Raw genomic sequence first — 72,089 nt, 5'->3', positions numbered from 1 at the left:
CCATTCTTGGACACACATTTCTTTGTTCTAAGTCTCAGCATTAAAAGCAAGATTGTGCCTGGCCTTACATGGATACCCTCTGTGCCCTCGTGGGACAGACCTACAGAACCTCTTTCCCTTGCATCCCCACATTTCTACATCCTGGCTCACATAAGGACCACTCTAGAGCGTGTGGGGCTGCTCCATCTCTGTTTTCCTCAGAACACAGAATACCCCAAGGGGGAGGCAGGGCCACGGCCCCACTCTGTCTCTGTGGGGAAATAAGCCACACTCTACAGACAGGTGTGAAAGTGGTGGGCAGCTGCTACGTGCCTGGGAGCTACAAACAGCCCCACACCAAAGAAGGGCCATGCTTAAATGGGACAAATTGTGCCCTGAATGACTTTTAATTTTGCTACCACATGGACACAAGCATTTTCAAACTTAAATGCCTAAAGTTAGGCACCTGAACAAAGGGACTGTTTTTCAGAGCAGTGAGACTTGAGCTTCTATTGAATATTTCTGGCCACACACGTAGCCGGCTAAATATGGGTAGGGGGCTTTAGGCACCTACATTTGACAAGTTTGGCCATAGTAATTTGCTAATTCTGCATTTAGGTGAACACACACACAGACAACGAGTGTGGTGCTCTGGCCTTGAGTCATCTGAGAGCTGTAATGTGTGTGAGCCAGCCTGCAGCATTTTGTATTGAGGGCCACCATGCTGAGGATGCAGAAAGCAGCTGCAAGGTTGGTATAACAGCTGTTGACTGATTACACAGAACTGGTGTGCTGCCATCCAGGGCCTTGCCAACTCAGCCACTCAGCGCTGCAGAAACAGTGGGCAAACATTTCCCATGTACATAAAATACACCACATGAATCACATGCACTGAGGGGCTGATTACAATAAAGATAAGGTCATGTTTGGATTTAACAGCTTTCTTTGCGTTTGCCATACCCAGGCTGGTTTGCTATAGAGGTTTCCCAGACACCGTTTTTGATGGAGACAGTTGTTACTAAAGTGTGTGTCTCATTAGCAGCTAGAAATAGCATCATGATTTTTAGTTGTTGTTTTTTTCTTTTTCTTTTGGAAACGTGAACGATGCAGCTAACAGAAGCTGCACAAGTTATTTGCACTTACCCCGGATCACAGGCACAATGGCATTTGTGAATACTACACATTTTCTTCCAAGTGCCTCAGGCACTTGGTACACTTAGCTTTTGGTCAGCTGAATAGATCATCTGAATGGCGGGTTTCTTTGTTTGAGCAGAAATGTCTAAAAATGGGATCTATCTTTCTATTTGTATTGACTCTCATGAAGGAAAATCTCTTGCTCACCAAGAGGAGAATTAATACTTTAGATTCTGTCTGCCAGTCCATCCAGATTTTTATACTGTGTCCTTCACTGTGGTATCTGAACACTTAGAAGAACAAACCAAGTCAATAGCTACAGTATGAATGTGCTTTTCAATGAGGCCACCCATCCAAACTTCTGCTCTTCAAATTTAAGATTTGAAATCAGATTCTTTGGATGTCCAGCCACCACTCTTTACACCACTCCTGTTGCATAAAATGGCTGCAAATGGTCAGGAGAATTCTTGCTAAGGAAACTGCTTAATTCACAGCTGCCTCAATTGCATTGGGACCAGCCTACTCCTCAGAATCAGCAAGCCATAGTCATCCTCCTGCTGTTCACATACCCTCTTCTGCATCAGGTAGGGATCTGATGTAAGAGAGAATCTACTCCTCAATTTCCATTTTTAGCCCTAGAGCTTCATTGACTCAGCACAGATCATTCTTGATGCTCATTTAGCATTCTTAAGGCACTTGGATTCCGCACCTATAAACCCCATTGTCCTCAGCATTGTACAAACACGTGGGAAGAGGCAGTCCCTGCCCTGCAGAGCATAGAATCTAAATAGACAAGCAGACAAAGGATGGGAAACAGGAAGCATTAATGTCCCCATTTTTACAGGGGAGTCATAGAAAGACTAAGGACAAGATTCCATAACAGGATTTAGGTGCCTAACTGCCACTTTAAGTGCCTGAATCCCAGAATCAGGCACCGCTAGGATTCCCAAAACCCTCACTCAGTTGCTGCTGAATGCTGTAGGCACCTAAACCTGCTCAGCGTCTATGTTTTGCCTCTGAGCATGTGCAGTGCAGCCCCATGCCAGGCGTCCAGATACCTAAAGCCCAGTGAAATTCACAAACCAAGGGAAGATAGGAGTTCCTCTGCCAAACTCACCTGCAGGGCCCATCTGGTAGGCATGCTCAGACCTTGCTATCAGATTATGCCCTATAAGCAAGCTGACACAAAACAGCTGGGGAAGAAGACATCCCTTATAACCTTAGAGCAGTGGTTAGAGTGCTTACGTGGGAGACCCCCAGCTCAAATCCACACTCTGCACGAGCAGGGATTTGCCCCCTTCCAGCTGCATGCCCTAACCACCGGACGAGGGGATATCCTGATACAGGTATCTCTCCTGTTGTAGCTGTCTCTCCCCACAGTGTGGATGGGGATCATTAGAGACCAGCTAAACCACTAGGGCAAGGTGAACTTGTTTGAAAGAGCCTGACAATTTGCTCTCGTCCTATGTAGCACATTACACGAACTCTGTGTGGGAAAGCTTGCACCTCACTTACCTCTTTTAAGATGCTTCTTGTTTACTGACATGTGCTGTAATATGTTGTAACCAAAAGCATTCTCCTGTGGCTTTTCCTGATGGAACGCGAAATGTGGCTATGGCCATGTGTATATCTGCAATATGCACACTATAATGTGTGTGCTTAGGTACAGAATGTTTGGAGAAAAAGGGTAGTTTGTATTCATTTCTGTAGCTAGGGTTAAGGCCACATCTCTTAATCTTGTCTATACATCCACAGTGGATACATACTGCAATAGCATTCAAGAGGCTTTGGAATTTGCCTCTGTATTAGCAGGAATGGAAGTCACCTAAGACACGTTTCTGAAGCATTTTTCCTTCAACAAATATGTTCTTGTGGGGGGAAAGTCCACTAGGGACTGAGTGGCTATGTCTTGTCAGAACCAGATTTTAATGGCTGTTTGAATTTTAACTATTGGTTGCTAGCTTTTCCTGTTCCAGCCGACACAGACTGTCATAAAGATCCATTAAGGAGCAAGTAACTGGCTCAACATGTAGCTTTAGGGTATAACCTTGAGTCTGATCTTAATTTATATGCTACAAGGCAGTAAAACAATGTTACCAGCAAAGGCTACTGTGTCCCTTGTAGACCTTTCAAGATGAAAGCAAATGTTGTTCACAGAGGGCTGCCTAGAACAAGGGACAATCATATAATTACACTTCAGCCCCTTTGGAAAAGACCAAGGGCAACTTGAAAGTAATTTAACGAATGGTAACCCTCTCTCTGCTTTTTTACACGTTGAATGAAGAGGCCATAAAGTATGGCCCTATCTTTCTACAGAATATTGGACACAATGTAATACAGTTGTTCAAATCAGTGGGGAAGTGTGCTGTGTAGAAGGGCACTATTTAGGAACATTGAAAATGGAAAAGAAAAGGAGTACTTGTGGCACCTTAGAGACGAACAAATTTATTTGAGCATAAGCTTTCGTGAGCTACAGCTCACTTCATCGGATGCATTCATCGGATGCATTTTTTTCCCCACTGAATGCATCCAATGAAGTGAGCTGTAGCTCACGAAAGCTTATGCTCAAATAAATTTGTTCGTCTCTAAGGTGCCACAAGTACTCCTTTTTTTTTTTGCGAATACAAACTAACACGGCTGCTACTCTGAAACCTGTCATTATTGAAAATGGAACACATCCTACCGAATAACAATGATGCCCTTGCCAGATGTAATGCACGAACAGGGTAGATGAGTTAGAACTGAACACTGAATTCTTCTGTCCTCTCAAGATTCCTATTATTATTCCTATTTTTATTATGATTTATAACTTGTCATTGAGATCAGGGCCCCATTTGGGTAGGCACCATATAAACGTATTGTAAACAACAATCCCTGCCTCAGTTAGTTTGCAATCTAAATAGACAAGATAGATCAATGTCAGGAGAAAGAAAATATTACCCCAATTTTACAGATGGGGAACTGAGGCAGAGAGAAATTAAATGACTTGTCCAAAGCTTCACAGGGATCAAGCTGGTAGCTGACCCCAGCTCTCATGAGTCACAGTCCAATGCTTTAACCAAAGGCCATCTTTCTGCCTTCCCCCAGGCATTCAACTGTTGTTTCCTGATCAGCATTTATCATGGCAATAGATGAGCCCATAGGCCAAACGTACATGTATAACTGTGTAATAGCTCAGTATTCAAAGACTCATGCCATAGGCTGATTAATTCAGTAGATAAAATATTGCTCAGATATCATCTGTGAGTGTCTGTGCTGGAAGGCAAGCAGTTGTGCACAAAAAGTGTGCAGTCAGGCAGTTGTATGAATACAAAGTTGTTTGCATGTAAGTAGAAGCCAGAGAGTAGTGAATTCCCTTTGAAATTCAAGCTTATGAACTCCCATATTGTTAATAGATTTTCTACAAAGGTCTGGGCTCCTACATGACCAGTTGCAGTATTTATACTTATGGAAGAGATGAGAATTATAAGAATTTGGTCATATTATTAATTGTTATTTTTGAGCACCCAAAATATGGTAGGAACTACACAGATACAAGTAGATGCATTGTCTTGAGCCCAAAGAGCTTAGAATCTAAAGTCAGATGTGCTGTTAACAGGTGAGGATAATAAATAAATGCAGGGAAGGAAAGAGTTAGGACAAAGGTTATGATAATAAAATGACTTGGTTACTCACTTACAACCTGATCTAAAGCCCGTTGAAGAAAATGAAATTCGGTAGGTTTTGGATCATGCTGTTAAGGCAGTTGCACATCTCAATGATTGTTAGATGTGCCTAGTTTAGCACACAGAGTAAAAACCTTAACTCAAATTGACCACAATAGAGAGCTCCAAAAATAATTAATTCCATACAAAGTCTTCAATACACACAAACAAACTTAAAAAAAAAAAATCTTGGCTAGAAAGATAAACTTTGCACTGTGTTCTAAATGGTAGCAAAGCCAGGAGAAGTTCCACCGCTGGGGACTGTAGGGGATCAAGGATTTTCAGGAAAATCATGCTGTATAGATGAGCAGCGTTTCCTTTTTACAGAACATAGAGAATGGAACATCTTATCCCACAAAACAGCAATTAAGCTACACCAGTTTGAACCAGCACAGGAGCTAATCAATATTATTTAGCTCAAAATCATATAGAAGCCAATATACAGTGGCTTTAGGTATTTTTGGAGAAAGATATCACCAAGACCGGAAGCAAGCTTTTTTTTGCTTTTACATATATTAGTTATCCTATTCCCCAAACACCCTAATGTTACGTCATTACATACAACTAAAAACCTAACAATAACCTGGGAAAGTCTTAACAGGCTCACAAAACACTCGCTTTGTGTCTGTGATCGAGTAAAGTGAGCTAGTTCTCACTGATTACAGCGAAAGCATTGGGAGGTAGCTAATCACAGCGACACAGCAGCAGGTTTCACAGAATTGTATTAAAATGTCTGAGCTACTAGACTAAATTGCTTCTAACTGTGTTTATTTTTATTCGACTCAGCACAAAAGCGTGTATGATTTCAGTGATCTTTAATGGGGATTAGTCTAAACTGAAAATATGTTTTCGATTTAAGCAAATAAGACAACAGGGACTACAGTGTGGGGGATTACTGAAAGCCTGGGGTGGTGCTCTGAGGCCACAGCCCGAGTGACTTCAGCATGCAGTGAAGTGCAGTAATCCCTGAGAAATGCAAGGCCCGGTGTGTCTTATTGCAATTATGGAATGGAAATTGTAATGCAATTCTGACCTGTATATTATTTACTGTGTATTATTAACAAGAGTATGACACGATTGGCAGGCAAACAGCTCCAGCTGAGTCTGGGATTAATTAAAAATAATCTGCACTGTTATTTACTCTCATTTTTCCTATACCCTTACGGTGGGCTGCCTCTGATTGAGCTCAATAGCAGCTTAACCAAAGGAAGGGCATGGGAAAAGCAATTGTCAAGCTTCGTTGGCGACTTTACTTATTTTTTCCCCCACCATAGGATATTTACACTGTTAATTATTATAACAAAGGGCTGCTATTTGGAGGATTAGAGAGGCTAAACTGTTAATAGTTTGTCTATTCTTTGGTAATTGTGGTGTAGGTGGGATATGCTGAATTTTGATGGATCTATTAAAGAGCTTATCAGCAAGAGAGTGTGCAGGTCTTCTTTTGTATTCTTTTCATTGGCTGCTAAAGCTAAGTATTGTTTCACTTGCTACCAAAGATTTTGTTCTTGCTGCATTGTTTGCCTTGCTTGGTGTGTCAGCAGGTAGATGGATGGACACCTAGCGAGCCAATGCTTGTCCACATGCCCATCTTGATCTGCACATCCCAACATGTCTCCTGAATGACATCAAAGCCCTGTCATCTGGTGTCTCCAGTATCATAATGGCATTTTTGGATGGACAGGTATGAATCTTTCTGAGCCACCTTTACAGCATTACCTGTGTACATTTGACACTCTTGAGACAAAGCATTTTCATGCCATTCATGAAAGGACTCATCATTCGCCCTGCCCCAACCATGCTTTACATTTTTGCATCTGGACAGCCATGGGTCCCAGGACTACCCCCTGTATCAATGATAAAATATCCATGTTCACACAGACACTTACATCATTTCAGACTCTTTTCTAGTTGTGGTGGATGTGAAGGTCAAAGTGACCTTTCAAAAACTTTATCTTCCTTATTAAACAGCTCTGGAAACAATAACAGGCTTCACCTGCAATTTTTGAAATATTTTCCACTGGTATTAATTCTTGTGTGGGCATAAGATCTCTCTCTCTCTCTCTCTCATTTATATACTGAATAAATATCATAGGGACACACATTTAAGTGAAATATTTTGGTACCAAATAACCTGTGTATAAAACACATACAACTAATTGTCGAACAATCAGTGCAGCATATACCCGTGATGTGTTCATCTCAAGCCAGCTGGATTACTCCGTCAGAATTAGAGAGTTCAGATTCAGACAGGTTCTTGTTGCACAGACTTTAGTTCAGCTTGTTATGGTGATGGAGACAGATGTTAAGTTCCGAACTAGGAGTTAACTGGATCCAAAAACCCCTTCAATTTTTGGAATGTTTATGACTCGCCCTTTCTGTAATCAAAATCAACATCCCTAAGTGACAGAGCCTTCAATTGTTTTACATGGCTAGGTTGTGAAATATATATATTTAAAAATCCTTTTCAGTCTTTATGCCTCAACCTGTGGTTATTTCCATGCATAGTCAAACCATCCATTCCAGTTCATGCATCCACTCCCTTCCCACCCAGCATTGTTTTGCTTGCTGTCTCCGGTACTGACTCCTAGGACCTTATGTGTGTGTGTGTGTGTTTGCATATGTGAATATGACAGTCTGCAATAAAATGACTATAAAACCAATGCTGATTGTCATGCTGTGTCAACTCTGTGACACTTCTGCAGGTGGCAATCTCTGCAAGTTTGTCAGGGATCAATTTACTCATAAAACATTATGGTTACTAGAGGTTATTTTATATGTGGATGTTTTCAGACATACTGCCTGTTGTCACCATTGACAACATAAGGTTAAAGCAAAGTACAGTCTGGAAAGCAGTACAGTCTGGAAAACAGGGATTGTTTGTGTCTACATGAAATTCTTGTAAACATGCACAGTAATGTGGAGTTACATTGCCATAAAATAACGTCTCTGGTGTTCTTCAGAGCTTTACTTGAGACTTCCAGACACAGGGCATATCTTCAGTGCAAAAAAGGTGTGTTTTAACTGGAGTTAAAATAGCAGTGAAGACGTGGCAACCTGGCATTTAACTGGTTAGCAGCTTGAGTTAAACCCTATAAGGAATCTTGGGATTGAATTTGAGCTGATAACCCCAGTGAAAAGCATGTTTTATTTGTGCTGAAAGTAAAATCAATAGTCATGACAATCCATAAAAATGATACACAAATATCCACTGCTTTGAGAATATAGGAGTAACACTGGACTACAAATTAGATATGAGTTTGCAGCGCAGTATGGAGACTAAAAGACTACTGCAATTTTTAAATGCCTATGCAGGGGTATATCTTCCTGGCACATGGACTATGTCGTTTTTCTGTATGTGACACTGCTCAGACCACACCTGAAATATTGCATTTAGTTCTTTGCAATATCGTGCCGGAAAGACACTGACGAATTGGAAAGCATTCAGGGATGATCAACATAAGTGATCAGCAGCTGCAGGGACTGATTTATAAGGAAAGATTAAGAGTTTAGTTTAACTGACACTAGTTTGGCTAAGTGATGACTAAAGGGGGAATGTGATAACTGACTTCAATGATAGAAAGTGAGTATTTAGTGTGGCACATGGAGGAATAACTACAAATAATGGGACGAAATTAAGACTGTGAAAATTTAGGCTGCATAGCAGGGAAAACTTCCTGACAGTGAGATCTATTAGGCTGAAAAATAGTCTGCCAAAGGAAGTGGTGGAAGCCACATCAGTTGGAACATTTAAAACTAGCCTAAGCAAAGCACTGGCAATTGTAGTGTAAGGAACAATCCCGACTTGGCAAGGAAAATGGCGAGATGCCTAAACAGGTCTTTTCTAGTGCTTTGGAGGGGCTATTGCAGGGGCAAGGAGCTATTAGGATTTCACCACAAGTGTTCAACAAGTCTATTATTTCCCAGTTGCCCATACATAAGAGGTAAATGTTTCCTGTGGAGTAAAATCTATTCTCTAAAATGAAGAACCAACTGGAGAAAAATGCCAGTGTCACATTCCAGTGCTTCACTTTTTATTGTGCTTGGCATGTCGCTTCCTCTGTTCTACACAGTAATTGGTCCATTGTCGGAGTGAACCCAACTAGACTGCTCTGTTGAATAATGTTATTGCTTTGCTTTTCAAAGGAACAACTCCTATCCTGGCACTTTGAAATGCCAGGCACACAGGCGTGAAAATAAATACATACAATTTGTTCAGGCAATTGGAATAGCTGCTGAAGAAAACCCAATAATAAGGCAGGATTTGTCATTTCAATTTTAGCTGACTGATTCTTCATGGGAAAAAAAAACAGACTGTTTCATTTGGATGAAACTGAAATATAAAAATAATTAACTTGTACTATCTGTTTAAAAAAAACAACCGGTTTCATTTTTTCAATGAGTTTCTCAGATTCTCTTTTTTTCCTGCCTGTTCTGCTTTGTTAAATTCCAATTAGGGGGAAGAAATGAACGGGTAAAGCTACCATGCTCTGTAGTGCTGCAAGAATACGAGGCTGATTGTTTTCATAGCTGTCAGTAACACGCGTACAGCCTTTGAACACCAGCTCTACCACTGAGTGAGCCTGGGCCATTTCCAATGGGGCTGATTCTTACGATCAGATCCTGGACTGGGGATTTCCGCTAGACTAAGCAAGAACAGACTCTGGATATGAATCTCTTTCTGTCTCTACAAACTGCAGGCAGGGGCACTGGAACAATTTGTATAGTGGGGGCGCTGAGAGCCATTGAACCCAACTGTAAACTCTGTATATAATGGAAACCAGTTCAACCTAGGGGGTGTGGCAGCATCCCCCGCATTGCTAGTTCCAGCACCTATGACTACAGGAATTATTCATAATCTGGTTGTAATCTAAACTAAATCTAACCAGATTAAATTTTGGGCTAGGGTGACTTTAATGTTTTGGAGAAGGATGCGGAGATGGCTCTATGAAGTCACCATCGCGATCCCCAAGACTGGTCTTTGTGCCTTGCAAAGCCTGTGACTTTGTGGCTGTCCTTAAATGTCAATGTTAATTGGAGTCTCTCACTCAAGTGACTGCAACCTTCAAAAATATAAACTAATCTCTAGGGCTGAAAATCTGAGACAGGGGTTTTCCCCCACACTTAAAAATCACAGGACTCCAGCACCTTTTTGAACTTTAACTCTAAGGACCCTGGATTGTGTCCAGTGATCTCCTAAGCTAGAGATACACCGCATAAAGTGAAAACATTTATTAGAATAATGAATAGGTTGTTGGCTAGGTCCTAAAGATACAGTAGTGTTTTCTGTATAGTCAATTCTCTTGTAAAACTGTGTCTATTTGGACACATTGAAACTCCAGATTTCAGAGTAACAGCCGTGTCAGTCTGTATTCGCAAAAAGAAAAGGAGTACTTGTGGCACCTTAGAGACTAACCAATTTATTTGAGCATGAGCTTTCGTGAGCTGTAGCTCACGAAAGCTCATGCTCAAATAAATTGGTTAGTCTCTAAGGTGCCACAAGTACTCCTTTTTTTTTGAAACTCCAGAGTTTACCTTGAGCTACCCCTGTCCCTTTTCACTAGTACCAGGTCGGAACTCCTTTGAGGCTCCTTCTGCCAGCTTTCCCAAGAATGAGCTAACATCTATAGCCTTTCCCTTTCCTATGGAATGGCTCCCAAACAGCACACTTGCTCACAGGCCTAATCTCAAAGGGGGAACAAGACCTGCCTTTCATTTCTTGCTTCGCTCTCAGTCTAGTCACATGATCAGCCACATGATCCTTCTGGAGACAACAGCTCCCCAAACCCAAGCCTTAAAGGTCTGAGGCCTCAAAACAAGCATGCAGGGCCTGTCCTTCAAGAGCCAGCACACAGCATTGTAGGGGTATGCACGATACACAAGTTACTTAGAGTGGGGGAGCTGGTAAACTCTGTGGGTTTAGGGATGGGAGAACCGGAGAGTTCCATGACTCTCCCTGTCTCTGCTGGGGCATGCTGTGACCCGAGGATACAAGCTTCTCACACCCAGCCTCCTTACACATCCACACTAGAGTCAAGGACAATCAGACCACATTATAATAATAATTACAGACAAGGTTCAGTGCGTCTTCGGGGGTGAAAGTACACATTGCAGAAAGACTTGTGAAATCTCCTGTCGGTAGGGTACATTCTTTCTTTAAAGGGATATATCAGAAGAACAACTCAATTTTGTCCCATGGTGGACTTTAGTCTAGGCTACATCGCTTCCCCTTGTCCAACCCACCTTTACTCCCCTTCTTGAGCCTGCATTCCATCTGTAGCCTTTATTGATTGACTGACTGATTATAAATACTGATGGAAAAATGCAGCCAAAGTTGTGCACAGCTGTCTTCCTTGAGACACTTGCATTTAAGCCACCAGTTCAGATTGTCCGTCCTTTTTAAAACTGCAAGAAAATCTGAATCTGAATCAAGAGAATTGTATGAAACCAAGTCATTCCTTACAGTTCACTCTTTAGACTTCAAGTCGGTCTTTTTCCCTATGAGTGTTGTTGCATCATAGAGGAATTGAGCAATTAAATTTGTCAGGTTTATTAGTAGTTCTTTTTATTAAGCATTACAAAAATATTGCTTGTTTCTCCCGCTCTCCTCCCCACACTCCTGCCAAAGCAGAAAGCCCAGAATGCCCCTGGGACTGGAGGAAAATGTTGATGAGGTGCTTTAAAACTGGCACTTCAAAAAATAATGAAGAAACCAGCTATATTTAATTGCTTCTTTCTGCTCTGAGATAAATATGGTGCACTCTTGCTGTATTAACAAACCTCAAGCTCATTTGCATTTTTTGTTCTTCTTGTCCTGCTTGCCATATTAGTAGGGCTGGATTGTCTCTCAACCTTGCATTGAAGGGGGAAGGGGCAAGGGCCAGATCCTCAAAGGTATTTAGAGATGTACATGGATGTTAGGAGCCTAACTACGTTTGAGGGATCTGAGCCAATGAGCCTTCCTTCCTTTCTTCCCCTTGCTGATCCTGTACAAGAGCCAGGGACAATCACAGTCTATGCGTTTAGGGGATCATAGAGACTGCTACCCTGTGCACCCTCTGAGGCACGCGTTGCCCCAGAGGGGATGAAGAAGAAATAGAAGAGACCATGGCTGGGTGCAGTGCCACTGTATGTCCTTAAAGGGTGGTCCATGAGCCATTGCTCCCTGAGGCACAAACCCTCTTTGAGCTCCCCCTGGCCCAGTGCTTCTCCACAGCACCTCCACTTCCTGGTGGTGACTCCTCAGCACAATCTAGCCCTATGTATTGATCGCATTCCTTCCGTTGCTCTGTGTGTCGTCTCTTGCACGGTCTCTTTCTTTAGAGGTTTTATTCTGTTAACTCTGAAAAGAATTCTGTTTAAAAGAAAATAAAAGCAAAGCCATCTTACTAGAGCCACCAGCTTCCTAACCACCTCCCAGCCCTTTGGTTCTAGGCACTTGAGTTATAAATATCTAGGAGCAAGAGTGCAGAAGAACGTTCTATAAATGTTGTAAATGGAGCTCTGAGACATGCCCTAGTTTGGGGGTCAATGAGATCAATAATGGCCTAGAACCTTTCTCTGTGTGTAGCTCGTTATGGTATGGATTCAAGTAATAATAAGAAAAATAAAAATACCCCTGAACTTTTATGTCTCTGAGCCATGAGATGGGAGAAAGTTTCTTAATGCACACCCTGCCTTCAAAGTGCTTTCTGTGATTATCTTTTGCCAGCAGGGTAGCAGCTGCTAACTGTAAAGTCTGACATGATACATTTGCCACTGAGTATAAAAGGGGAAAAGGGAAGAATCACTAAGATGTGAAAAGCCGGATTCTGATCTCACAACCATTGAATCAATCAGGAGCAGTCAACAGTCACACCCATGTAAAACTGGTGTGAGCAGGTCAGAATCAGGACCAATGGCTAGAACTTATAGTCATACGGTCATAATCATTGATTTTTAAGGCCAGATGGAACCACCAGATCATCTTGTCTGACCTCACTGGCCACCTACACCACCCAGCACCTGCACACTAAACCTAACAACAGAAATGAGACCAAAGTATTACAGCCTACAGGAGACTAGACTGTTAACGTGCCATCGGCAGACAATAGAAGGGACTGAAGTGCACTGGTGACCTAGGCCCCTGTAATGGCACAGAAATGATTAAGTGAGATCTACCCAGATAAATCTGGCAAGTGACCTGCACCCACAAATAGCAGAGGAAGGCAAAAAACTGCAGAAGGTCACCACCAGTCTGACCTGGGGTAAAATTCCTTCCTGATCCCACATAGAGCGATGATAGTTCTGTAAGTGGGTAACATCTCAAATCAAAAGCTCAGGAGGAAACTCATTATTTATTAGCACTATTTATTTGCCAACCTATTGATTTAAATGGGAGTTAAGTGCCTAAATACTTTTGAACATCTGGGCATGACAGTGCCTTCTACCACGAGTAGCAGTCCTCTCAAAATCAATCAGACTGCTCGTGATAGTGTCCACAGTGACCAGGATTAAGTATCTGAAGGACTGGGGCCTATATATAAATAAATGCAGCAATAAATAAATATGGAAAAGCATGGCATAGCAATGTAGTGGGCAAGTGGACTACTGAGTACATAGATGATACAAATACATAGGCTAGACCCTCAGCTGCTGTGAATAATTGGTGTACGGCCCTGGGGGTGGGAGGGTCAATGGAACGCCACTGATTTACACAAGCTGAGGATTTGGACTCATGAAATCAGCAAATGCCTTGAGAGTGGGATTTGTGTATGAGTGCATTTAAAAATCGATAGAATTAACATCACTGTTTTGTATTTTGTTTTGTTTCATTTTTAGAGCAGGGAGGGACTGATTCAGTAAAGCACTGAAGCACGTGCCTAAATTTAAGCAGGGGTCATCTCGTTGAAGTCAATAGGACTATTCATAGTCTTAAGGTTACACTTGTTAAATTGGAGCCTTAATTGGGGCAAGGGGAACAGCAGAAAGGGGATGAGTTAATAAGAGACAAATAGTGAAGGAGACTTTGTGGGATGCTCTAATAGAGTGGAAGAGTGGCCCAATGGTTAGGGGGCTAGCCTGAGGCCCAGGAGATTGGCATCAATTCCCTGCTCTGCCCCTGCAGTGGGGGAGGTTTAGATTGGATATTAGGAAAAACTTTTTCACTAAGAGGGTGGTGAAACACTGGAATGCGTTACCTAGGGAGGTGGTAGAATCTCCTTCCTTAGAGGTTTTTAAGGTCAGGCTTGACAAAGCCCTGGCTGGGATGATTTAACTGGGAATTGGTCCTGCTTCGAGCAGGGGGTTGGACTAGATGACCTTCTGGGGTCCCTTCCAACCCTGATATTCTATGATTCTATGATTCTATGCCTTCCTGTGTGACCTTGGGCAACTCGATTTGTCTCTCTTCACTTCAGTTTCCCACCTGTAAATCAGAGATAATAGCTCTGTTAACACTTACAGCAGTGTGTAGAGTACGCAGAGTGCACCCCCCCCCCCAACCAGATCAGGTATAAATAGCAGTGTAGACGGTGAGGCACTGCTTAGGTGAGTAGGGTAAAACATGCCAGAACCTCAGGATATATACATGGCCTTCTGCATACCCAAGCAGTACCTCCCATGTCTCCACTGCCACACGGAGAGCCTCTGACAGTGTGGAAAGGCTCTGGTAGTGAGGAACTGCCAATGTCTTTCTCCGCTGCCTCTCCCCTGTCAGAGCCTTTCGCTGCCGCTTGTAGCCACCCCTCCGCAATCTGAACATAGATTGCGTTTCACTGTGGCATGTAGCTACACATATCCTTCACTCCACTATCAATATAGACAAGGCCTCACAGCAGTGCTGTGAGGATAAATACATTAAAGTTATGGGCCTCTTATACACTATGGTAATTGGGGCCATATATGTACCTAAGGTAGATAGAATAGAAGCTAATGGAGAATGTGTACTTTTTCACTGGTTTTATGAACCATCCTTTAGCATTTAATGGAAGATTATAGCCCTGCTATAGAATTCTATGGGAGAAATTGAAAAACCCAGTAGAAAAGATCCCACTCTCTATTAAAGTGTTTGAATGTCTAGAATAATTCATACATTTCTATTTCTCTGACATTTCTTTAGCACACCACTGGTTCATCCCTATTAAATTGGATAGGATTTCTCCTTAAGAACATGCTAGGCTGGAAAGAGAAGCGGGAGGGGAATGAAAGGGAGGTGATGGATGGAAAAAGAAGGGGCCGAAAAGGGAGGGAAAGCTGAAAGAGGGCATAAAGGTCAAGGAGAGTAAGGCACAGACCAGACAACAATTGGCAGTTGGAGAGGGGTGAAGGAGGCCAGACAAATGGCCAATAGCACAAGCATCCATCTTGCTTCATTTAAATGCTGCTGAAGCTCCAGTTAGTGAGATGGGGCCATTCATCTGCAGGAGAATGGAATTCTATTTTCCCTACTTCAAGATGATTTTGTTTTCCTTTTTATCTTGCATGTGTTGTCAGCCCAAGCTTTGTAGTGGTGCAAACTCATCTTTCCTACAGGCATGATGTTGCCAGTGAGAAGCACCCGGCAATACGCAGTAATTAAAGCCTTTGTAGGCCATGCATATTTTAATTATTACTTGTTTTAACGTCAAAAGCCTGCCCACATGAGACAGAGTCTTACGTTCCATGAGGGCCTGAAATAAGGGCCAACACATTCCTTTATAGCCCCAAATATTAAACAGACATTAATGTGTTTTGAGCCTAGTATTCTTTAGATGCATATAAATCAAATTGTATAATGGAAAAAAAACCTCCTCCATATGTTGGAAAGCTGAAACAAGGCACTAACGCTAAGTGATAAAAAGTGGCGGCTGCAATAAAAGTTGATTAAAGTATTAGTTTAGCATTATGCAGAATACAACTGTATTTCATCTTTGTTAAAGCAAAGCAAGGATTGGTTTCCACTGGTGAGGCCTCTGGGTTTCAGCTGTAGTCCCTGTAGGACTCCTAAAGTTCTCAGGTTCCGACTTACACAATGGCAAAGTCTAAGCGTAGTCAAGTTTTTCATCAGTGAGAAGGAAGTTAAATAACACTTGACTATAGTAGACAAAACAAGACTATGCATAGACTAACTGGAAACATCTAGAGTTTAAAATGACCTGATAGAGAAGAAGAAAAAAAATCAAAGTCGTCCCAGGAATGAAATATTCCTTCCCTGTGCTTCCTGTTCTCTTTGTTATGCTAACCAAGGTAGGATTAGATTTCCACTGGCAAAAGAAATAATATTTGTAGATTTTTTTTGTGTGTGTGTATGTGGGAAGTGGAATAGAGAGACTTAGGACTTCTTTTCCAAACTTTATTCACAAGTACAATTATTATTACTGTTTTGTATTGTTGAATACCCCATAGGCCCCAGCTGAGATTGGGGTGCAGTTGTGTTAGGTGATGTACAAACACATAGTGAGAGACAGTCCTTGCTTCAGAGAGTTTATGGTCTAAATAGACAACACAGATAAAGAGTGAGAGAAGAAAGATCAGATCAGTGGTAATGTTGGGAATAGAATTCAGGTCTACTGAGTCCTAGTACAGTGCCATATCTTCTGGTGTGCAATGCTTGAGCCCAGAGTTTTTATCAGAAGGAAAAACAGTCTGCTTTTCTGTATTCTGAACATTGGTCAGGTTAACATCTGTCACTAGTTCCATGAACCCCTTTTGTTAGTATGAGGAGACACAGTCCAAGCAACCGTTTATGTACAGGAGACCTCAAACAAGTTGTATGTCTTTGGATACTCATCTGCAGTGGCTAGGAGGAAGGGGTAAGAGGGAGCTTTTCATAAATCCACCAAGCTTTTCAGAGTGCTCCAAAAACACATAGAGAATTGTCCTGGACTCTCAGCCCTGGGAGCTACTGCTGCCCATGCTAACTCTCTAGGAAAAGTCATAAGGGACTTTCAGTGGAAAGTAGGCACTTAACCTGCCTAGGCATTTTTGAAAATCCCACTAGGTGTCTATCTTCACCTTTAGGTAACTCAATACTTCTGTAAATCTGGCCCTGAGAACTAGAGAAGAGGGAAGTAACGCCTGTAACTATATTGACTCTTATTGCTTCTGGGGTGTTGCTTTTGGGTTGCCTCAAAGTTTAGTATTTTCTGCTGCTCCAGCTGCCTCTGGGGTGCTATTCATTTAGAACATGGGCTGGATCTTGTAATTAAGGGACTGAGACCACAGTTTTCAAACTCAGCTGTCTAAATCCATGTATGGTTCAAAATACGTGACCTGGTTTGCAGAGGTGTTGAAGTCAATAAGAGATGTGCGAGTTCGGCACCATCCAAAATCAGATCACTGAGTTAGGGGCCTAAATATGGATTTTGGGACATAATTTTAAACATCTAATTCTGAAATTTTGGCTTTGACTTCTAACTACCCTCCACTGTCCTCTGAGCTCACCTGCCATAGGATCACCCGCATCCCTCTGCTGTGATGAACCTTGCTAGCCCTTCTGTGTCCTTTCCCAGCTTTCTTTCATTTTCGTTTAATGTACTTATTTATTTAGCACTATTAAGTGAATCTTGCACTAGTAAGGTATAGGCTGCATGGAGGCAGCATACAGTCTAAGTCAGCACTGTGCAGAGTGATGTGTAACAAAGTGAACACAGAGTGGAATGTGGCCACTCTAGCGTGGCTGCGTCAAGGGGCTTTTGGAAGGAGGAAACAGGTCGAGCGGCGGCTTTAATTGGGAAGCTAATGTAATCAGGGAGGGTGATGTGAAAGATGCTGCGAAGTCAGGAGTAGGGGGAAAAGGGAGAGATCCAGAGTCTAGTGTGCTTGGGTTGTAGGCAGGTCAGTGTGTATTTAGAGATGAGATTGGGGATATAGGGGAAGATGGAATTTTGCAGAGCCGTGGTGGGCAGGATGAGGAGCTTGGCTGCAAAGACTGTGGAAAGTTGAAGCTAGTGAAGGAATTCAAGAATTGGGGAGACAAGGTCACAGCACCGGGACAGTAACTTTGTCAGCTGCAACTTGAATGCAGAGGTGGTGAAAGCAAAAATCCAGCAAACATTTTAAATGTTTAGAAAAGGTCCCAAAGTGAACCAAAGTTGTTCTGTGTGTGTGTGTGGAGAGGAGGGGGTAAAGGGGCCTCTTTTTGATCTTCTCTTGACGCATTTTGCACACCTCTAACTTGTACCGATCCACATGTAACACCATGTAATATGTAACCTGCCTGTCTGAAAGAAGGTTAGTACACATTCTTGTACACAATGGAAATTCCACCTGACCTTAGGAACAAAAGACTGTAAAAAAGACAACATAGGAACTTTAAGTCCCTTAGTCCTATAGTAACATTTCAGCAGGTATTTGCCAACTGACCCTGCCTGTAAACATTTGAAATATCACTTCTATTGTGAATGGTATTTCTCAAGCAGGAAATCTAAATGTTGTGCTTCGGTGACCTTAGCATTCTGTAGCCTGTGTTTGAAGAGCAGACAGGGAAGTAGCCAGGCATGTTGCTGAGTGGCTGTCACCTGTTTCTCGAGATGCCAGCAGCTAGTTAAGTAGATCCTCAGGGTTCGAGTGTAGCAGCAAACTGGGGTAAATGTTTAACTTGAATCTTTGGAGTTTGTGGCTTTCGCCTTTCCTTTTAACCAGCGTGGGTTTTTTTTTCTTTACAGTTGCACAACTGCAAACACACAGATACCACAGGGGTACTTCATATAACTTGCTTATGGAAGAATGATCAAAGGTAAGGTGCTTTATGTTTTATATTCCTATCGTTTCTATCAATGGGAGAGATGCTTCAAGTTTCCATGTTGGCTTTTTCTAGCAGGGTAGCAGAGCATGTAGAAAATTGTATCAATATTGTGTCAGGTAGAAACAGGAGAACATCCAACTAGGGTTTCAGAATGAAAGAAAATTTTATGTTGCTCTGATGATATTTTCTACCTTTTGGGCCAGTTGACCCATATACCTTTAAGTCATGCCATGACGTTGTCAGAAAGATCTCACTTGCAAAGCAAAAGTGACAGCAAGAAATGCAGCTCAGAGTTGTGAATTTTTGTCCTTGAGATTGTGTGGCTAGAGCTGGGAATTTTCTGACAATTTTTTTTTCTGAAAATGCTGATTCATTGAAACCAAAACTGATCGCAAAACACTTGACTCAAACAACTGAAACTTTCTGGTTTGAAAAAGTTAAACAGGGTGTTTTGACAAAATTGAAACTTTTCAAACCAATTTTTTTTTAGTTGAAATGACTTTTTCTTTCAAAATTTTAGTAAATTTACACTAGAAAATTTTAAAGGAAAAGGTTTGAAATGGAATGAAGCATTTAAAAATTATTGAAACAAAAGATACTGATTCTTCTGAATTGTTTCACCCCCCCCCCCACACACACCCCGCTCCACTCCTTTGGTTAATGAAAATTTTCAAGATTAAAACTTTTCATCAGAATTTGGAATGGGAACAATTTCAAAAGGTCAAATATTCTCACGGGATGGGAAAACCCCACTTCCACCCAGCCCTATTTGTGGTAGCATCACACTGGAAGTCCTTTGGCTGCTTACATGTTTTTAAAGCAGGTCACTGAATAGACCAAACTGTTTTCATACTAATTCCATTTATATCATATTAGGATTTAAAGTGAGTAGTGACAATGAACTCTTCAAAGGTCAGACTAGATCATCACAGTGGTTTCTTCTTGCTTATGATCTATGGAAAATCCTAATCTAGATTTCACACACACATATGCACAGATTTCTCCTGCCTCCATTTCCCTGTTCACCAGACTGGATACCCTGTATCTTCCTCTCTCTCTCTTTTGCACTATTGCCTTAACAGATCTCCCCGTTCAAAGAGATAGCTTTATTGTTTCTGTTGTATTAAGGTCTAAGGGTTTCATCAGCCCCTTTGAAAAGCTCAGTATAGCCTAATTATTCTACTCTCTCCAGATGATTGTGTCCTTGCATTTTATTCCCTTCTATGTCTTTGTAGATGTGGGAAGAAGGTTCTTTGTGAGGGAAGCCAGCTGTTGATTCATCTGCGCAATATACAAAGGGCTAGAATGCCATTCTAACCCAATGCAGCTATGAGCTTGATTTTTGGCGCAGTACAGGCATTCGCTTTGTATTGTCAGTGTGTATGGTATAGAGCAGCTCAGAGTGAGTGCCTGGCTAAGAGGGCTCACATGCTGAGCTCTGCCTTTATGTTCGTTGACGGGGTTTAAAGTGGGGAAGGATTCAGAGGGATCTTTGCCAAAATTAAGTGCACAAAGGTAATTCAGGTAATAACTAAAGGGCTGGAGTTTTGTTTTGTTAAGTTTTAATTGAAGGCAATTTTAAAAGAAATTAAAGGTATAATGGAGGCATTGTCTATTCAATTGTCTCTAGAATCTATTGTAAATATTAGATAAGATCTGGTGCATTATTTATAATAATGATATTACCATAAAGTTGTTTGAAAACAACTAATTAATATTAATTGAGGAAGAACCAGATTCTTCCACTCTGACTCACATTGCATAGCAATTTACTCCATGAGTAGTACTATTGGTTGAATGGGGTAAGTAATGGATTTTATGGATGGGGAAACTGAGGCACAGGGGCAGCATCAAATGACTGGGACAAATTCACACAGCCAGTCAGGGGCAAGTTAAGAACAGAACTCAGCCTCTAATTCTTACCATTAGACAGTCTCTCATTCCTGATTTACACAGCCTTCAAATAGGGGTGAGGAAGAAATCTCCCCTCTCCCCACCCCCAAGTCTAACATTGTACACTCAGGAATGTGCTGGATTATGGAGTTACCTTTTTCTTAAACTATTGGGCTCTGCTGGTGGGAAGATTATTATTATGATTTATTGATATGACAGCGGCACCCGCACCTTGCTAAGCCCTATCCACACACAGAAGAGATAGATTATTGGTCTGACCTTATCTCATCAGGATAGGGACTAAGTTCCTACATTCCTAGGAATCAAAACCAGAGGGCAGAGACAGTCCTTTTGTTCTGTTTGTACAGTATCTGGCACAATGGAGTCCTAGGCCATGATTGTGACTCCGAAGTGCTACAGTAATGTAAATATATAAATAACGACTAGTAATTTTTAGTTGCTTTGAGAATATGGTAAGCAAAGGTTCACAAGCGCATTATATAATATAAGAGTGACACATTGCAATAAGCATCCAGAGCCATGAAGTTTCACCATTTTCACATGCCTTGGAGGCAAATTATAAATTACAGTTTAGGAGCTATTTATGCATATCTCGCTCCTGTAAACATAAAAAATGTTACCATTGGTGGGGGCGGGGAGAGAAAAATCACTCTGGTCTCAGGTTTCAGAGTAGCAGCCGTGTTAGTCTGTATTCGCAAAAAGAAAAGGAGGACTTGTGGCACCTTAGAGACTAACCAATTTATTTGAGTATGAGCTTTCGTGAGCTCATTCTGGTCTCATTCACCCTCAGCCATCCTAGGTGCACTGACCTGTTTTTCTGTGCTTGCAAGACGGAAAGTACCACTGTGACAAAGTCCAGGATCTAGTTTGGGCTGGACAGAAAATTGCCCTGATCAATGCAAAGGAATGCAGCCTACGCAGTGAGGAATGGGATTTCATGCCAGTCCCTGCTCTGATCGGTGCTTGTAGTTTAGTTAGCAGGAAGAATTGTCATGATCCTGGGGAGAGGGTAATGTGCAGTTGCTATGGTGAATAACAGCTGTTGGCAGGATTCTGAGACTCCTACACTGAATAGCATTGAAATGAACGGGAGTACTTCGGGGTAGGAAGCATGATCTGATAGGAGAGAGAATCTGGCCCAAGCGAAGGAAGAAGTCTGAATCTGGCCCATAAGAAGGAGAAAAGTAAATGTGGAATGACATTAATTTTCAAGTTTCAGAGTAGCAGCCGTGTTAGTCTGTATTCGCAAAAAGAAAAGGAGTACTTGTGGCACCTTAGAGACTAACCAATTTATTTGAGCATGAGCTTTCGTGAGCTACAGCTCACTTCATCTCAGATAAATTGGTTAGTCTCTAAGGTGCCACAAGTACTCCTTTTCTTTTTATTAATTTTCAAGAAGCTCACGGATTTAGCTTGTTCCTAGTCTGTTCACGAAATAAGTATAAAGACAATTGCAGAGTTGCGACCAACAAAATGGCACCTGTTGTAAAGTAGCTGAACTCAGATGTTGCAATCCGCCGAGAGGTTACAAAATCAGAACAGGTTCTCTGGAAGAGTGTGAGACTTGGCAAAAGGATAAGGAACTTTCCATCTATTCAAACATACCCTAGGGCTGTACAGGCTAAAGTGCCTTATTATTTGTCAGGTGCTTGATATTTGAGACGAGTCAGTCTATTTCCTGGTGTTTTTGTGCAATCTGGCAGTTCAACAAAGCACGTGAGCATGTGCTGAACGTTAAGCAGGGAGGCCTAGCTACTAAAATACACACAGACAATGGGACGTCACACCTGTTCCACATGATTTGCTGGACGGACGGCGCAGCAGAACGCCAAGGAACGGAGGGGTTATTCAGAACTTGAATTTCCATCCTGACCCTTAAGCGTGTCATTCCTCCGGGTCAGTGGAGAGACAACAGAAGGGCATTGTGGGGAATTTTGCACTGCTGCTGCCTGGACTGTACTAGGTTTGTGAGGAACAATTAACGCTTTGTGCTCGTAGGCCCTGTGTACATTAGGGAATTTTAGAAAAGCATTCCCACTGGTGCAAGCCCCAGCTCAGTGTTACCAGTGGGTGCCATAGTATGGACAATAAGAACGGCCCGACGGGGTCAGACCAAAGGTCCATCCAGCCCAGGGTCCCGTCTTCCGACAGTGCCCAGGGCCAGGTGCCCCAGAGGGAATGAACAGAACAGGGAATCGTTGAGTGATCCAGCCCCTGTCGCCCATTCCCAGCTTCTGGCAAACAGAGGCTGGGGACACCATCCCTGCCCATCCTGGCTAATAGCTCCCTTAATGCGTGGCCTTTTATATTGCTGCTGAAGAAGTGGAATTCACACAGCGTTAAAACCACAAGCATGGAAGGTGACATTCTCCAGCACCATTAATTCATCGTGGCTCATTGGCATTCATTTGACTAATAGGAGGAGAAAATTAAACAACTCCTTCTTTACATGTGTCAAGTGTCTCACATCTCACATGCTCTGCAGCCCATAATTCCATTGGATAATAGCATTTTGCAGGGTGAAATATTAAAATAAAATAATACCACTCCAAAATGTCAGGGTTTCTTTTACAGGAAATCTATTGATGTTAAAATAAATAGAATTATATTCATTTTCATTTTTTTAAATGAAAAGAGGATTTATCCAGTTTCTACAATATGCTTAAGGATTTATAGCACATGATCACATGCAGATTTATTAGGGGCATAAGGAGTTGGCATACGGCATCCTCTGGATAAAGCTGCTCAGTGCTGCTTTGTCTGGTCAATGAGGATTTTTCATCTTAATCATTATTCCTGGGACCATATGTGGCCCTGCATTTTACAGAGCTGTTTTAGTTTTATTACATAAAAGGGGTGGGTGAGCACTTCTTGCTGGTACATTTTGCTAGAGACAGCGGGAAGAATGATCTTGTAGTGAAGTCATTGGGCTGTGACTCTCTACAGCTGGGTTCAAAAACTATTGCACTAACAATTTTGCAAAATGTTTTCATTGTTCATCACAATGTTCCAGCTGAAAGCACTCTCATTCTTAAGGTGAAAGCATTACAGAGAAAACAAGGAGCAAAAGAACCTACACACATGCTAAAAAGCTTACCAGGGGTCACTCAGCTCCAACCTTGGGGCCCAGTAGCTATCAATCATTCATAACCCACAACTGGGTTCTCCCTGTGGTTACCAGTTCATAACTGTGTCAAATTCAGAATCAGAACAACCATGAATAGTTCAGTCTTTCTTCTATGCAGCTTGGGCCTTTGATCTTGGCCTCACATAACAAGTGATCAGCAGACAATGGCTCTCTCCTCTGGGTGTAGTTTCAAAAGGCTGGGTTTTTGTATAACTGGAGGTGGGGAATTTGCATTTACCTCCCCATAGATCTTCCCCAAGAAAACCACTTAACACTTTTTGTTCCCAAAGTCCATTCTTGTCTGGCACATTGTTCAATACTGTCCTTTGACCCCTCAGGTCTCACATCTGTCTCATCTCCCCCCTTGAAAGGTTACATAAAATTCAGGACAACAATAATACATAAACCATTCATTTAATGTAACAGATCCCCAAAACACTTAATTCACGAGGGTCTCCCAAGAATATGGCAGTAAATTGCCATATCTTTCCCACCTCCCTCCAAAAGAAGTGGGTGTAACTAGGGTGATTGACTGGCATCATAATGGAACCCATTGACTTATTTCATGGAAAGGATCATAGAATCATAGAATATCAGGGTTGGAAGGGACCTTAGGAGGTCATCTAGTCCAACCCCCTGCTCAAAGCAGGACCAATCCCCAACTAAATCATCCCAGCCAGGGCTTTGTCAAGCCTGACCTTAAAAACCTCTAAGGAAGGAGATTCCACCACCTCCCTAGATAACGCATTCCAGTGTTTCACCACCCTCCTAGTGAAAAAGTTTTTCCTAATAGCCAACCTAAACCTCCCCCACTGCAACTTGAGACCATTTCTCCTCGTTCTGTCATCTGCTACTACTGAGGACAGTCTAGATCCATTCTCTTTGGAATCCCCTTTCAGGTAGTTGAAAGCAGCTATCAAATCCCCCCTCATTCTTCTCTTCCACAGACTAAACAATCCCAGTTCCCTCAGCCTCTCCTCATAAATCATGTGTTCCAGTCCCTTAATCATTTTTGTTGCCTTCCTCTGGACGTTCTCCAATTTTTCCACATCCTTCTTGTAGTGTGGGGCCCAAAACGGGGCACAGTACTCCAGATGAGGCCTCACCAATGTCGAACAGAGGGGAACAATCACATCCCTCGATCTGCTGGCAATGCCCCTACTTATACATCCCAAAATGCCACTGGCCTTCTTGGCAACAAGGGCACACTGTTGATTCATATCCAAGTTTCTCATCCACTGTAACCCCTAGGTCCTTTTCTGCAGAACTGCTGCCTAGCCATTCGGTCCCTAGTCTGTAGCGGTGCACGGGATTCTTCTGTCCTAAGTACAGGACTCTGCACTTGTCCTTGTTGAACCTCATCAGATTTCTTTTGGCCCAATCCTCTAACTTTTCTAGGTCCCTCTGTATCCTATCCCTACCCTCCAGCGTATCTACTGCTCCTCCCAATTTAGTGTCATCTGCAAACTTGCTGAGGGTGTAATCCACACCATCCTCCAGATCATTAATGAAGATATTGAACAAAACCAGCCCCAGGACTGACCCTTGAGGCACTCCACTTGATACCGGCTGCCAGCTAGACATGGAGCCATTGATCACTACCCATTGAGCCTGACAATCTAGCCAGCTTTCTATCCACCTCATAGTCCATTCATCCAGCCCATACTTCTTTAACTTGCTGGCAAGAATACTGTGGGAGACCATGTCAAAGGCTTTGCTAAAGTCAAGAAACAACACGTCCACTGCTTTCCCCTCATCCACAGAGCCAGTTATCTTGTCATAGAAGGCAATTAGATTAGTCAGGCATGACTTGCCCTTGGTGAATCCATGCTGACTGTTCCTGATCACTTTCCTCTCCTCTAAGTGCTCCAGAATTGATTCCTTGAGGACCTGCTCCATGATTTTTCCAGGGACTGAGGTGAGGCTGACTGGCCTGTAGTTCCCCAGATCCTCCTTCTTCCCTTTTTTAAAGATGGGCACTACATTAGCCTTTTTCCAGTCGTCTGGGACCTCCCCCGTTCGCCACGAGTTTTCAAAGATAATGGCCAATGGCTCTGCAATCACAGCCGCCAATTCCTTTAGCACTCTCGGATACAGCGCATCCAGTCCCATGGACTTGTGCTCGTCCAGCTTTTCTAAATAGTCCCGAACCACTTCTTTCTCCACAGAGGGCTGGTCACCTCTTCCCCATGCTGTGCTGCCCAGTGCAGTAGTCTGGGAGCTGACCTTGTTCATGAAGACAGAGGCAAAAAAAGCATTGAGTACATTAGCTTTTTCCACATCCTGTGTCACTAGGTTGCCTCCCTCATTCAGTAAGGGGCCCACACATTCCTTGACTTTCTTCTTGTTGCTAACATACCTGAAGAAACCCTTCTTGTTACTCTTAACATTTCTTGCTAGCTGCAACTCCAGGTGTGATTTGGCCTTCCTGATTTCACTCCTGCATGCCCAAGCAATATTTTTGTACTCTTCCCTGGTCATTTGTCCAATCTTCCACTTCTTGTAAGCTTCTTTTTTGTGTTTAAGATCAGCAAGGATTTCACTGTTAAGCCAAGCTGGTCGTCTGCCATATTTACTATTCTTTCTACACATCGGGATGGTTTGTCCCTGTAACCTCAATAAGGATTCTTTAAAATACAGCCAGCTCTCCTGGCCTCCTTTCCCCCTCATGTTATTCTCCCAGGGGATCCTGTCCATCAGTTCCCTGAGGGAGTCAAAGTCTGCTTTTCTGAAGTCCAGGGTCCGTATTCTGCTGCTCTCCTTTTTTCTTTGTGTCAGGATCCTGAACTCGACCATCTCATGGTCACTGCCCCCCAGGTTCCCATCCACTTTTGCTTCCCCTACTAATTCTTCCCGGTTTGTGAGCAGCAGGTCAAGAAGAGCTTTGCCGCTAGCTGGTTCCTCCAGCACTTGCACCAGGAAATTATCCCCTACACTTTCCAAAAACTTCCTGGATTGTCTGTGCACTGCTATATTGCTCTCCCAGCAGATATCAGGGTGATTGAACCAGGGCCTGTGATCTAGTAACTTCCGTTAGTTGCCGGAAGAAAGCCTCGTCCACCTCATCCCCCTGGTCCGGTGGTCTATAGCAGACTCCCACCATGACATCACCCTTTTTGCTCACACTTCTAAACTTAATCCAGAGACTCTCAGGTTTTTCTGCAGTTTCATAGAGGAGCTCTGAGCAGTCATACTGCTCCCTTACATACAATGCAACTCCCCCACCTTTTCTGCCCTGCCTGTCCTTCCTGAACAGTTTATATCCATCCATGACAGTACTCCAGTCATGTGAGTTATCCCACCAAGTCTCTGTTATTCCAATCACATCATAATTCGTTGATGTGCCAGGACTTCCAGTTCTCCCTGCTTGTTTCCCAGGCTTCTTGCATTTGTGTATAGGCACTTGAGATAACTTACTGTTTGTCCTGCTTTCTTAGTATGAGGCAGGAGCCCTCCCTTCTCACACTCTCCTGCTCATGCTTCCTCCTGGTATCCCAAGTCCCCACTTACCTCAGGGCTTTGGTCTCCTTCCCCCGGTGAACCTAGTTTAAAGCCCTCCACACTAGGTTAGCCCCTGGATGGCGAAGGTTTATTCCCTGGATGCCAATTCTGCCATGATCTTTCATAATTTCGCATTTCAACTGTTCAGATAATAAGCATTCTGGTAGCAAGCCAGCATATAGCCTTCAGAAGTCCATACTGAGTGGTTTGACATCTGTCTGTGGAACCTATGGGACAGAGCTCTGACATGCCCTTTCTTATGCCTGGTACCCCAAAACCTTTGGCTGAGAACTTGAGACCTGGTCCTCCCACTCCCATCTGGTTTCTAGGGACTGTGTGTGGTGTCCCTGCATCCTTCAAGGGGTTGGCTGCATCAGTGATGGGTTGAGGTTCTCCATCACAAGCAGCATTTTTTGGACCAAAGGGAGAAATAAGGTAAAGCTGGCTCCCCGTGAAGCAGCTCTCAACCAGGCACTACTTTTAACAGCAGAGGGTTTGGGCAAGAGAGATTATTTAAACCTCCCTGTAGCGGGGCAGTCACCCTGCTCTGGCTCAACAAGGGTTAAAAGCCAGCCCGTGGAGAGGGCTGGGGCTGAGAGCCAATCAGAAAAGGCCAGGAGGCAGCCAATCAGGGCCAGGCTGGGCCCTATAAAAGATCTGCTGAGCCAGAAGGTAGGGAGTCTCTCTCTAGCTGTGGAGAGAGAAGGACCTGGCAGAATACATACGCCATTCACTTAAGTTTACATATCTTTGTTGTCCATTTCTCCCAAGGATGACAGGAGAGGGAACAAAGGGCACTCATTGGAGTCAATGAAAAGATGGGCTTCAATGAGCCCTGGGTTAAATCCCATTGACCTTGCAAATTCTCCCCTCTGTTGGCAATTGATTCAACTCTCATTGTGCCACAGGAGTTGGATCAGCTTTTGGTTTTCTTGAGAGGAATTGGTCTCTTGAGATGTCAGATAGTGAAGTTTATCAAACCATTTCATACCAGTCAGAGCTTGGCAAGTCTACGAAAGCTCTGGAGCAATGGAAAATAGGAAAATCAAACACAGATTAGAACGGGCCAACTCAACTGTATTCTGCAATCTAGTCTTGTGAATTGTATATATTTACCTTTTAATAATGATCCCTGCCAAGCACACAGGCCTGGCTTGATAACACCTGTTTAAGGAGATAGTATTTATATTTTGAACATGAGTAGCAGGCACTTATTAGGAGGCACCATACATTTTTATGAGACTTCATTTGATAACCCAAATCAATTTCCATCACTAAGCAAACAAAGCCTTATATTATTCTTATATTCTGAAACATAAAGTAAATAACACACAAAGCAGCAAACTGCAGATAAGATTAAATCACAAGCTTTTTGAAAGTCATTCTAATCTACAGCGTACAAAATTCTGGCACAGGGATGAATGATAATGGCTTTCCAGAATCACATGATCTTGATCTCCAAAATTATGCTCCGTTATCCTTAGGGAGCTCAGGCTCTTTTCCACGACTAGTTTTTATCTATCATGTTTAACCTGTAGAGGGGTGTGTGTGAGTATGACTGGAAAACTTTTGTCCCCTTTGACACGCTCAGAGAACCACGTTTTTAAAGTAGAGATTATATATATTAAAAAAAAATCTTACTCTGCTCTGCATAATACTGCACTTTGTCAAACACAAAGACACAGAAGTTGCCAAATTAAAATAAGGAACTCTATTGGAGACCTGGAGAAATCCAGTCCTTTAAATAAACTTCTCCATTAGAATTTAGGATTCTTTTTTAAAATAAGACACTGTATTCCTTTTCATGCCTTTTAGACAGGGTTTTCCTTCTGGCCACATGTGAATATATTCCAAATAAAAATAAATTCAGAGAAAATGAGAATTATATCTAGGTCTTAATTTTCAACTGGGCCTTAGCTGGCTTCCATTTTTGCAGGATAAATTTTGCTCCTGGAAATAATCATACTCATATTTGTTGTGGGCACAGACAGACAGCTGAATATGCAACTTCTAATATTTCTTACTGTGATAAACTGTGGGCACGAAAAAGCAGGATCAACTAATTATTCGCTGTCACAAAAAATTACACCTATAGAAATGGCGGCTGACTTGATACTCAACAGGAAAATCTGAAGCTCCTTTGAATGTTAGAAGTCCATTTTCCAGCTATCTACATATTAAGAAGAAATTAAGGTGCCAATCCTGATGTACTTCAACAGGAGTTTTGCCCCAAATGCAGGACTGGGTCCCCAAACTACACAGTTTGTTCAACTTAGTCACTGTCTGCAGTGAATCCCATTAGATAAAGGGGAGAAAACATAATCAACATTTTTATAACAAAGACATTTCTTAACTAATATTAACAGGATGAAGAAAAAGAAGAAGATTTTATTTTATTTTACATAGGATCTTTCACAAGTGACAAAAGAAATGGCTAGTATGGCCATGTCACTATAAAAAAATATAATTTGGGACATTTTCCCCATTTTATTTCTGCAGCAAGCTGCATTTGCTGCTAGGATTAAAGATGTTTAATTGAAGATCAGAAGACCCACTAGCATATTTGTTTTCAGGTACAAAACCATACAAAACTTATATCTGGAAAAAGTTTTTTCTTCTTCTCAGATTTAGAAGAATAAGATACTCCTGATTACGATGAAGGAACAACACAAAGCAATAAACAGCCTAACAAAATGGACTTTGCTTGTGTGTTTAAGATTAAGGCTAAAGCAGGTGTGTTTTAAAACTAACAATAAGTGACATTAACTAGGATGAGATGCTTGCAGAATTTTCTTATTATCAGCTTGTTGTTTCATCTTCAAGGTCACACTGCTCCAGGCTGAAAAGAGACCTACATTTTCTGAACAATCCTGTGTTTTATTTGTCTTTGCTCACGCAGGGCTTTTGTGGTGCTGAATGGATAGCGCCCACTCAAACACAACACTTAGGTCCCTCTCTTTATCTTAATGAGGCCCAGTATAAGAGTAACTGAACTTTGTGCTTGTTAAACAATAATGACTATTCAGCCTATTAAACGGCGCCAGAGGGATGAAAACAGAATACATCTCTATTCGTACCGATCCTGACATTCAGCTCTGTCTTTCAGATGACATGCAAAACTGATATCCTGAGCACATGTGGCCAATAAAGCTTCCAGGCAATTTTCTGAAAGAAAAGTTGTTAAAACAGTCCCCCCAGTCCAAAGTCCATCTTGGGTAACTGCATTCTGCTGACCTCAGTCCCTGTCACTCAGTTTAATTTATTATCATATTAATTATTATTGATTATGTATATTATAGTAGTGCTTAAGGGCACCAATCCTGGATTGGGGTCCCATTGTACAACTGTACAAACATGTAGCAATGACATGGTCCCCAGCCCAGATTGCTTACAATCTAATTAGCAGCCTAACTTTCTACCCTAAACTGCTGAATGGTGATATTGGATACAGTTAAACAACTGCCGCATTCCACCAAAGAGGCAGCAGATAAAGTGAACTCCATTTGTGGTTTATATTTTAGATTGTAAAGTTTGTGACTAAGCTTTGGAATGAAAGGTGCTGAAGAATGCTGTTATTATGAATGTTCAGCCATGCAAAATAATAACCTCAGTGTAAAGAACTAAATTGTGGCTAACCCTAGTGTGGGAGTATGGGAAGGGAAGCATAGGTCCTCCTGAGTTTAAGGGCTCCTGCTGACTAGCACCCCCAACAATACGGATCACTCAAAAGGTGTGCGTGGGGGCAGGGGGAGAGCATGTCTCTGCTCAAGTACTCTCTGGTTAGTGGAGTTGACTGGATGCAGAAGGAGCATACACTGAAGTCCTTGAAGAAGTGTAGAAGCTGCAGTCCCCTCTGTGCACTGGTGAGCTCTGGAAGATGCCGGGGGAGATGTCAGAGCACAACTCCCATGGAAAGTCAACATGACTTGTGCTCCTTAGCTCCCTTGGGCACATTGAAGAAAATCTCCCCCATGTCTCCCTGAGAACTGATGCCTCTTGGGACCCCAGGAGTTGGCTATGGGGTTTGTCAGGGTTGGCTTCTGTCTGTTTATCAGATATCACATTTGAATTCTCTTCCCAACAATTAAATGTTTCTAATGTACTGTTCCTGAGCAGGTGCTAAACCCAGACTGACCTGTGTCAGCTGATAGAGCGATACAGGATATAAAATACAGAACTACAGGAAGTGGGGAGGAGGGTTCCAGTGTCAATTTACTAGAATAAACCCAAATCCTCAATAGTGGCTGAATTTATTCAAACAATTCCATTGTCTTTCCAAGGCTAATGCAAATGAATACTGAGTTAGCAAAGTGAATTAAGAGGGATTCCATGTCAATGAACATATATAATGTCCCAGCCCAGGAGAGTAACATTTAATTGACGAGTGGCTTTATGTCTACAGAGTATTTATAACAAAGAGTCAAGGTCAGCTTTACATGGTTGTACTATCTAGCTGCTTGGTTGTTTGAGAAAGCTGTTGCTTTGCAGGCAAGAAAGAATAAGAGTAAATTCATTACGCTGTGACACATTTCTTTATCCCCTGAATAAAGCCAACTTGATAGCCACAAAGTTGTCATCTGTATTTAGATACATACATTAATTTACTCAAGTATAACATAGATGCTGGGTTTTTTTAAAGCAGATATTTTAAAGCAGTTATTGTTCAACTTCTTAGCCATCTGATGTTAAGAGAGATTAACTATTAATACTGTTTGGTAAGCTATGTAAAATGAATAAGGGGTCAACCTATATCTCATATAAATCATTAGGTGTCTTTCTACTGATTTCAATCAGACCTGGATTTAAGTATCCCCATTACGGTAACACAGGGATCGGCAACCTTTGGCATGCAGCCTGTCAGGGAAATCTGCTGGCGGGCCGGGCCGGTTTGTTTACCTGCAGCATTGGCAGGTTCGGCTGATTGCAGCTCCCACTGGCTGAAGTTCACTGCTCCAGGCCAATGGGGGCTGTGGGAAGCGGTGAGGACTGAGGGATGTGCTGGCCGCCGCTTCCCGCAGCCCCCATTGGCCTGGAACGGCGAACCCTGGCCAATGGGAGTTGCAATCGGCCAAACCTGCGGATGCTGCAGGCAAACAAACCGGCCCGGCCCGCCAGCAGATTTCCCTGACAGGCTGTGTGCCAAAGGTTGCTGACCCCCGCGGTAATATAGGAGCACCTCAGAAATATTAATTAATTGTATCCTCACAAAATACCTTGGAGATAGAGTTATGCTATTATTCCTATTTTACAGCAGGGGAATAGAGAATGGGAGCTTGCTCAATGTCCTACTGTGGTTCAGCCAATGTTTGAACCCAGCTCACACCAGTCCCAGTCCAGTCCCTTAACCAATTCTAGTCTTATTTCCATAGAAAGGTTCATTAAGGCAGTGGAAATAGCATGCGGCAGGTCAAGTGCAAGACCCTGCAGGAGAAGGGCCTGGGACTACAAGGGTGGTAGGCGTCTACATCACCACCAGAAGCTCAGGCAAGGGTCCTCCTGCGGGTCCCTGTGAAGCTAGGCACTGCAGGAAGTATCGTCCAGCAGGGCCTGAGTGGCGGTCTGTTGCAGCCCACTGGTTGGGCTGTGCTGGTATATAACCCAGGAAGCTTTCACAAGGAGAAGTCTGAGCAATGATGCAGACCACCTGCTTGCTTGCACTCCAGATCTTGTCTTGCTGCACACCCTAGACCCCAGCTCCTGATCCCAATTCATCCCTGACTCCACTACTCAGCTCCTGACTGCAACTTGGTAACTGATCCATGTCCGCTGCCCACGGCCCAGCACTGAGCAGTAACGTGGGGTGCTCTTGGAGAACAAGCTGGTGGTGGAAGTCTGATGTACAAGATACATTAAAAAGAACAAAAGAATTATTCAAAGAGGTTGAGGAAGCAGATCATGATAACGAGATACTCAAAAGTGCATACAGAGGGACAAGGTGGGTGAGGTGAAATCTTTTATTGGGCCAACCTCTGTTGGTAGAAGAGACAAGCTTTTGAGCTACAGAGAGCTCTTCTTCATGTCTGTGGAAGGTATTTAAAGTGTCACAGCTAAATACAAAGTGGACCAGATTGCTTAGCATAAGTAGTTAATGCATATTCTAAGAGATTGAAGTGCCATGAGAGAAGTTAAATCCAAAGAAAGAATTTGTGCACTGGGGAAGTACACTTAGTGCCCTCTGAGAGAGAGCTGGAGAACTGAAAAGAAGAACTGAATATGCAGGGGTGGCAGTGAAATGGCAGCAGGAGTATTGTGGGACTAATAATTAAGTAACAAACTGAAAGGAGAAGTGTGCTTGCATATGTGTTTGTTCTGCCCTGCTCTATGCTTTGGAAAGAGTGGGTCTTAGGGAGATGGAAGAAAGGAAGATACAGGTAGTAGAAAACAATGCAATGAGAGAATGGCAGCCAAGCAGATGGTAGACAGAATGCACATGGAAGAAATGAGGTGTAAGAAGAAGTTTGGACTTTCAGTGATAGGTAGGCTGAAGAGTGCAGGTTTGAGGTGAGCTGGGCATGTGATAAGAATGGGAGAAGAATGACCAGCAAAGGAAGCATGGGAGGAAGAAGACAGCAAGAAAGAACATGAAAGACTGAGGATATGACGGAAAGACTCTATCAAGAGAAGTTGGATGAGAAAAGGACTGGAACTCCAAGACCTACAAACTGATGTCATTGACAAGAAGGAATGGGGAAGGACTGTGAGCACCTCAGACACCATGTAAACAGGAAAAGGAGTCGAGAAGTGAAGTGTTCCATAGAAACCACACCCACAGCTGGCACTATTCATAGAGAGTGTATCTGAAAATGGAATTACTTTCATATTTATATTTAGGCTCATAGCTATTAAGACTACAGGAGAGAGGGAGCTGGATTACAACTGCTTTGTTTGCAAAACTTACTTCCACTGTCTTTAAACTTTTTTTAAGGAATCAAATGTGCCCATTTTTAATGTACTCTTTCTTTGTAAATATGAACTAAGAACATTAGGCTAGTCTGACCCTGGGTCTCCTTGGAAGAACAGTAGATGGGAATGCAAAAAACCCAATATTCTTACATGTCAAATCTAAGTCCAGGTGCTGCACAAGCCCATTTCCTCCCTTCAGTGTTTTATTTTTTCCCAGGCCTATAATTCCCCCATGGGAAACTAGGAGAAATGTTAATTTTTTTTCTTTTATTAAAGTAACAGCTCTGGTGATTTAAACAATCAAGCACATGTTCTTACGCTGTCTGCACCTTCTGCTCTCCATAAATGGTGATGTGGGCAAGAAAGTAAGGAAATGACATTAACCTTTTCCATCTGATAAATAAGGGCTCTATTCAGCTGCAATAATCCACATCCTTCCCCAGAGATCCAGTTAATTTTAAATGAACTGCGCCCTTAGGTATTAAATTATTTCCACACTGGCTGGCAGATTTCTTGGTGAATTATTCAAGTCCAGGACTGCAGTAGTCTCCCTATGCAACAGTGGATGAGGAAACTGGCCTTCTAGATTTCCTAGTAACCTGATTGTCCTGCTGGTAGGGCTAAGGGATTCATCAGGCCCCCACAGGATTTATGACCAGCAGCTGTGCCCATTGAAGACAACAGGAGCAGGACTGGCTCAATGATCCATTTGATAGCACGCCTTGCTGTCCTGGTCTACAGCGAATTCTTCCCCCTTGGCAACCATGATACACCCTCAGTTTATGGAAAGTAAGGGGAAAAGGAAGCCTGGAATGGGTGGAAAGTGAAAGTGTTTGTGGGTGTGGCCTGTTTACAAGCCATCCATAAATGCAGATTTAGGTGTACAGATGTCCTTGTGTTAAGGAAACAGTTATTTTCAAGACAAGTGGCAGCGAGAGGATGGATGTGGGGCAATGACTCATCACTGCTACACTCTCCCTGCAACATGCTCGTTAAGGCTAAAATGTACCAGAAAAGATGGGATCCAACTTTTTTTTTTTCTTGCAACATATAGATTGCTCTGGTCAGGCTGGTGCCTGCTCAGACAGACAAACGATGAACAGCAAAAGAAAGAGAAAGGGCTATATGCATTTGTATATATATATATATATATATATATATATATATATATATATATATATATATATATATATATATATATATATATATGAAGGCTGGGATTTTCAAAGGCGCTTAAGGGTGTTAGGCATGATAGATTTCCAATTCCCATTTATTTTCAACTGGATTTTCAAACAGTACTGGGTTCCTTTGAAAAATCACAGCCTTAATGCAATTCTTGTACATGTAGCTAGGGCCTGATCCAAAGCCCATTGAAATGAAAGGGACTCTTACCCTTGACTTTAAAGGACTGTGGATTAGGCCCCTAGATCACTGGACATGGGCATTAAAAACAAATATATAAAACAAACTAATTATGTGGTCTAAACCAAGGTTTCAAGCACTCTGCAGCCTTTCCACTGCTAGAATGATCTGTACCCTGTGGGTGAATTATTAGATTGCATTGAATTTACTAGAAAACAGGAGAAACATTTAGGTATAAATAAGAATTCATACCTCAGTGTGTCATTTACGTTATTTACAGATTGATTTTAAAATCTCACAGCAACTTTGTTTTCAAAGAATGCTGAGCCAGATTCTCAGCTGGTATAATTGGCAAGGAGCAGTCAATGGAGCCATGTAAGGATCTGGCCCTCTATGTAAATCCTATAGTGTCAGGGTTGACTGAGCATCCAGACCTGTAATTAACGAAGCATATTGTCTCCTTTCATATCTATATTCGAAATCATGGCAGAACAGGAGACTGCAAACATCCTACCAACTTTGGAACACTTTCTCATGTCAGTGTCTTGCTAAGCATTGGTGCATTAAACTGTGATTCATTATCACTTAACCTTGGAGCTGGTCGCAACCAGTTCTGTCTGAATTCAGTTATCTTGTTCTCCACCAGAAAGATTTCCAAGCATTTGTGTTAATTCCCTTAGCATCTAAAGCAGGGACACTGACCACAATTCAGAACAGTTTCCGATGGCAAAAAATACAGGGAAAAATGCATATGATGACAGGAATGGAAATAAAACCTTGAAGAAGCAGAAGAAGGAGGATGTATATTAAAGTTACTTATCTGGTGAAAAATGGAGCTGAATTGCCTGTCAGATATAGTGCTGTATTGATTTTATGCATGACACAGTAAGTTCATATAGACTCTAGTTCCTAATGATGACATTAAATAGAATAGTCTTTTTTCTCCGAAGTATCTAATCATTTGTGGCTTTATTGATCTGCTGCTTACCCATAACACACACTGTATACTGTAATGTAAATCGTAGGGCCAGAGCCTCACCTGATGTAAATTGAAGTCAATTAAGCTACACTAATTTAAAGGAGCTAAGGCGCTGACCCTTAAAAAAGAATATATGCACAGCATCTATTGTTCAAAAGTTCATGATCAGAGTTTATGCAGAGATATGTAAAGTCTTACTCTGCAATGTTTTTACAGCGAGGCGGAGGGAAAGGAAAAAAAGAGACAGAGAATAAAGTTTGTGGCCAGGTCATGGAAACTGTAAAGTTTCATGCCACATAATGTCGTCTTAATAAAGCACACAAATATCACAGTATGAAAGATACCTGCTGTTCAGTTCTTTTGATGACTCACGCTTGAGAACAGTTGCACTTAGGCTTAGGAACTTAGGGTTTCCTTGTTAAAAACTATTAGTTGGGTTTTAGAACAAATGTTATTATTACCAGTGACAGTCCAAGGAATTAAAACTCCACCAGCATGCAGAGAAGCATAGCACACACAGCAGTAGTGTCCAGTGGTGCAAGCAGCGGAAGCCAATGCATCTGAGCCCTGACCTGGATGGACTTTGCTGGGTAGAGAGGTTAATTTGGTTTCCACGCCCATTAGGGCTATGTAGTGACTGCTTAGAGACATAGCCCATGATGGGTTGAGTGACGATGTTCTCCACAGCCGTGGCAGTCCCCAGACGCATATACTGGTTGAATTAGCCACGATGCCTCTAGAGATGCTGTGGAGAAATAAGCCAGAGTGGGAAAGCAGTGCTTTGTACCACATAGGATTCCTTTTGCACTGACTCAGCTTTTCTGGCTGGCATGATAGGATGATGATAGCATGGTCTCAACTCCCTTTGGAAAGTGTAGAGCTAGCAGGAATGCTTTGGTTCAGAATTCAGGTGCCCTGGCTTTATATGCAGAAAACCAGTTGTTAGGGGCACTGGTGAGCTGTGGAGTTTTTATCGCATGTTGCAGGGGCCTCAGAAAGGAAAAGGTTGAGAACCCCCGCTCTGAAGCATCTGGTGTCAGCCATGTCAGAAGCAAGCCATTGGGCTAGCTGGAACTTGGGTCTGATCTAGGCTGGAAAATCCTATGTTCTTATGTTACTGTCTGTCCATTTGAGGAGGTTTATCCAGCTTGTCCTTCCCAAACAAGGAACAAAGCTAAGGTGAAGCATAATTGATAACGTGATTCCTTAAGTTAGGAGGGCAGATTGATAAAGATGTTTTTAGCTCACACCAGAGGAAACTGAAGGTTACAAACGGTGAGCAAAGTGGGCTGAAATGACCAGGAGGCTGAAGAATCAGTCTGTCCCAAAGTTTGGCTTATGTCTGGTTCTAGACAACCAATGTATTGGTTCTCTCAGGTGAGTAGAAAGGAGACTGGCAGTGGAGGACCCATATACTGATTCATTTCTGCTGGAAGAGGTGTGTGTGTGGGGAAGGGCCGGGGGGGGTGGGTTGTTGTTGACTCCCCTGTGCATCACAAGGCTCTGCTCTTTAGAGGTCCCCAAGAGCCCAGAAGACAAGGTGAACTGAGAAAGGAGCAAATATGCAGATCCACCAAGCAGCCTCCCCCCTTCTCAGTGTGTCCCCACATACTGAAGGTACAGCTACAGCCCTGATGCTGCAGCACCAGCTGTCAAACGGCTACCTTGCTGCTCTGAAGCCTGTTTGAGTGGGAGGGTCAGGGTATATCCCCTCTCAGGCCATTCCCTCACCTTCTCTGGGGCACCCTGTGTGCATTCAGCCTGGCTGGATGGGGTCGGAAGAGTATTTCCCACAAAGACAATAGAGCTCTTTGTTTATCACACACTCAGAAGGGCTGGAAGGTAACATACAATGTCTTTCCTGACGGATGTGCTCTCTAAGAAGCATGGGATTTCCTTTCCTCCCCCTTTGTTTACTGTTTGCGCTTTGGCTACCAAGGCCTCCCTCTTGAAAACAACCTGTCTCTTGCATCGGCCACATCACAAAGTCTGGGGGTGGGGAGAAAGAGCAACAGCACAGCTCTCTAAGAAGGCAGAAGGAGTCAAATCCTGGAGCAGGGGTTCCCAAACTCTGGTCTGCGGAGCACTTGCTGACAATCTGTGTGGAGCAGCCTGATCACATGGGGCTGGCTCCTCCTCCTCCTTGTGCCCAGCGACTAAACTGCATTAAAAGGCACTAAAAATACATTACACACTTTCCTCAGGGAACTCTTCCTTGTAGCACTGTAGTGGCTGCTGGGACAGTATGAGATTGTGAAGCGCTGGAGCGGTGAGCGGTGTGAACACAAGTCAAAGGGAATGTGTCCCAAAGATCAGGGGTTCTCAAACTTTTTCTTTCTGAGGCTTCCCCCTGCACATCTGCAAAAACCCCTCCATAGCCCAGCTATGCCGCAACACCTGTTTTTATGCATATAAAAGCCAGGGGTAGCAAGCAGGGCAATTTCCCAGAGCCCCACACCACAGGGGGTAGTGCAAAGTTCAGGCTTCGGCTTCAGCCCTGGGCTGCAGTCCCTTGCTGCAGGGCTTTGAGTTTCTGCACTGGGCCCTAGAGAGTCTAATGTCGGCCATGCTTGACTGCACCCCTGAAACTTGCTCGCGCCCCACAAGCGGGCCCCGGATCCCTGGTTGAGAACCACTGCCAAAGATAATCCCTCCACTAAAATGCGTCCCACGCGGTGACACGATAGCACAAGAGAGTTCTCCCATTTCCTCTTCATGGCAATCTTGTCTTCTGGATTCTTCCAGCTGCTGTCACCACCCAGTGAGGCATCCACCAGTGGGAGTGGTGACCCAGTGACAGGCCAAGAGCATTTATTTCATAGATGGTGCTTTTCAGAGAGTTACTAGAAGCTTTCCTATCTGAGGCAAAGCAGAGAGGTGGGCACTTTTACAGGGAGAGAGAGCAGAAGAAGAGAAAGCTGCAGTTTACCCATCAGAAAGACGTTTCTGCTGGTTAATTGCAATAAGAGAAGACCTCCCTCCCACCCCTCTTTTTCTCTGGCTTCTTTTATTCAGATGTCTCTTTTATGCTAGTTAGATATGGGCTCTGAGTTCCACTGGTTAAATCAAGTGTGACTTTGCTGGAGCCAATGGAATTACACTGATCTAAAAACAGTGTGAATGCAATATTACAGCTGGTAGCACGTGGGTGAATTGATACACCAATATGGAGCCTCATTGAAGTCAATGGGTTTCACTGTAGGTAGAGCAACATCTGTGTGCTGTCAGCTGCAGGGCTACGTACCATGGTGGTAGGTGCCTGGGGGCTTGTCTACATTACCCACTGGATCAACGGGCAGCGATTGATCTAGCGGGGGTCAATTTATCGTGTCTAGTCTAGACACGATAAATTGACCGCCGAGCGCTCTCCCATCGACTCCGGTACTCTACCAAGGCGAGAGGCACAGGAGAAAGCCTCAGTTGTCAACTTATCGCAGTGAAGACACCGTGGTAAGTAGATCTAAGTACGTCGACTTCAGCTACGTTATTCAGGTAGCTGAAGTTGCGTAACTTAGATCGATCCTGCCCCAGTGTAGACCAGGCCTGAGAAATGCCTTAGATCACTGACACTCTGACAGGTTCACCAGCCGCAAGAGACTCTTTAATGTGTCTCCTGCGACTCTTTGCTGTGCATGATATTAAAAAACTCTACGATTTAATTAGTAACCCATCTAACTTATTAACCAGTCAGGATGCGTTGACTATATTATTAACCAATTAAGTTATCACCTTGCACTAAGTTATTAACTTATTTGCTGCGAGAATAATAATAATAAATATTTCCCCTGTCCTACTGTTTAAATATGAATAGTACTATAGTAAACGAAACAATGCATTCACACGACTGTGGCTCTTTTGGGTAATGTTGATGGCTAATTTGGCTCCTGAACCACTGAGATCTGAGTATCACTGCCTTAGATGGTGTAGCGGGGTGGCTACCCTGCTCCTAAAATAGAAGGGGTTAAAAGCAGCCCTGGAGAGGGCTGTGGCTGGGGATGGCTGATTGGGGAAGCAGCCGCAGCTGGGCCATGCCCCAATCAGGCCCCAGCTGGCCTGTATAAAAAGGCAGTGAGCCAGAGGCCCAAGGAGTCTCTCTCCAGGCTGGGAGAGAGCAGGGCCTGGCTGCCTGCCCGACAGGGTACTGGGAGTGAGGTAGGGCTGGGTAGGGCCAGAGGAGCAGGGGAGCTCCAGGCTGACAACTCCCCAGGCTGCAGGGCCTGGTCCAAGGCCCATAGAGGTACTGGGAGGCAGAGGAAGGCAGCAGGTCCGAACCCCCTTGCCTATGATGAGTGGCTTTTACACTGCAGTCTGCCCTAGGGAGCGGGGACTTGGTGATGACTGGCAGTACCCCAGACAGAGGCAAGGTGGGGATAGTGGGTTGGGGATTCCCCAGGAAGGGGAGACCCAGAGGCAGAGAGTGGGAGTACTGCCAGGGGGCAGAACCCCAGAGAAAGGGGCACCCAGGTCTGTGAGGGACAAGGGGGCCAGAGCTGTGCTCCATGCTGGAAAAGAGCTAATTCCCAACAACCAGCAGGAGGCACCACAGGGGTGAGTCGCCGCTCCTTTACAGATGGATAGGCCAAGTCCTTCACTTCTTTGCCTAGACTTCCGCATCTGTGAGATAGCCATAATAAAATAATAATAATAATAAAAATAACAACAACAACAATAAGAACTCCTTATTTCACATGGGGGCTGGGAAAATTCATTCACTAATGTTTGAAAAGATGTTTTGAGATTCTTCAGGGGAAGGGCAAATAAATTATCATCATCACCACCATCATCGTCACCCTGCAATAGCAAGCCAGTACATGCAGTCTACAGCTCATAAGAAATCCTACCATGAGAGACCTGAGTACTTAAGCATGAGCTTAACTTTAACTTCATTGTCTTCAATGGGCCTTAAGCTTAGGCTTTAGGTTAACCATGTGCTGAAGGGCTTTGATGATTCAGGGTCTAAGGAAACATTTTTGGTAATGGAACATATACATCTTCATTCAAGTTTCCAGTGGCTTATTCTGCAATAATAGCAATGGGTAAATACAGAAAAAAGAAATATTTTCCCTGGCTGTAACCATCAGCAAATGTTGTACATACCTAAGACTAGGTGAGGGCATGATTCAGTACTGATACTGAGAGAAGTGTGCCATTTCTGAAGTACTAATCTCAAGTCATGTAGCATGGCTTGTTCTGTAAAGTTTCCATCCAGGTAAGAGACCAGACTTGACCCTACTTTACTCATGTGATCTAATGAAACATGGCCCAAGTGAAGATAAACATGGTAAAAGAACAAATCTCATAAAACCATAGTGCTGTCTCAACCTACATTAAAAACAGTGATGGGAGAACTCAGGAAGTTCAGATGTTCAGTTCAGAGCCTCAACCAGCAGTCTGGATATTAACCCAAATTTTTTTGGGGGGGGTTGCACAACTGGATGGAACTTTTGCCAGGAAAAGTCTCTGGTGAGATTTCCAGTGCTTTCTGTTCTTGATTAGGTTGGGAGTATCACAAGAACAGCTTTTCTGGTGGTATTTTGTCACCTCCACTTTCTATTCTAAATATGGTGGCTCACTCAAAAATGGACTCTCTCTCTCTCACACACACACAAACACACACAGAGCTGCAAACAATTTCAGAGTGAACTTTAATTTATCAGATTGCAGAAAGGTGTGGTTCAGATTTTGTTTGATGGCGGATAAATGTTTAGGTTGTGCAAATCGACTTAAAAAGACAAAATGTTGGTGTGAGAAGGCTTGGGGTTGAGAATCAGATGTCACAATCAAGAGTGGAATCAAAATCCTTTGAACAGCCAGTGGAATGTGGCCCTACCTGTATAATAGGTCAAAGTGAAAAAAACAAACCAAAACAGTGCAATCGCAATTATCTGTGATTTACGGCTGCTATGTCTTTAAATCAACACTGTTCCTGCAGATTTGGCCCTTTGTGACAATCATTAAAATGAAAGTTACATGAAATGTGTATTGCGAAAATATTGTAAAACGTCGTTGTTCATTCTGTTTTTCAAATTGAGCTGAGATACAGTATAGCTTGGCATGTTGTTAACAAGATCCTCCCAGTGGGTAAAATTCAACCTCTCTGCACAAAACCCAAACTCATTCACTTTGTGCTAAGAACAAGGCATGGTGCTGGGAACTAAGGCCCAGATTTTTAAAGGCATTTAAGCCTTGCTGCGCACAGTGTTCCAACACCTAATTGGTTTAGGGGCTTATGTTTCAGATTCAAAAGGGATTTAGGAGCCAAAATTAGGCTAATTTAGAAGCCAAAATGAGATTTAGGCTCCTACATCGGCAAGGCACTGTAATGCTGAACACTGCAATGCCTAAATTCCTTTAAAAATCTGTGTCTAAGGGCTTAATTCTGCAAGGAGCTCAGCACTCTGGCCACAGTGCAGCAAAAACTTAAGTACATGCTTAACTTTAACATTTGAGTAGCTCCCACTGATTTCCAGGGGACTGTTTTCATCTGCTAGGTTAATCATACATGTAAGGACTTTGCTGGATCAGGGGCAGAGTGTTCAGAACCATTGCAGGATTGAACCCTAAACTGATGATGGGGAGAGAAAAGAATCTAACTTCTAACCCATGGGCAGGGAATAAGATGGTTTTTCATCCCCTGCAGTCATTGTTCCAGTTCCCTAAGCAGGGTCTGGAGAATGTGTGATTGTGGAACTATTTGCAATGTCCTCTCCTTTTTATGCTGGCCAGAAGTATAACTGGATTAAAAAAAGAACAGGTTAAGTTCATGGAGGATACATCCATCAATGGCTATTAGCCAAGAAGGTCAGTGGTACAACTCCATGCTTGCGGCAACCTGAAATCTCTACCAGAAGCTGGGAGTGGAAGACAGGGTTGGATCACTTCATAATTGCCCTGTTCTGTATGCTCCCCCTGAAGCTTTGGTATGGGCTACTGTCGGAGACACCATATTGGACAAGATGGACCATGGTCTCACCTAATGTGGCAGCTCTTATGTTCTTATGAGGTATGGCAATGGTACAGAGCCCTACTCCATTGTATGCAAGGACTGTAGGGCTCTATCTACCTCATGATACCCTATTCTATCTACCAAAGAGGTTTACAGAAAATCCATCAACACAGAATTAAATTCTGGCACCACCAAAGTCAATGGGAGTTGTGCCATTGACTTAAATAAAGCCAAGATTTCACCCATAGCATCTAAGTGTACAGCACATCTGCCTTCTCCCTATGCCTCATTTCTACTGTGTTGGGATGTGTCGACAGTCCCTTCACCCTTGACATATACACCAGACATTTATACAATATTGGGGATGGGCTCATTCCAGAGCACTGAGATTCAAACCATCCCAATTCTGGAGGCAGTATATATCCAGAACAGCTTCCAGAGCTGCATATCGTGGCTTGACCCAACTGTAAATATCAATTCTTTATTATTGTTATTCTTCTTCTTCTTATGGTAGTTTAATCTTTTTTATCCCGCAAGATCCCCAGATGCTTCACAAACTAAATAAATGCAGCTACTTCTCGGGTGCAGTGCATGATACACAAGAATGGGGGAAGGAAATGCTTTTGCCTAAGAACAGCAGGGAAAACTCTATGCTCTTTTAAAAACCCTCTTAAAGTACCAATACAAACTAGGCAGCAGGGGCTTTGAGGTCCTTGTGGAGAAATTAGGTTTTCAGTTGTATCTACACCTGAAGCACAAAAGGCTGAGCTTGCCTCTTCTGGGATTTGAATCTGTGCAGCTAGGGAATTAGGGATTCCCAACATTGGCATCTGGATAGAGTAAGGAGTAGCATGAGTGGGCCCTTTTAGATCACTTATTGTCCAATACACCCTGGAATCTTCTAGCAGAAACTTTTCTTTTAGGCAGATGGAGCTGTCTTCCTTTTTCATTTTGGCTTAATCTAAAAAGCAGAACCTCCTTTAATCATGGGTCCCTGGCATGTATTTCCCTTTCATTGCTGACATGAGGCTACAATAAAGCTTCAAGCTAGTAAGAACAGACGGTGTTCCTCTCCTTGGGATCAATATGCTGTTAAGAAGAACAACTGAGACAGTCCAATAACCCAACCTGTTTCTGTCTTCCTCTGTGGGAAATGGGTTTTGAGTTTTGCAAGGGTGTTCATAAACAGCCATGGGCGTCTGAGGAGGAGAATGACCTCAGAGATGAGCTTTACACTGAAGAACAAAGAGATCTGAACTCCTGATTTGAAAAACACCCAAGGACCAAATTAATGCCATAAAGTCATAAGTGTCAACATGCGTCACAATGTTGTTTGATTCCACTTGTTATCACTTCTGCTCTGACACACCAAATTCCTCTGCTAATTGCTACACAGCTGTCAAACTTTTTAAAGCATGTTTGTGTCAACAATTAGTTCCAAGATAACTTCATCCCTCTAGTATTCATGTGGGCTGAAGATCCATCCTTTCTTCTTTCCTCAGGATACCTTCTGACATCATCATTCCCTGATTGTTTTTCCATTGTTACAGTGTTTCTGGCTCCGTTCCAAACTACTTTCTAGTGTTCCATTATCTGTGTTTCCTGCACTGAACTCTAACTACAATCAAATGACAGTTGCCCCTAGACTGAGGAATTTCAAGCTCAGCAAACCCTTTGCTTTCTCAGCTTGCTTCTTCACATCCTTGGCAGGTTCCATTCCTTAGGAACTTAAAACTCTTTTCACTGTGGAATGAATACAAACTGGAGCTGCACAAAACGTTCTTAATAAACCCTGCTACCACTCAGAACTGGAGTCTGAGCTTTGCTAAGCCTTGAAACTGGTCTCAGGGTTTAAGCCTTGAAACTGGTCTCAGAGTTAATGAAAGGTTCACTAAATGCTTCATTAATATTTTGAGTGACCGTGGGCTGATTTAAGGCTTTATGTCAAAACCACGTGAAACTCAGGAGTTTCTCTTTGGCTTTTGGGATTTGTTCAAATAGAAAAGTCTAAGGAAACCTCTAGGTGCATGTAGTTTGAAACCAAATAAAATGCAGATGGGGAGATAAATGATAAAACTTCCTACTATCACTGTTTGACCGCAACTCGCATTGATTTCCATTGATGTTGAAATTTTTGTCCACTATTCATTCAGCTCTGGCCTAACCGTAAATGGAGCTTAGCTATATTCAAAATACATTAAAAGTAAGACTATTAGAAATTGAAATGATGTAGACGCCAGAACAATAATGCAATGGCATGCTATAGCCACTTGATGATACACTGAAAAATTAATCTGTACTAGGCTAAACAGTGATAGATTAACTTTTATAGGTCAGTTGTACCTATAAGGAAAACAAGAGGAGCTGTTTCCCAAAACATTCCCGAGGAGTTGCTCTGGCAATAAAAAACAACCTTTACTGCAGTTTCTACCAATTTTCTCGCAAATGTTGACATTTCTAATGTAACAGATTTTTATTTGATGTATTTCAGTTAACATCTTGATAAGATCTGTTCATTTTGTTTGCTATGTTTGCCTTTCAAGAATGAAATGAGAAAAGCATGGCTGTTTGAACAGATTAATGACTAACATCTCAAAATTAGCAGAGCCTCCCTTCTGTAACTCACTGACAAAACTGCTACGTGAAACTCCTCCAAGCAAAGATTAACCCTGGGGTCATACAGCTTGGGCACAAAAAAGGCATATCCAGCATCTATTTAATAACCAGCCCCGCAGGCACATGCATAAGCTCTGACTTTTATTTTTAAAGGCAGATTTGTTAGTCTCTAAGGTGCCACAAGTACTCCTGTTCTTTGGAAACAGGCATGGTCACTTTTGGAAACAGCTCGTTATTTTGGACAGAAAGTAACATCTTAATTTTCACAGACACAGCTGCTCGATATACTGCTTCACTGGCCTCACTATGATAGGGCTGGGAGACAGGACAGCTGAATGATTCACCGCAAGACCTTTAGCAAGTATTTAACCTCTTTGGCCCCAGTTCGGGAAAGCATTTAAGTATGTGCATCCATCCATCGTTATGATGTGCTGAAAGATAAGCATATGCGTAGGTGTTTTTCTTGAATTAGAGCCCAGTGTCTTAGTTCACTCATCTTCCTCACCCCACTGTATTATTTGTGTGCTCTAATGGGGCTACACCCCTTCAAACCATTGAGAGAAAAAGGCAGGTGCAGAATGCCTGCTTACTGCAATAGGAGCCCATGATATCAGTGCTCCGGCATGTGCGCTGGATGCCCATTGGGCTCACAGTTTAAGGTGTGGTTATGACCTATAAAGCTGTAAAAGGCCTGGGACTCAAGGATCCCCTCTCTCTCTGTGTCATACTGCCACAGCTGTGGTCACAAAAGCTACCTGAGTTGGAGCCTTCTTCTTACAAAAGAGAGGGGGCATCTGGCCCCATGTTCTCTGTGAGGGTTCCAGCACTCTGGAACTTGCTCCCCCTCCATGGGCTGAAATAGCCTGAATTGGGTCAGCTTTTGAGGCATGCTGCAGAAGACATCTTTTTACAGGGCCTTTGGAGAAGGCTGAAGATGATGACAGTGGGTAGGTGACTGGCCGGCTGAATTCCTGCGGAACTGACGATGTTAATGCTCTAGAGATTTAATTGAATGGTATTAATTGTGTCATTAATGATATCAGGACACCAAGAGCCTTAGATAGGCATCTATATAAATAAATAAAGATTCTGTGCCTGGATATTATCCTTGGTTTTGCAACATAGCTGTTGCCAAAGCATGTAATTTTTTTCTTGTCTGGGTGGACAGTGCTTTCAATCCCTCCCACCCTAACCATGTTTAGAGAACTGTATTTAAACCCTGGCAGATAATTAAAATGTTAGGTTTCTAAGGTTATGTCTATACAGGGATAAAACACCCAGCTGACTTGGGCTCTCAGGGATCAGGCTCTGGGGGTGAAAAATCACTGTGTAGACTGCACACAGTGATTTTTAGCCTCGTAGCCTGAGCCCCGTGAGCCTGAGTCAGGCCAGCTGCTGCCATGCTGCAGGTCTTTTATCTCTGGGTAGACGGAACCTGACACAGTTATCATATGTCTGTTTTCTTTTGCTTTTTAAATTCACAGGGGCAATAAAACAGCTCATGTTATTACAGCATTTGTCCACAGCCCTCTTTAAACCTAATTATTTTTATAGTGTGTGCAAGGCCTGCAGTTAAGTATTCAAGGAAATATTACTGCTGGTGTGAAGCAGGCTTGCCAGTTACACCGTCGGAAGAAAATGTAACAAGCTTTGCACTGGAGGAACAATAGTAGTGTTCACTGTGTGTAAAGCATACAAGAAGTGTTATCATCTTAACACCAACATATCACCTGTTGCTCAGCCTGTATTATAGATAGACACAACACTATCAACATCAGTCCTGGTGGAAAATACTATGGCTGCATAAGATGGGAAACAAAGAGAACAGAAATCTAGATTTAAACATGGAGTTGTGACAGTGTTTGTCCGGGATATTTATACAGTGTATGATTTGGAGCAAACCTGCCCACTGAAAAATTCCCACATCTCAGTTGCTATGTATTAGATAAACAGTGCTTTGTGTCAACTTGTAATGAGGATTGATAGGGTCTGGCAGGGGGATGGACCACTGATTGGGCAACCATTTGTAAGTCTTTTACTCATATGATTGCATTTGTTAGCAAATTTGTGGGCTAGATTCTGGACACCCTGTTTATGGCATTGGCCACAGTAACTATTTGTACAGGTAGGACACCTCCATGCTACAAGGTAGAAGGTCCCTTTCAGAGCGGAGTTCTGTCTTGATGGTTGTTTTCTCCAATTTTCCTGTTGGATCTGGAACATAAGAATGGCCATACTGGCTCAGACTAGTGGTGCATCTAGCCCAATATCCTGTCTTCTGACAGCAGCCAATGCCAGGTAGTTCAGAGGGAATAAACAGAACAGGGCAATTTTTCAGCAATCCATCCCCCATTATCCAGTCCCAACTTCTAACAGTTAGAGGTTTAGGGAGACCCAGCGCATGGGGTTACATCCCTCACCATTTTGCCTAATAGCCATTGATGGACCTATCCTCCATGAATTTATCTAATTCTTTATTGAACCCAGTTATACTTTTGGCCTTCACAACATCCCCTGGCAATGAGTTCCACAAGTTGAATACATGTTGTGTGAAGAAGTACTTCCTTTTGTTTGTTTTAAACTTGCTGTCTATTAAACTTGCTGTCATTGAGTCATCCCTGGTTCTTTTGTTGTGTGAAGGGGTAAATAACACTTCCGCACTCACTTTCTCCATGCCATGCATGACTTTATAGACCTCGATCTTATTCCCTTTTCCAAACTGAACAGTCCCAGTCTTTTTAATCCCTCCTCATACAGGAGCTGTTCCAGACCCTAATCATTTTTGTTGCCCTTCTCTGTACTTTTTCCAGTTCAAATATATATTTTATGAGATGGGGCGATCAGAACTGCATGAAGTATTCAAGGTGGATTTATAGAGTGGCAGAATGATATTTCTTGTCTTATTATCTACTCCTTTCCTAATGGTTCCTAACACCCTGACTCCAAAATCTCTTTCTTGAGTGGTAACAGCTAATTTACACACTGCTTGGATGACATAATTAAGAGGTCTCCAATCAGCTCTTTGCTCATCCTCCAAGGCATTTTTATCCATTTCATAGATGCAGTGTCTCTTATTAAAAAAGCCGGACAGAATTTCATGGAGAATGGTATTTTTTCTGTTCAATGTTTAAACTATCCTACAGGAATCTGTAGCCAAGATATAATTTTCTAGTTGGTGTACATTCTATAGAAGGGATTTCATTTTCTATAAATTTTGTGAGCCACATTCTCAATTGGTGTAAATGGGCATAGGTCCATTGAGGTCTATATGATTTTAATGTGTAGAACCCAATTAAGATTCTGTAGAACCTTCTTAGTTCAATGTATTTAATTCTATTGGACTTTTCCATAAGAAGTGAAGTAAGAGAAACTGTTGTAGCAAATCTTTTTTTTAAAGTAAGAAATAGCTAGGAGAAGTTGGCATGAAATATTCTATGAAATGCACAGAAAGCAATACACCGAGTGAGATGAGGACAATTGATGTTAAATCAGAACACATTGTTAAGTTTTTTCTATTGTGAAAGTCTCTCTTTAAAATGCATGAGAGGAACTTTTGTTCCTAATTGGAAAGACCAAGTTCAGTGTCTCAAAGGAATGTGTGATAGGGTGATGAAAGCCGCAACAGAGAGAGAGAGAGAGAGAGAGTTCACTATCTCCATTGTGTCAGCCTCCAGAGATGATGCTGACATGAAGATATCCCAAAAGAGATGGTCCAAAAGACAAGCTGAGATGCAGGACTAGGAGGAAGGAGACATTATGAGTGGAGAGGTAGATCTATGAGCCACTGGTGCAGAGATGGAAGTTAAAGCCAAAGGGTTTGAACATTCATATGGATAACAAAAGCCAGCATTATAGTTAATGCTGACACAAATGTTGGAAGAGATTTAAATCTCGTGCTTCAGGGACTGAACCAATTTATGACTCAAGGGATCAGCAGGAGACCTAATAGGGAGGGACAGATTACCCCACATCTGCGCAATGCAGAGTTTCTTGCACCTTCCTCTGAAGCATCTGGTTCTGGCCACAGTCAGATACAGGCTACCGGACTAGATGGATCTCACATCTGATCTGGTCTGGCAATTCCTATCTTCTGATGGGTGGATGAAATTGCCCAGTGGGAGGGTGTAAAGGAAGAAGAGTAGGGAGCCAAGAGGAATCTCTTCATCCTTCTCAACCATATTTATACTCACATTGATATCTGAGATTCAAGGGCCTAAATTGGGTGCTGAAATACCATACTGATGGGGATGGCATATGAACTTCAATATAGAATAGAACTCATAAAACCCACACACTAAGATGAAACTAAGGATCTGTAAGTGTACAGTCCAAACACACACACACACGACTTTTCCCTTACAGGTTATTTTAATTATCTGCCTCTCAAAACACCAGCATACTGTAAATTAAAGTATTATTGGACTCAGGAGGAAAATGGCAATTGAAAACAACAGCTGTGGCCAACAACATGCTGAGCAGGAGATTTGGCAAAAGCAGCTGCCTAGACTCAGAGTAACCTACCTTTCCAGGTCACTTGTGGCCTTTCTGGGAAGCTGACCCTCATATGGAAGTACACACGAGTGGGTCAACTCCCAGAGATGCTGGGAGTCTCTTGAGAAGTACAGATTGCACTCCTTTGCTACCCATGCCCTAAATTCCCATTGACGCTATTGGGATCTGAGCACCCTGTATGGGAATCCCAGTGCTCCATGGGATGAAGCCTGAAGACAGATAAACTTGCAGATCTGTTTCTGTGGGAAGGGAGGAGGGGGAAGTAATCAAACTTAAAAGAAAACTTTTGTGCCACGAAAGCAATTGCTGTCATTTTAGCAAGCCAGCCAGTCCTAAAAATCAAACTGGGATACTGTCTGCTTGAGAAATCCAGTGATAGGGCCCTAATCCAAAACCAATTGCAGTCAGTGAGAGTCTTTGCATTGGGCTTTGGATGAGGCCCTGCATACCCTGCTTACTATATTTCAAAAGCTGATAAAAAGATGTGATAAATGAACCCCCAAAATATTTGGAGGCTCCTTTCGTTTTGGATAAAGCATCTAAAACTTGGGATGAGCCATAGGACTATTGGAGTTGCCTGACCAGATCAGACCACAGGCCCACAGACTCCATTATGCCATCTAAGATGCTCCTGTCCTGATATCTCAGGGAAAGCTGTCAGCCTTATCTCAATTAATGCACAAAGGGGGAAATTCAGCTCTGTGCTAAGCACCAATACACCTCTTTCTTCTCACTGAAGCCCTTAAAATAGGTCTGAATTGAGACCTCTTGGGTTTTTTCACCTTCCTCTGCAGCATGGAACACGGAACACCTGCTTGGATCATGTGGGCCCATCTCACTTCATCGAATCTCAGAGACTTCAGGCCCTGGTGACACCTCAGTCTCTCCAGTTCTCTGCGTCTGGCACACAACAATTTAGCTTCTTGAGGACTGAAATGCTTTAGTCTAACTTAAGTTTTTAGTCTTAATAATGTGGTTTTGGGGTGTAATTTAATGGCCTATGTTATACAGGAGATATGACTTGATGATCTAATGGTCCCTTCTGGCTTTAAACTATGAAACAGAGACCTCTGCACAAGTGTGAATACCCAAAGCCAATAGTGCCAAGATGTACATGGGAGGAAAAATATCTTCCTGGCCTATGTAGCCATTGACAAGTTGACATCCAGGAACATAAAATTTGATCACCCTCATTTTAGCTTGCATAACTACATGTGTTAATATCGGTCAGAAAATCATCCAACCCTTTTCCTAAAAAAACAGATACATTGTTTGACTCAATACTGAGCCAGCACTTATCTCAACCTCTTTGATCGGGAAATTAGGCTGGAAAGCACAGGTTTTCTGGTGAGATTTCCTAAACAATTAGATCAGCCTGGATGGGATTAGTTTTATTTACCTGTTTTATTTTTAGTTTTTTCTCTCTCCCTCTTTCTTCACCCTTCCATTTGCTCCCTGAAGTGAAGAAATATGATATTTTTTACAACTCCACCCTATTTTAGTTTTGAAAATATAAAGGCCATACTAATTCCATCAGCATCTTATTTTATTAGGTGGGACAGGACAGCTTCTGGGAATTGTAATGAGATTCACATCAAGGTCATTGATTTGTGAAACTGAGATCAGTAGTAACCAAACATTGTTGCCATCTGCAGCTGTTTTGTGATCCACAGAAATTAGTCCTTGGTCTCGGTCCATCTTTTAGTGACCTTTACACACAAGAAAACAACATTGGCAAGATTTTCAAAAATGGCTAGTGATGTTTGATTACCCTGCCTGAGACAACATAAAGTGACCTGGCTTTCAGAGAGCACTTTCTGAAAACCTGGCCCCTTTAAGGTCTCTCAAGTTGGGCAACCAAAAATAGAGACACCCAGTTATCAGGCATCTTTTGAATATCTTGGCCACTATTGAAAAACAGAGTGTGTTTTGGCAGAAAGAAGCTGGATTTTATGACCTGGAGAATGGACCCTAAGAGAGTCCGCTTCAGAAAAGGTTAAGCCTAGAACTCTGTGAAATGTTTACAATGAAGCATGAAACCACAGGACACTTGCTTCATTTTAAGTTTCGTTGCAAACTCAGTCCAGGGTCATGAACTATTGGTTCAAAACCTTGGCCCAGTTTTGAGCCAGCCTAGTTTGATTTATTGCTTTGTAAACTGTATGTCTCAGAGAGATGCAAAACTATATGAAATTCAGCAGATCTGACTAAGTTTGAGAGTTTTGTGGGGAGACAGAAAGATCAAATTCAGACCTGGTGTTGTGAACATGTACAAATACACTTACATCAAGGGAATGCACTTGTTTGCCCCAGGTCTGAACCTTACCTAGTGGGTGTAAACTCACAGCCTACTTGCTTGAAATCCTGTGACCCAAACTCATTGAACTTTGCACAGTAAGGGGCACTGTTGGAGCAGGGCCTGGGGGAAGCTTGCTTTGATGCTGGCCATGTATGACCTGTTCTACAGTAATTGGAGGAATTCAATCAGTACTAATATGTGATATTGGCCATGAGAGCCCTAAAATCACTTATTTCATTAAAAAAACCCTAATATATATATATATGCTGTAAGAAATCATGTTGCCTAATTTTTCCTCATGGAGGCTCCTGATGATTCTAGATGGCTACAGTGTTGCACCAGCATGATCCCCATCAGCATTAATGCTCTGATTTTGATTTATGTCAACCACTACCACAGTACCAGTATGCTCACCCCATATCTCACCCCTCACCCTCCATAGCAGCAAAATGACCAACCATTGCTACAGAATGGCCCTGCCTCTGCTGCTTGGAAAACCTGCACTCCTTTGGAGATGGTAGCTAGCTTTGTCCCATATAGTCCATAAGCATATGGGCCATATTCTCAATTTGTGTAAGTCACTGAACTTAACCATTGGCTTCAATGGAGCTAGGCCAATTTACAACTGAGGGTCAACCCCATAGAACCTGGGGTATTCAGAGTGTAGATCACATTCTTGTCAGAGATTTTTAATTCTATTTTGCTTTCCAGGCTCGGGATACCTCTTGTTTAAATTTAATTTTGTACATGAGACCCATGTTCTACATGGGAACACAGTGACGTTTGGATATGGTTGAAAAAATGGAGATTCCCACGAGGAGAGAACTCTGCCCACCCTGCATTATCCTTTGGCAAGGGAAGAGAACATAGTCTACCAAGGGGGCAGAAGTTCCCTGAGAATGGGAGGGCAGAGAGATAGGAGGGGAAGAGAGAGAAGATACTAAGACTTACCAGGGGGAAGAGGGTGGATAGAGGGGGCAGCTGGCTCCAGGCTGGGAAGGATGTCCTGCAGGTTCCTACTTACTTCTGAGCCCATCTTTGGGTCCTGCCCTTGCCTCCAAGTTTACATGTAGGGGCACAGCCCACACAATATTTCCACTATAGGAGTGTCAGCCCCACCCCCATTTCCCATGTTCCATGGCCCCTGTGGTCTACAGCTGGAATTAATATGGATCCTATTTTCTTGATATTACTAAATTGCATTAAACTCCCATCCTGGGAGTTGTTCACTCCAGAGCTCATACCACATACTCTTTTGGCTGTCATCCCTGTTCCTTTAAGAATGTGGCACCCTTCTGGAGGTTGTGTGCATAAATGGGCCATCTATGCTGAAGTTGCAGAGTAAAGAGGTTGGGATGGACCATAGAAGCATCATTTGTCTTGCAGAAAAAGGATTAGATAATGTGATAGAGATTAGATCATATTAACATGGTAATATCATTTTTCTTCTGTGTGTCAGCTGATAAGCACTCTAGGTAGGCATTTTTCTAACATATACAACATTGCACAGTTGGCTAGTTGAAATAGAAGAGTATTAACGTTCCTCTACAAGATGAAGGATTCCAGACTAGATAAAGCATGGGTCTGGTCCGACATTGGGGGGCCCTGCATTTTCTGTATTACGCACTTTTAAAAACCCGATCCTCAGCTGGTGTAAATTGACATGATGTCGTTGAAATCAAAGGAGCCAAGGCAATTTATACCAGCTGGGCATGTGGCCCATGATGTTCAGGAAAAATATCCCTACTCACTTGCTTTTTTTTTTTAATCACAGTGTATTTCTATTGTGTTTATAATGTTTTTATGATGAATCACTGTGCTGTACTTGTAAACAGCTTTGTGAGGGGAAGGCGGGATGTTTTATCAGGCCTGTCCCAAGCGAACTCAGTGGCAGCAGGCCCATAATAATGATTAAATAATTCTTTATGAAGAACAATATTAATACCAATAGTGCCCTGTTAAAACCTACTGGATGTGAATGGTTTTAGGTTTCATGTCACATATTTGAAAGAAATAATCCACACCTGCATGTCCTGTAACATACAAATAGGTCACCATATTCACCAGTGGATCGGCCGTGTAAAACATCTAATTTCTGAGAGGATTATTGTTCTCCTGTAAGTCCAAAGCAGGGGGGGAAAATGACCCATCAACGCAAAAGATGAAGGGAGCAATTTCTCGGTTGCTGAATAACTGAACAAATGCCATTCTGAAGAAACCCCTACTATCCTCTGAAGTGCCAGAGTGCCAGTATTTTCATAGCTCGAATTCTTGAGTCAGTAGAAACTGTTAGAGCTGCAATCTGACATGATAATGACATTTTTTTTCCAGCAACCTCAGACAATACCCTTTGCATTGCCTTCTCGTCTTTAATTTGGTAGTTCTCTTTCTAGGGTTGTATTCCAAGCAACTGTCATTTCATCCATGTGGACCAGGTAGGATGAGACAAAAGAATACATCAAGCAAGTATTATGTGATATGATCCCTCAGGAACTCTGCAGCATGACTGCTGAGGAAGATGGGCGATCACAAATTTGTGCCAGATTTTTCCCTCTGAATTGGATTTCTTAATCAAAGTATTTAATGCCAAATGATCCAAGAGGACTATCCGAAGGGAGACACTTCACACAAGCTTTATTGTGAGCCATGCGTCCATAATCACTCTACGTCTGTGCTACAAACTCTCAGTGTTAGTTCATGATCCTTCCATGCTTGCCTTCCTCCAATACATCATTTAGTCTGTACCTATTATTGGTACCACCTGTCTCCTCCTCCAGTCGGGCAATCCCATCTTCTCTTATGCTCTTGATCCTCTATAGTGAGGCAGTCTCCTCACCTCTTACTCCTCTCTTGAACTGATCTTACCCAACCTATTAACTGCATCCACTACCATGATACCTGAGCACCTAGTGTCGGACCCAAAACCTGTTTGAAACAATCAGTCTTTCCATTGACTTCAGTGGATTTTGCATCAGACCTCTAGTGAACTAGGATTACCAAAGGCGCTGGTTAGTCAGCTGGCAGGATTCATATAGCCACAAGAGATCCCATTCAATCACAACTAGCCAACACTTCCTCCTCTCCAGCTTTTTATATATATTGCGTGTGTGTGTGTGTGTGTGCGCAATAGAGCATGTAGCAATCAAACTCCCCACACCATGCTGCAGTCACTAACCTATCATCATGAAGACTACTCTGAAATATTTCTCCACCTTTCGTACTCTACAGACGAGCTTAAATAAAGGGCAGAATTGGAAAGACAGGGCAGCATGGGGCATGGTCACTTGCTAGGATTATCTGACTACCTCTGACTAAATCAATTCCCTACCACTGGAGGATCTCAGGCACTGGTACACCCTCAGTCCCTCCTGTCCTCTGCCTGTGGATCGTACTAGTTTAGTCTCCTGAGGGCTGCGATACTTTGGTCTAATTCTGATTGTTGGATTTGACGTGTAGCTGGTGGGTGGTGTTTGACCTCCTGTAAGTCACAGGCCACCAGACGCAATGATATGGTGGTTTCTTCTGGTCTTAAACTCAACGACTTTGCAAAAGCGGCTCTGAACACTTGCATCGCAGCCTTGTCATTATTATTTATTATTTGAATATTTGGTGGATGCTAGCACTGTGCTTGGTACAGTCTGATGTGTAAAGGGATGTACGTTTTCTGCCTCAGGGAGCTGTAAATATACTGTAACAAATCAATGTAATGGGAAATGTAATACCTTGATACTCGAGGTCTGGCTTTAGACTATACAATCACATTACAAAACCAGTCCTTCCGAGCCCCCAAATCTACATACTATTAAAAAATAGTCAGTTTTTGAGAGCAGAGATGGCAGCAGTGAAACACTGCAAATAAAGGGATTGAGGGTGTAGGCTCTGTTAACTGAAAGTGGCCAGCATTATCTAATCTGATTCTATCATTGTTCCTGACCTTCCATTTACCTTGTTGAGTATATTATTATATTACATCATGTCCTATTTAGAGCTGCAACAAACTGTTCTACTGTCCTTTGCCAGCACGAGCTGATGGAAAAGTTCCTCGAAGTTTGGGGAGGATTGTTCTATGCCTCCTTAGGCTGACCCCTACATGTAACCCCTGAGACTCCTTGTGTGGAGAAATCTGGAGAGACAACCAAACCTAAGCTTATCAACCATCAGAGCTGCTGAAATTAACCTTCACTGTGCTCATAATGGAGATCAGCATGTCAGAGAGAAGGAGGAAGAACATGAGAGAGGAGGCAATTAGGCTCAGCATTCACGCTTATATTTAACTGCTTCTCACCTAAAATGCATTAAGAGCCTGGGCCTGCTTCCACTAAAGTCAGTGAGAGGTTTGCACTGACCTCCACACGAATGAGATCAGACAAGCATCTCTTCTGTTGCGTGTGCTCATGCTTATTGTGTTCAGCAAACCTCTAGGGATACACCATGTGCCAAGCACACCATCTTTAAAGTGCTGGTGCTCTAGTGGTCTGGCAGGACCCAGGGACCCTTCCGGTGATTTAAAGGGCATTCTGATACTTGCGTCCCAACACCAGAACTTTGAATGCTATCTCTGGCTGCTACTGCACAGAAGCTGGTGAGATCAAGCCCTAACTGTCTGGGTTCTTATATGCCCCCTTTAAAGGCACTTAAAAACAGAAAGTGGGAATCCCTGAAATAACAACATTTTAGGTTCTCTGCCTCCCCAAATTTGCCAAGAGACTGAGATTAGTAGGGAGCCCTAAAATCATCAGTTTCAAGTTGCATGTGCTTTCCATTTCTCACGGTATTTCAATATTTCCACAGCTTGATCCTGGCTAAAGCCAGCCAGTGCATAGGGCTAAAATAACATTAAAATATTTCTTTTACCCCAGATCTGGGAGTTGGTCTTAGTTTTGGACAAAGCTCTGGATCATTTCTTTAACTCTGAACCTGGTCACCTATCTTAGTAAGTTACCAAGTGAAATCAACTTCCAAGCCTCTTTTGTCAACCCTCAATGGCCAAATGCCTTCTCTCTCTCTCTCTCTCTCTCTCTGTCTCTCTTTTAAACAAGATCTGTTTTACTTAGATGAATTAAATGTCAATGTATTTGTTGCTGTGAGTTGTTCCAGTGCCGATTACAGTACCATTGCATGACTTTAAAGTCTGTGCAACTGTCTGGTGCTACATGCTATTTATGTCTGCCTTTTAAAATGTTTAATAAACACTTTTATATTGATATTTTAAGTCTTCTGTCTCTCACTGCGGTTTGGAATGGGTAGTCCAAGAAGGATATTTTTTTTTCTTCTGCCCGTCTCAGATCTCAGCCCTTACAGAGCTTCTTTTTATTTCTTTGTTTGGATTTTTTTTTAAAAGAACAGTCTTTAAATATGTAAAATGATGTAGGGAAAAGGCATCACTTATGGGAAGCTACTACTAGAACTGAAACAAATATCTGAAGAAATATCTGTGCAGGACAATACTGTTGCCAGTTGGCATATTGCAGCCTTAGCACCCTGGATTGATTCAAACATGCAAGCTGTGATTCAAACATTCAAACTGAAGAGAACAAAACGAGGACACAGAATTCATATGAAAGAGAAACGAGAGTCATTTGATTTGAAAAACTTCACTCCGTTGACTTCAGAGGAATTACTCTGCATTTAAACCTCTGACTATGTCTCATTGCGATGGTCCAGATGCTGCTCTTCCTGATATCAGTATTAAAACACACATTGACTTAATCGATGGGCGGAGGGACAGATCAGTGGTTTGAGCATCGGCCTGCTAAACCCAGGGTTGTGAGTTCAATCCTTCATTTAGGGATCTGAGGCAAACATTGGGGACTGGTCCTGCTTTGAGCAGGGGGTTGGACTAGATGACCCCCTGAGGTCCCTTCCAACTCTGATGTTCTATGTTGCAGGACCAGCTGTTTAGGCCCTGATCCAGCAAAGAACCTAATCTCATGAGTAGTTTCACTGAAATCAGTGCAAGTACTCACATGCTTAAAGTTAATCACATGCTTAACTGGATAGGTGCCTTAATGCAGATCACTGATTTGAGGATTCCATCACTGGCTGGGACTTGAGCCATGGTGAGGAACTTTGGCTACAAAAGGAATCGTGCTAGAGAAGAAGGTATAATGAGACTTGAGTCAGGAGTGGGTAAGACATTATTTGAAACTGGGACTAGTGAAGACTCTTTCTGTCTGTAGAGGAGGAGAGGGACAGGTTGGGTAAGAACAGGTATCCTAGGACCAAAAAAGGACTGCTTTGGCAGTCATGGAAAAATAGGGTGAGGGATTAGTGAGATAGTAGCCTACTAGAGCATATGGATGGGTGAAAACTTTCAGACAACCAAGAGATAAACTCAGTACCTTCCTGTGCTGGGAGAAGTAAATGTTCCCTTTGCAGAAGAATAATCAAGGAAAAGGCCTCATTTGAGATTCTTCAACCTATAATAGATTTTTTTTTGTTTTGTTTTGTTTTTTAAAAAGAGGAACTAGAGTATGAATCAGTTCCAAACCAGTTCTAAATATTTCAGCTCTTCACATTTCTTGTCTCTGAACTGAAAGTCATCCAGGGTTACACAACAATGTACAAAACTGGAAAACTTTCAGCTCCCCCTCCAACATGTGGTGGGAAAGTGTGACGCGATTGCTAAGCCAACGCTAAAGTGAGATTCACTGAATGCATCAGGGGTTAGAGGGAGAGTACACAATTTCATTTGCAGGTTTCAGATTGTTTTCCTTTTGATTTAATCTGATTCTCAGAATAGCATTATTTTGGAACAAAGATTTTCACACTGTTTTGCTTAATATTTTACAACCAGACTGTTGACTGACGTATCATTGAACAAAAATTCACCTCTATTAGTTTACATAATGACGGGGAAACTAGCTTCATCATGGGTGTAACAGCAACTAATAGGGTATTAGGTGAAGGTGCTACAGTACGCTTGATTTAAAGTGACACTGTCACACTCAATAAGCTCAAAATTACGTGATTTAGTTGGAACGCATGTTTACTGTGAGTGTCCAAAGACTTCAGCTGGATGCTCAGTGCTCCAAAGCTATTGCTTCTCTGACCAAGTTGACAAAATTCAAATCAGAGTTCAGGTCTTGGGAGATGGCCAAAGAGCGTTCAGACACGATGAGAACCCCTCAATACCTTCATCCAACATTGAACCAAATTGGAGCTATTTTGAGATTTGAAAAAAATGTATACATTTTTTCCCTTTGTCTGCTTTTTTTATACGGCTCTTCAGACTTGGGTTCCACTCACGAGAAGAGGTGAAAATAATGATATATACAAGTTTGCATGACTCACATCCTTGTCTGAGAGTCAGAAGACCCGAGTCTATGCTTGACTCTGCCACTGACCTCTTTGTGACCTTGGAGAAGTTATTTCACCTCTATGCATTACTCCCCCTTCTGCCTTTTGTCTGTCTGGTTAATTTTGGGGGTAGATTTTCAAATGCACCAGTGTGAGGTAGGTGCTCAGCTCCAATCATTATAGCTCTTTTGGACAGGGGCTGTCTCTCAAAGTTGGATCCTGATCTTGGTTCAAATAATTAAGAAGAGAGTTCTGATCTCTGGCCTGATTTCTAGACCTCTGGGGTTCATATAGAAGCTTTGGATCAACCTCTGAAGCTAGGGATGTTTACCCTCACGGAATCTATCCCTTCTGAAATTTGCCCATTGCTATGCACCTTCCTACCCAGCTCAGCCTTACTGCTCCATTTCTAGCAGCAACCAGTTTTCTTTCTTTCTTTCTTTCTTTCTTTCTTTCTTTCTTTCTTTCTTTCTTTCTTTCTTTCTTTCTTTCTTTCTTTCTTTCTTTCTTTCTTTCTTTCTTTCTTTCTTTCTTTCAGATACAATAACAAGAAGTAAATCTACTCAGCAAGAGTCTTGTAAATTTCAACACACTTCCTGCGCTGATGAAGAGAGCAAAATGGTTGGAGAGGAGAGAGGAGGAGGGGAAAGAAAAAAGAGGCTTATGATGTTCATGCTCATGGCCAGGAACAAAAAAAGAGTTAGTGTGTTAGCACAAAAATGTTCCTTGGCAATATCTGAGATTCATTTGCAGCAACTGATCCATGAGCTTTAGTGAGAGGAGCATGTCTCAGAATCAATTCTTTTTCTGTTAATCTTTACTAGATGGCAAAACCTTTAGTCCAGTTCATAGAATTTCATGTGTCTTTTCAGACAAGGTTTCATCCATTCCTTTTAGGAGGACAATTTTACGGGATCATAAAATGTAGGTCTGAAAGGGAGCTCAGTAGGTCATCTCGTCCATCCCTTCATGCTGAGGCAAAGAGCAAAATAGACGCACTTAAAAGATTTTGGAGCAGAAGTCCCATTGTAGGTAAATGGGATGTATGCGCCTAAGTCCCTTAGCTTCTTTTGAAAAATCTCTCCATTAAAAGGCAAATAATAATAGTCCTCACATTATTCTACAAAAGGAATAATGACACAATGGATTTAGACCAGAACTTGAAGCCAATAATATCTGAGTTCAGAGTCTAGCTCGATCTTTGATTTGTTATTGGAAAGTCATGTGACTTCTCTGTATCTCAATTTCCCCATTGATAAAAGGGGATTAAAATACTGACCCATCTATTTTAGGGTATTGGAGGATGGGCTTTAATACTTTGAAGATACATTCAATATCATCGGTCAATATAAAATATTTACTACATGAAATTTACTCATAGGTCAACCTTAACATGTTCAGATTTTTTTCATATTATTGGCTTGGTTTTTCTTTAATCACAAATCTAAGATACAGGGCAAGATATTTTAAAATACCTAAATGAATTAGGAGCCAAAATTGCAGACTTTCAATGGAATTTGGGCTGCTAAATCACATAGCTGCTTTTGAAAATTGTTACCTACAGTTTTGTTGCATGTCTTCACGATAATGACAAAAATACTTACATACTAATATTCATGAATGTATAGATAATACTATTTGTAACACAGTAGTATGTAGAGGCCTGAACTGAAATCAAAGTCCCATTGTGTTAAGCATTGTACAAGCATATGTTCAAATACTGTTCCTGGCATCTCACACGTTACTGTAAAATGAAAGCTCTCCAGGGGTTTATGTGCAGTAGAATGTGCTTGAGAAGAAACCGGTTGCCAGCACCATTAGAATTTAAGATGGTTCCAATGGAATGCCATTTTTCAAACATGATGATTTTCTGTTGGAAGCAGTAGAGAGCAGAGTCAACTCAGTAGCCCTTGATTTATGAACTGTTTTCTTGCTCTCAGAATCCCATGATGTTTGTGGTTTCTTAAGGAACTATTGTTTGAACCAGTCAACAAGAACAACAATTATAACCCTAAGCATGTTTTTTCATTTGAAATCATATTGGTCTTTGATCAGATTTTGCCTCAATTTCACACCTCACATCATGGAGTATTTTCAAATAATAAAACTGTTCCCAACTTTTGTTCGTTGTTCAACGGCAACTTATTAAATGGTAGGTCAAGAGTCTGCAATGGACGACACTACAGTGCATATTTAAAGCCACAAGTAAAAGCAAATCATACAAATGTTTCCAAAGACTGTGTTCCAAGGAGTATTTTTGGAAACATTCATGTTGTGTTTTTTAATGAAGGCCACATTCTGAGGCTACGACACCATATGTCACATTCATTTTTGTACCAAAAGGGAAAAAATAAAAAAGAAAAAGAAAGAAAAGGAAAGTATGTTTGGCTTTTAAGTGTTTTTGGAATAGTGTCTAAGCATGCCTATCATTCTCTTCAGATGTAAGAAGAATTTTTGGCCTGTTAATTTAGCTCATCCAATATTCCTCTCTATGGGACAGCTTCTCCAGTATCTTGAATCTTGCGTGGTCATTTACGCCCATGCAAAATGACTACAGAGTTGGTGGAAAATACCCAGGTTGGTTGACCAATGTTTTATTTCCTTCCATGGGAAAGTTTCACTTTTCATTGGAAAACCTAAAGCTAAAAATGTTCAGCTAAAAACTTAAAAAAACAGAGGGTGGGGGAGAAGGAACACTGGTTTTTGGTTGAAAAATCTGATTTTTTTGAGGAGAGCAAGCACTTTCAACAAAGAATGTTGTTCAGTTGAAAACTCAGTTTTCTGTCAAAAAAGTTATGCTTGAAAATTTTCAGCCAGCCCTACAATCAACTCTGATTTGTTGGTGTTTCAAACCCACTAGGCATGGGTATACATAACCATGAAATGTGCCAGGCATTGGTTAGTCAGTACCTCAGTCTCTCTTTTATTACATGTTGCAATGTGACATGATTATAGGCCCCTATTCACCTCTGACTCAAACCAGTTTTATACCAGTCAAACCCCACTAATGTCAATGGAGTTACCCCTGATTTACAGCAATGTGAGAGGAGAATCTGGTCCACTGATGTCATGTATATGATGTCATCTGCTTAGCCCTAGGTAGAAAAGAGGTTTAGCCCCTTCTAGCAATATAACTAGCAGAACTTTGCAAAACTGTGGAAGAAAAACTTCAGCAAGCTAGCATAGTCCTTCTGGAGCTTGGTGGGCCATCAAGAGCTTAGAAGACTGTGCATGTGTGAAATACTCTCCCATGTTGGTATGATACTGGGAATGATGATTCAGGTCTAAGTTCTTTTTTCAGTTATACAGTTATAAATCCAAAGTATGTCTATTGACTTCAGCTGAGTTTCTCGGAATTTGCAGCCATGTCACTGAGAGCAGAAGTTGGCCCTCGGAACCAAATTTTGAAATGTAGGTGCTTACGTTCATTTTCAATGGACTGTTTCAGTTGACACTTAACACTTCAGTAAGGTATCAGTGTGCCTGTGAGCTCCCCTGAGTGCCTCAGTCTGTAATTGGGCAACCAGATTTGGGTTTCTAAGCTTGGCAACTGGGTGCATCATTTCAAGAATCTCTCTATTCTAGTTCATTCATTCCAGCTCTTTCTTCAAAAGGTCCATCTGCAGGTGCTTGTCATTCCTATTAAGGCTTCATGGTAATCCAGCCTGACCAAATGCTACTTGTGAGAAACATTAGAAATATAATATATAAAATAGAAAAAAGAAATCTTCTTTGTTGTCCATTTTGATGGGATAAAAAATCTTTTAAAAGTTCAGGAAATTGCCAGAAAGTTTTATTTTCCAAGTACAGTCCCAAATTAATGATGTTTTCTGAGGTGAGAGGCATAATCAATACTTAATATTTGTACAACTTAATAGGAGTTACTGAAACCATAGAGGTAATGTGCATAGTTTAGGTGTCACAGAAAGTCCAGCATAGGAAATCAAAAGTAAACTTTCTTCTCTTCTTTTTCTTTTGTAGATTTCAAATGAGGAGAGAGAATAATTAGCCACTGGAACCACGGACGTGTCCAGCGACCTGGGGCCACTGAGCCGACACAAGACAGATGACTGAGCACTGTGATCACTAGAGGCTTGTAAACATGCAAGGAAATAAGCTCAGCTACCAAAACTCTGCCCAAGAATGCACCACAATGGGGGCAAAAAAAATGCGGAAGAGATTTCTCCACAAGGATGGCAGCTGCAATGTGTATTTCAAACACATCTTTGGAGAATGGGAGAGCTACGTGGCTGATATATTCACCACACTAGTGGACATCAAATGGCGCCATATGTTTGTGATATTCTCTTTATCTTACATTCTTTCTTGGCTGTTCTTCGGCTTGGTCTTTTGGCTTATAGCAATCCAACATGGAGATTTAGTACATGATGAAGAAATGACCCCTTGTGTTGATAAGGTGCATAGCTTCACAGGAGCATTCTTATTCTCACTTGAAACCCAGACAACCATAGGCTATGGCTTTCGTTGCGTCACTGAAGAGTGCTCTGTAGCGATCCTCATGGTGGTCCTACAGTCAGTATTAAGCTGTATTATTGACACATTCATTATTGGAGCTGCCTTGGCTAAAATGGCCACAGCTCGAAAGAGAGCTCAGACCATCCGCTTCAGCTACTATGCCACTGTAAGCCTAAGAGATGATAAACTCTGCCTCATGTGGCGCATTGGTGATTTCCGGCCAAACCACATGGTTGAAGGCACAGTAAGAGCTCAGCTTCTGCGCTACATGGAAGATAAGGAAGGGAGAATGACAATGGAATACAAGGACTTGAAGTTACTAAATTACCAGGTCATACTTGTTACACCAGTGACCATCGTTCATGAAATTGACCATGACAGCCCTTTATACGGTCTAGATCGGAAAGCTTTGGCCAAAGACAGTTTTGAAATCTTGGTTACATTTGTCTACACTGGGGATTCAACTGGAACTTCACACCAGTCTAGAAGTTCATACGTCCCCCGAGAAATCCTTTGGGGACACAGGTTCAACAATGTCTTGCAGGTGAGGAAAAAATACTACAACGTGGATTGCCTACAGTTTGAGGAAACCACGGAAATTTATGCTCCCTATTGCAGTGCAAAGCTTCTGGATAGGAAGGAACATGAATGGAACAGAACTAAGAAAACATTGGACAGAGGAACAAGTACATCAACACTGGAGGTCAGAGATACATCATTTAAGGCAGTTGCCCTCATCAGCAGTTCTGAAGATCCAGAAGATCTAATGAAAGCTGTCAAACAAGATTCTAGAGAACTTCCTCATCAGAAAGATCCGTTGACCTTAAATAAAATCTTAGCAAAGTCCAAGATCTAGCTATTCATTGCCATTAAAATTACTGCCCCAACTGTTCCCTAAGCAGCCTGTAAAATATAACCACTGTTGAACTCCATACACAAAAGTATTTACATAATAAATCTAATTCTAAGTGTATTAGAGAATGAAAACAATATAATGTATCCTGTAGGTAGATTTTTCAAAGCTACTTAATTTATTTGGATGGCCAATTCCCAAATTAATGGGATCTGGGTATCCATCATCTCACTGTGGCTTTGAAAATCCCAAACAATTTCTCCATTCAAAACCTGAACATATATTGTATTTTGAATCTCAAAATTGTAGATGAAATTTTTTTGCAAAGATTCTTTTTGAAAATGTTTGGGAAATTTGGTTGTTTTGAAATCAGCATATACAGTGGTAGAATCTTTTGAAAATTCATGTTTTTGAAGACAAAATCCATAATATGGTAATGAGAACAGATCTATAATATGGTCACAGTGATGAACTCTGACAAGATTCTTTGCAACGCTCAGGAAGTGAAACCCAGGAGCTGTAACATAAAACAATATTGTTGCCTTGCTTTTGTTATTTGTTCTCCCTTTATCTGATCACTTTGGTATTCTGGATTCTATTCTGAACCCTTAATACAGATTCCCTTGTTAATCCGGTTTTCACAGCAGTCCACCTGTAATCTCCTCTGCATTATCTACAGTGTACGTCTGTTACAATTAATACAGTTCCTTGCATGGAACACTTTTCCAACAAGAAAAGGTGTCTCTGGAAACAGAACTATTGAATTGATGATGATGGGCGATTACTTGTTACCGGGTATGATCATCTTCCATGGGAGTTATGGGTCCTCAGGTGGCTAATAAGGCCAATCCTTGAACCACAAGTTCTATTACGATGAGGGCAGATGTTTTCAGGCTCAGCAGGAGGCTGTGGATCATGACCAACTGGCTGTTGACTGGAAGCCAGTCTCTCCTTCCTCCTGCACCTCTTATCCTCTTCAGCTTGTTGGCGAGGAAGTTCAAAATGCAGGGGAACATCACGTAGGACTTCACTCCATTTTAAGCGATCCTGGACAAGTGTCTCCCAAGTGTCAATGTCAATATTACACTTTTTTAGGTTGTCCTTCAGCAAGTCCTTATAACGCTTCAGTTGTCCACCCACATTACGCTACCCCTCTTTTAGCTGAGGGAACAGGACCTGTTTTGGGAGGCGATGGTCTGGCATACGGACAACATGACCAGTCCAGCGAAATTGCTGATGGATTATCATTGCCTCGATACTGGAGGTCTTTGCCTCTTCCAGAACACTAATATTGGTGTGCCTGTCTTCCCATTTGATCTTCAGAATCTTACAAAGAGAGTGTTGATGGTGCCTCTCAAGGACTTGCAAGTGGTGTCTATAGGTTGTCCAAGTTTCGACTCCATACAACAGTGTTGGGAGAATAACGGCTTGATAAACAAGAAGCTTGGTGAACTATTGAACTATGCACTTTGCAAATGCATTAAACCCATTTGGGGATTTTTCATTCTCTATCACCAATTGCTGGTCTGGCAAACACCTAAATGAGTAGATTTACTCATGTAATAAAGCAACATGTGTGAGTAAGTGTTTGTGGAAGAGGGTTTTATACTTAGGGTTTCATTATATACAAGTTCACAATAAGCAGGTTGCCCTTTTCTGTAAATGTCTACTGCTAATCAAATCCAGAGTACAGTCATATGCTTCCTGCTGTAGATACAGATATAGATGTGTGTGTGTGTACAAGAATGTATGTTCTGAGGCATAAGCCAACTGATGTGGGTTAGGAAGAAACTTCTTCTGTGGGCAGGTTAATTCATAACAGTCCGCTACAGCAATTCTTACAGATTTATCTGAAGCATCTGAGGCTAGCCATTCTTGGATACAGCATGGAAATGCATGCGTTGGCTTTTCATTAATGAAGACACAGGAATAAAGAAATGCATTAAGGGAGAGTGTATGCTTCTGCCACATACAACCCATGATGGCATATCCTCTCTGGATCAGAGCGTTTGCAGCTTCCATGTCTTGTGCACTGAAGATGTCATGGAAAGATTGTCAGGGCGCAAGGGGGTACAGCTGTAGGATGAGAATTTAAAAACAAAAGTGAAGTCCTCAACATTATAAATACATTCCAGGGACGCCTCTTATCAAGAAGGCACAGAACAACCCATCCACAACCCTGTGCTATAGGTGACTTCCACTAGGTATCCCCCTCATCTAAAGTGACCATCCAAGGTTAACATCTGACCTTTATTTGATCCTGGGCTGTTAGCCAAAGAAGCATATCGAGCCCCACTTTCCTTGGTGTTGAGGGCCCTTTTATAGTGGAACTTGTGTGGTTCCACTGTGTAAGCTAGGGGACTAGCTAAAGGTGTGAATGGGGCACAGAACCACGGTCTAGCATGGAGTCCCATTTCACACAAACTTCCCCTATGATGTCATGCAGTGGGCAGGGCATGGCTGGCTCCTGGTTGAATCTTCCATCCTCCCTCCCATAACGGGACTTTGCAAACTCCTGCAGTGGCTGCTTCTGTCTGAATGGCACCACAGCCTGGTGGTGGGTGAGAAAGACGGCTTTTCGCTTCCCACTGGCTCTGGGTATCATCCCCATGCCACACTGGGAACTAGATGGAGAATTTGCCCCTGAAAAGCATGCAGTTTTTTCTCACTCACATCATCAGCAGAAAAATGGGCATAGGGTCTGCACCAAAACCCATTGAAGTTAATGGGAATCTTTTCACCCACTGATCACGGGCCCACAAAGAGCGAGGTGGTGCCTTTCAGCTATGGCCCGGCGATGGGGGCAGGTGGAATTATTTGCTCAGCGGGAACTCCCCAAGGCAATACGCCCCGACTTTTGCAGAGTTCTAGAGAAAGGATTGGGGTGGTGGGGAATGTAGCTGCTATGCAGCCGTTTACAAGGTTGCAGCACATGCTGCTTGTACAGAGGCAGATCTGAAGATTAGGGCAAAAGGGCAAAGGCCTGTATGTAGCTCATCCCTTTGCCGCCCACCGTGGAGAGACTAGGAGAGACTGGCTGCACCAGCAGACTGGGCTCTGAACTGAACAGCCAGTTTGTCTCTTCCCTTTATCCAGGTAATTTTATTTATTTTATTGCAGCAGAACATGTGTGATACTGTGAATTGTTGACTAGAAAGTAAAAATCTCCTTGCAGTGATCTCATTTGCACAGGCTGCATCTCAGTTATTTTCTCCACAAGCTCAGAACTATTGTTCTGAAGTCAAGGATAGTTTATGATACAGGGAATATAATAAGAGCTTATTATTAAAAAAAAACAAAAACATTTTTCCAGATCCGCCCACCACCATTCATTCAGCCAGTTGCCATTTCCTTCCCCATTATCATATATCATTTAGCGCATGTGAAGTCAGTTTTCAGATGGGGAACATAATGTATAATCCCGTTGTTTACTTCTCATTTCTAAACACTGCGCAGGAGGTCTGACTTTGGCTCTCTTTCGAACATGAAGCATTAAGCTGTACAGTCATTTCAGCAAATCGCAGGTGCAATACTGCGCACTGAAGGTGTATTTGTAGGAACAAAGCTGGGTTGATAGACATTTTTTAAAAGTTTCTGCTGTTTTTAATCTGGGAGAATGCACACAGAAGGGGGTTGGGAGCAGGGTGACAATTTTAGGCAGCCCATTTAGGCTACATTTTAACAGCTCACTCTCATTTTCAAACCATCAAGAAAGCAAGTGAAATAACATGTAGGATAAGAACAAGTCCAGAGACTAAAGGAGTGAAGCAATCCTTGTATCGACATTAGGGCCAAGACAGAAAATTTGGATCTGGATTTTGTTCAACTCCGCTCCTTCTCCCCCTCTCCCCCCAAACATTGATCCAGATTCTGGTTCCAGCAAGTTGGAGCCTGCTTATAAGGTCAAATCCTAGTTCTATTGGAGTTGAATGGAAATGAATCAAAGAAGCAGCATGTAGAGTTGGTACTAAACTGGAAAATTCACATCTGGATTTTGATCACTGCCAAATTCAGAACGGATTTCTGATTCTTGCATATCTCTAGGAGTGTTCATCTTTTTCTGCAAATGTGGTATTTATGTTGTTACCCATACTCACTTCACACACATTCACAATGAAACCCCAAAGTACCTCAAAGCTCATTCAGGTTCCATTTCAAACCCAAATCAAAAGATTCCCAAGCCATCAGGCCGCACGTGGGTCCAGAATGGAATCAAACTGGGACAGCCAAGGTTCTGACATAAATGGCAGTTTGGCGTTATGGTTTTCAGGTGAAAATCAGTCCCATCACTTTCCTTCGCAAAGGAAACCCCCATGTAGACTGGAACAGAACCAAAGTTTTGCACCAACCTATATGAAGCAATACAACTGAATTTCATGGAGCTCTAGCTGGACTTCATACAACTAGTGGAAATTCGGTAGGTTGCCAGTGGATGGCAGACATGCAGGGCTGGTAGACCTCGGTTTCCATTTACAGACAAGGGAGGTAAGAAATCAAATCCCCTGGGTTTGCTCTTTGGCATTGACACACTGTAAAGATGAAGCGTCTGACACACACAAAAATAATCATCTGACGTTAGCTCACTCATAGCCAGTGAGACATATTTTTGGTCATCTGTGCGCCACCTTGTGGCCATAACAGGATACAGGCCTGAGCAGTCATTAAGCATGCTGGCCCCACTTTGCTTCATGACTGATGCCGAGGTATATAATTAAACATTTCTGGAAACCACCTACTAGCAGAAAAGGGCTATAGACTAAAAATAATTCCTAAAGCTCAGCCCAGAGAATCCATCCCTTCTCTTTCCATTCATCTTAGCTATTTCCCATGTGCCGATCTCTACAAAATCTGACCACCACTGTAGCCAATAACAACATTTAGGATACATAGAATGCTCCAAATATTCAAAGCACTGTACATGCATCAACCAATTTGTTGTCCTGATATGCCTATGCACTACATTAAAAAGTGTTTTTATAACACATCACAAATGGGGAAGCTACGACAGCAATTATATGGCATTGCCCAAATACAGGATTAGAACTCAGGGCTTCCTAAACCTGACCCTTATCCTCAATCCATTAGACACCACCACCTCATTGCAATAAATCAAAGCTCAGTGAATAAATAATGCTGCTATAAATACTGATTCCACACATGTTCAGTCCCTCTGATTTATACTGTATCATTCCTTTTATATATAGAAGCAGAACTGGAGGGTTGCTTGATTTGCCACCATAGGTTTATATAACCAGCCAAAACTGGCTACACTCCACCAGGGACCTTTCCAATAGAACAACAATCTATTTACAGTCAAAGATACTTACTTCAATGTGTATCAGTGACAAGAAGTTACATGCTGCCAGTCTGTTTGGCTCTGCATGTGTGAGCCCAAGGGCTATCAAGATACTTCATCAAATACAACTACAAAGTATCACTATATGCCTATAATGGTAAATAATACAGAAGAATAGGCAGACTCTAAAATGGAAATACCATAATGATCACTTCACACTCAATGCTCCCTTCACTGTGCATAGCTGAACACAAATATTCAAACAAGTGCCTTTGTGCTTTCTTCCATGCTGCATGGGAGGAGCTCCCTGTAAACATCTGCAGTGCAACCCCCTTGTCTTCCTTCAGATCCCTACTTAAAACTCTCCTGTACCATGGTGCCCACAGAAAACTTGACAATGGTCAGGCAGCTGGAGTCACTGTTTTGCATGCTGAGCTGTATTGTCTCACTGTTTCCTTGTGTACTCTCTGTCTGTTGTCTCTCATCTCATATTTTGATTGTAAGCTTCTCGGGGCAGGGGCCATCTTTTTGTTATGCATTTGTACAGCACCTAACACAATGGGGCGCCTTGGGTCTATGACTGGTGTCTCCAGGTGCTACTACAATACAAAAATGAACAGCACAAAGACAGGCAGGCCAAAGTCCCAGTAAGGTCACCGACCTACACTGATCATGTCAGATATGACCAGCGCTCATTCCCATCATTGTCATGTATATAGGCAGCCTGTTCGGGGTGTGCCATAGCAGTGATTCTCAACCTTTCCAGACTACTGCAACCCTTTCAGGAGTCCGAACCCCGATCCCCGCTGCCCAGGGCTTTGGCATATAACTTAGCTTTTGGGGCCCCTGTAGCATGGGGTCCCAGGGAATTTCCCTGCTTGTCACCCTCTAATGTCCATCTGGCACTTACAACCCCTCTAAACCTCTCCTGAGACCTCCCTCGGGGTCACAACACCCAAGTTGAGATAAATTGATCTAGATGAGTTGATGTACCCCTGGGAAGACCTCTGGGTACTTTGTACCTCCCTGATGGAGAACCACTGTGCTATAGGATTTTAAGTTTTGTATGAAATAGGGTTAGTTTTAATGTGTGTAAAAGCTCTCACAGCTTAGGATGGGCACCAACACCAGAAAATGCAAATAGATGGATAAGTCCTTCCTCTAGGTAGAAAGCTGGAAAAGACTCTTATCAATATAGCCTAGGGGAAAACTTCCCTCTCAGCCCAAATTTAGAGCTAGATTCTGCTATCCTTATTCATGCTGAGTAAAATCAGCCCCACTGATTTCAGTGGGACTGCTCCCAGAGTAAAGCACAGCACAGTAGTATGTGACTAGGGAGGCAGATTCTGGTAAACACCTCACCAGTTAATCACCATGGCTATAGGTTAAAATCCCCTCTCTCTGTTTGGCTAGTCACCAGCCTGTTCACAAAGACATGAATCCCCTCCCCACTGGGTTTTGTTTTATATGTTTGTGGGTGTCAC

At 42.4% G+C, this 72,089-nt stretch overlaps 1 protein-coding gene across 2 annotated transcripts; it reads left to right on the top strand.

The window, feature by feature from the left end:
- The first annotated feature begins 18,249 nt into the window (after positions 1–18,249).
- On the top strand, positions 18,250–66,893 carry KCNJ16 (potassium inwardly rectifying channel subfamily J member 16). Of its 2 annotated transcripts, XM_073310720.2 has the most exons (4): positions 18,250–18,362; positions 18,443–18,513; positions 62,420–62,557; positions 63,962–66,893. In XM_073310720.2, exon 4 carries the CDS (start codon positions 64,083–64,085, stop codon positions 65,310–65,312), a length of 1,230 nt encoding a protein of 409 aa, XP_073166821.1. In that variant the 5' UTR covers positions 18,250–18,362; positions 18,443–18,513; positions 62,420–62,557; positions 63,962–64,082; the 3' UTR covers positions 65,313–66,893. The 2 variants fall into 2 exon arrangements, with proteins under 2 accessions (XP_073166821.1, XP_073166820.1); XM_073310719.2 differs by lacking the exon at positions 62,420–62,557.
- Positions 66,894–72,089: the final 5,196 nt, after the last annotated feature.

This window comes from Lepidochelys kempii, chromosome 14 (genome assembly GCF_965140285.1).
Source record: "Lepidochelys kempii isolate rLepKem1 chromosome 14, rLepKem1.hap1, whole genome shotgun sequence".
NCBI classification, from domain to species: Eukaryota; Metazoa; Chordata; order Testudines; family Cheloniidae; genus Lepidochelys; species Lepidochelys kempii.
Note: the sequence above shows the minus strand (reverse complement) of the source record. Positions and strands in the feature narration are given on the sequence as shown.

Bases quoted from the DNA above. Each gene is read 5' to 3' on its own strand.
- KCNJ16 (XM_073310719.2), top strand. From the start codon at position 64,083: ATGCAAGGAAATAAGCTCAGCTACCAAAACTCTGCCCAAGAATGCACC.